The following is a 60,948-nucleotide window of genomic DNA, read 5'->3' on the forward strand; positions in this document are numbered from 1 at the left end:
GACTGGTTATTTTATTTTTATTGTTCCCCCTCATGGTCTGGGTTTTCTGAGGACAAAACTCCGTAAAACAAGAACAAGAAATAAAATTGGCCAAAAACCATTCTCAACAATGAATATCTGCAGTGATTTGATCCAAACCAATCTACATAATACCATGCTAGTCAAACTGCCTGCTTTCCACACAAACAACAGAAGTAAATCCCTTTTTTCGGTAAAACATGCACAGCAAGCTGTCGTGATAATATGTTTATGTAAAGACAAGTGTGTAGTCTGTTTCTACGACTTGGGAAAAAACGTGGAGATTTTACAACACTTCACTTATTTGGCCTCCATAGTAAGATGGTTAATCACCTCATTTGTAATCCGACTTCGATCTTTGCCTTTTATTATATATATAAGAACTTCTTCACGTTCAAAATATGAACATACATGAAGTATGTTTGACTGAGTGAGTGTGTGTATTTTTTTCCCTTTCCGGGGCTTTGGGACTCCACATGTACGGAATCAAACACTTGACTTTCTAAATGACAAACTTTTAACAATGTCAAGTCAACTACCTTAATTTTTTTATCAATTGTATTCAGAGATATGTTTCTCTTCCGGATATACACATTTGGTCCTAGTCATGTATCAGTAAAAATGAAAGCAGAACACAAAAACACTGAAAACAAATAAACGCATTCTTCCACAAATACAAAACAAAAAGCAAAAAAATAAAAATAAAACGTTTTTGTATTTCTTGACCTTTTTCACAAGTACCTCAAGAGTCCTAAAATCATTTATGAGTGTTTTTGTGTAGATGGTCAACTTCAGAGGTCCTTTTTCTTAAACACGTTCTTGACTCTTCTGAAAAAGATGGCCATCCTTGACAGCAAGGTTTTCATGAAGGCGTGGGGTGGTTGGGCAGCTTCCTCACCACCAAGATCTACTTCAACAAAGTCAGAGTCGTCCACGACGAACTGACCAGCATTGGTAAGGGACACTGAATGGATAGAGCTGGGACGAAGGGGCTGGGGCACGGGCAGGTCAGACAAAGGGGCAGGGATGGGCAGGGACACTGACGTTGGGTGCTGTAAATAGGGCGAGGGTTGAAAAAGTTACCGAAAGATGGCAGCATTGTAGGAGAAATCAAGTTAATTTCTTCTTAAGTATTTTATATCAGGTCAGTTTACCTGATGAAGGGATCTGAATGACCCGAAACGTTGTGTGTCAAAGATTAAAAGACGATTTAAACGATCTAGGTCGAGTTTATTATAGTCCAGAAAAGTCTTCCAAAAGAGTCTAGTTTCTGGGACATAACTGACTGTCATCCAATCTGGTTTATGGGTTTAAACAGTTAATCAAACAAATAACTACACAAGTATGTACATGCACAATGTATATTCATTATACAGATTATAATGAAGACAGAAGACAGATCATTGCAGATGTAAATAACGAACAGACAATAAAAGAAAAGAAACCGGTAATGAACTAACTATGGCACAGGCGACAGCATCTAGGGCATTTGGTAGGCGAGAAAGTGGGCAGAATTATTCCTTGGATATTAGAATTATGCATTTGGATGAAAATTAATTTTATCATCAACTGTTTCAGGATGTTCTTCTTTTGTGCGTCATGTCACTGAAAACACACTGTAGGATAGGAGGTTCCTAGCCTTTCACACCTACTGGACTAGGGTCAGGATAAGGCAGGGGGACTAAGGCAGGGGGAACCACATCATCCGATCAACAGTGGGAAATGGAGTGACATCAGTCCACCCAGGAATGCCAGTACCTACCTGACCTAATGGTTACCACTTACTACTTCAGCTAGCTAAACGTCCTGCTCCTGCAGGAACACGACGTTTAGCTAGCTGAACTAACCACTTACTTGTTGCCAAGCGTTTGTTTTCTTAGATCACACTAGCAAGTCTCGGTAACACACATTCCTCACACCTTTAATAATTTTTTCGTTGGACTACATGTTTTCGAACATCACACGTTTTGAGGAGGCACTGTTTACTCGTCTGCGTTGTGACATACAGAACAGATACTGTAAATCCTCGGATGATGACACTGATGTCTCGTATTTTAGTGTCATTCATTTGATTTCATTACGAAATATCGATAAAAGAAACGAGCCAGATAAAAAGTAGAATCAAATTACGTTACAGCTAGCACCCTTCCAGAGATAAATCACTTGCCAACTTAACTGATGGCAGCCATTTTTAGTTTACTCTCCAAGGGACACCAGTCTGTTTACCCATTGACCTATTAACCCCTCTGTCTTTCAGTGCAAGTGATGTGGTATTTTTAGTTGACCTATTAACCCCTCTATCTTTCACTGCAAGTGATGTGGTATTTTTAGTTCACAATGCAACTTTGCCAATTTTCGTGGAACGTAGTACATACATTCTCTATCCTACTGTGATTGGGTGGGTGAGTAAGCTTTTAATAGTATGCCAGGAATACCACAGTTGGAAACACCAAAAATGGGCTTCACAGTTGGTACCAATGTGGGAAATTGAACCCGGATTTTCAACGTGACAAGCGAAGGCTTTAACCCCGCCGCCCCTCCCCTCTCTTCTTAACCGAAACGACAAAATATGCCATGTTACAATATTGGACTGCAGATTCTATATGATAACAGTGGAAGTGGTGTGTTCTCCCTATATTCCTAAATGAATCCGTAATTACACATATATTATTTAAACTTACTATTTCACCTTATCGGTTAGAATACGTCAAATAAGTGATTACCCTGCTGTTATTCTGGGTAGACAAAGAAATGAACTTTGAGTCATATTTTTTAATTTTTCAAATCAAGCTATTTTTATACATATTTAACATTTTATTGACCATTGTTCTGGTGAGATGTGCACATGTCTATACTTAATTCATATAAATGAGTGAGTGAGTGAGTTCAGTTTTACGTTTTTTTATGGCAAGCATGGGTTGCTGAAGGCCGGCTTGTTCTACCCCGAATCTTCAAGGGTTAATATATTACTAACTGATTAATATGAATCAGTGGATAACGGAGGTACTGAATCAAAACGACAAAGCTACTTGTCATTGCGGAGTAACATCCTCTTATATTTCGACCTTGAAACACACTGGTTGTGTCTGCTAGCAAATTTAACCGAATGGCCAATAATATTGTTTCATGTTGCAATGGTGTATTATCTGTTCACAATAAGTGCTCTTTGACGTCGTCCTAGGGTCTTTGTTGTTTGTATGTGGTAATCAGTACATGATATATTGATTTAACCGGGGAGACAACAAACAACGTCCATTGCTGCTTTCTTTCTCAGTCAGTATCCGAGAGTCCTGCTTTTATCACCCAATCTGTCCAAACAACAGACCAGTGTCCGACGTGTGTCCGTGTGTCCGATTTACCAAAATTGGTCCACAGACGCCAGACTGTCTGGAGAGGTGGCGGACAGTCTGAAGACAGTAACGCCGAACGCGGGAAGTTTGAACACTTAACAAGCACTGATTGCAACTGTGGATGTTTAAGGTTTGAACTGGACCTAAATGCAAATTCATCCTTAATACGGATTAATAAAAAAAATGTCCGGTGTTGCTTGAGGATTGGTGAGGGGTAAGGTATGGGAATGGACAGGGTTCGCAAGAGATTAACGCCTAGGTAGGATTAACCATCACTGCTTTCTTACCCAATCACTATACTAAAGTGATGCTAAAAAATTATTTTTCTAAATAAAGGAACGCGTTTGCTTTCATCAAATATACATATGCATTCCATTTAGGAGTGGAAAGTATGTCTATATATTATATTCCCTTGACATAATTCTTCTGATTCTTCGAAAATGAATGATGTCGCAGGCCGATTGAAATGCAATGACTGCATACGTTTCATATTTATTTTTAGACAAATCAGAAAGGAAATCATCCGGCAAAGGAAAACGTGTCCGCACGATCTTCACCCCTGAACAGCTGGAAAGGCTCGAGGAAGAGTTTGAGAGACAACAGTACATGGTCGGAACTGAGAGGTAAGCATCAAGAATTATGTCATTAAGTTGGATAACTTTGTGCCCAATTCCTTTCTTCAATGAATCAAATACGTTTAAATAAAAACAAAATATGTCACAATTGTATTTTACTTTGCAAAAATGGTATTTTCTTCTATATATTTTATATAAACATGCCTCGTATTATATTTCTAATAAAAATATATTTAAAATTGTGTAACTGAAAATGCATTAAGTTTTGAGAAATTTAAAAATACAAATATTGTAGATATATTAGATGTAATATTTTTTTTTACTTTTTGAATTTAAGTAACTGGCATTTATTTTTATTTTTAGACGTATATGATATGTCAGATTCATATATAAGCTTAAGGTATACGCTATAATGATGTGATTTCTGTATTTCAGATATTACTTGGCTGCATCGCTCAACTTGACGGAAGCACAAGTCAAAGTGTGGTTCCAAAACCGAAGGATCAAATGGCGCAAGCAGAATTTTGAGCAACAGCAAGCAAAACTCGCCACACTGGACCTCTACCAAGGCGAAGAATCCGATTCTGAATCCGAGAGCGAAGAAGAAGACCACAAAAGAACACCAACACAACGCACATCTTGAATACTCATGGGCACCTACCTAGTATGTCCTGTCAACAGTCACGCCCCCTTGTGGGCAGTGGAAGATAACTCTCACTAACTCAAGGTGCATAACTCTCAATCACTGATGACAAACCTGCACTACGGCTTTCGCTGGCCAAATGCGAGCAGTTGTCGCGGTTAGATACACGGAACGTTTCAAGGGAGCCAGTTGTTATGTTACACACGGAACGAGATAAAAATGGTAAACCTAAATTTCCCATTATTCTGGCATTTGTGGTATAAAAGTGGAGAAAGAGAAAGCTTTGTTTCAACAGTGGTAAAATGTTTGTTGTGAATACCTGCTTTCTATGTATATTTGATTATTTATTGTTGACTATTGTTTTGGAATAAATCAAGCCCGTTTTATCATAAATTATATCTGGTGTTTTTATTACATACTCTTAATTGGCGCTTAAGACCTGTCATGTGGGGAAACGTTTAATATAGCGTTCGTATTGCATTTAAGAGGTATAATTTGTTTTCCTTGTTGAGACTGAACTTAGACAGATGGTATTTTACAAACAAGTTTTATCTCCCAAGCGCAAGCGCAAAGCGATGAATGTTATAACTGAAACTCTACATCATTATGTTAATAATAGATGAAACATTTGGAGGTTTTATTCAGGGTCCCGGTGAAAAACATTCATGCAAAATTGCTTTTTGAGCTTGAAGTTGAATTTATCATTTATTCCGAATATAAAATGTACGAAAGGTTCGACTCCCTGCCATCAGATATTCAGAAACAATACTTTGAATCATTTAAGGATATGTGAAAACAAGCGTTTGTTCTCAAATTTAACGGGCATATATGTTGAAATGTGCAGTGGCGTTGATGCTTTCATGACGCTATTTGCTTTAAAAGCACAACTGATGAAAACTGCAGAAACGAAAAGTGATATTGTTGCACAACATGCTTACCAACCTCGACACATCATCGCCAAAAGTGATATCAGTGACAAAAGTGATATCCGATGCTATTCCATATTGACACTTCTACTTTATTTTTTCAAGTGAAAAGTGAAATTCCCACACATAGGTTTTTACAATATTTACAGTTGAACTGAAATTACGTACTTAGATTTTGACCACATTTTACAAGCGAGCAACTAGCTTGTCTTTGCATGTGGCTGTGACAGGCGCCACCTATGGGACAGGATATACTTTGTATCATCACTAGTTGATACTGGTGCTTATAAGTACATTCTCGTGATTCAGTCGGGATAATACTACATGCATGGTCTGTTCTTATCATCAGCAGCACTATCATCACCATCATCATCATCATCATGTCATCATCATTATGATTATTTTGTCGTCTACAATATAAAGAACACAATGTTTTACACTGGCTATGAAACATCATCCATCAACCAAAGTGATGTATGCGAATCATTTCCATGTTAATATGTAAGAAAGTCACAAGTATTCCGAATGTTCTCATGTAAATAAGAATCAAAAAGGTTTTTTTTGCCATAGCAATTCGGCCTGTTTGTAAATGCCACAAAATACCACTGTATACTAGTAGGTAAAATACGAGATACGTTTTCTGTACTCTAATGCAAAACATAATTACACCAAGTGTTATAGCAAGTCTGTTTGAGATGTTTTCGAAAGAAAGTGGCAATATTTCCCGTGATTTCTTCTTCAATTTCAATACCTTTGGAGGCTAGGTCGCCTGTGCACTTGTCGTGATATTGGTTTTCATTGCATTATTGCTGCAGCTTAACATTGTCATGTTATTTAAACGACTATAAGGATAAAATTATTGAGGTTTGTATTTTTATCAGCTGGTTAACAAAACGTTTTGCCTAAAATTTAATGTTTGTGATCAATTTTTAAGAAATGAATTGAACTTACTAATGATTAAAGAAAATATAATAGAATGGACTATTATGCATACAATATAATTTTTTGTGTAGCTATTTTATATATAACTGGACTGGAAAACATAATATTTCAAATAGGAAATCGTCTAGAGAAATTTCGGTTTATTTTTATAATTTCTATATTGTAATCATTTCTATGATCATATTTTTTCAGTTTAAATTTGGTTTTAAGTTCATAAAAGTTGCAATAGTAGTGTGGTCTTCATGATATTACGTCTTTATCTCTCTCTCAATCTGTCCCACAAAGCGCCCAATGTCCGAGGTGTGTCCGTGTGTCCGATCTGCTAATATTGGTCCTCAGACGCCAGACTGTCTGGAGAGGTGGCGGACAGTCTACAGACTCACTCAAGCCGAAAACGGGGAGTTTCAAGTCTTATAACGCCTGATTACACTTTGAAAAAAACTAATAATAATTTTAAATAAGGATTAACGGGAAAGTTGGCTACACGCATGTGCACAGGCCTTAGGAGGATTATCCAGAGTTTAATGATGTATACAATGGTTGTACCAACGCACATTGTCGTGTAATATCATATAAAATGGTACTTAGGCTGTGAAAACACAAGCCTGATTTCCAAGGAAAAACTAAAATTTTCTTATTTTTATTTTTTAATATCATGTATGTAATAACACATTAACAATGTAAGAATACTTCTGATGGTTTAAAACTATATCACTTACTAATTCTCAAAAACTCTTTTCAAACATTTACGCGGCATCGCTGTTCTGTTAAAGTCAGTTAGTTAACATAATACCTATTATTTCAGAAACTACACAACGTAATAAACATCATAACGATAAACGTGCCGAAGCATTAAACTGTTCCAAATATTGTTCAAATAGAAATAGTTAAAGTGCCCGGCAAATTAAAAATGCCTATGTGTACGAGTGGCTGAAACAAACAAACATGGAGTGGTTGCGTTTACAGCCTAGTGACTGTTTGAAAAAAAGTATGTGGGGTTTTTTTTAAATATTTTTGGTCAAATTAAATCTTCACGTGTGTACGTACATTTTTTATTTATTCATGAGATTTCTAATAAGGAACCGGGTGTTTTGGGCTTTTTGTTTGTTTTTTACTTTATCTTTGCTTCTATCGGATATTTAAACGTGAACACGACACACTCGTATTCTTTGAAATCGGGCGTCTTTCAGAGATTTGAATGACGTAAATAATTGCATATCACTAGTTTTTTTTGTCTTAGGCTTAATGTTAACGAGCTTAACCTTACCCCGCTATAGTCTTTGTGTCCATCAATCTGTCCTACAAACAGCCTAGTGTCCGAGGTGTGCCCGTGTGTCCGATCTGCTAATCTTGGTCCTCAGACGCCAGACTGTCTGGAGAGGTGGCGGACAGTCTATAGACAGTCACGCCGAACGCGGGAAGTTTGAAGTCTAACAGTTACTGATTGCACTTAAGAAAACGAGAGGACTTAAGATCAAGCTTCTAAGATAATCGGATGTGCATGAAAAAAGACGAACGACTTAACATGTTGTGGGGATTCTCATTTAACACGAACGACGCTATTTTCTTTCTGTCTAGTTATATACATGTCTACATAGGATATATACTTACAAATCAGATGGACGAAGCATTTGACGAGACATGTCTGCAAGAATTATCTCCCTTATACATGCATCTTTTACTCCAAAGCATATATGTAACATGTTATGTACATTGTGGGCTCACCCAAAAAACTTAGCTATATAAACTAATGTATTCCATATACTAACAAACCCCTAAGCTTTTTTTCTAGGGGGCAACTTTACAAATTTTAAAGTGAGAATACCTTAAATTACTTGCCATCGCTTGTAATCTGCAGTTATGAATCTAACGTTAAATTTGACCACTTTCTCATAGGTATTGTCTCTAGTTCAGGAGCTAGATTTTCGAGCTGTCTTAGCGCTAAGATAGTCGTAATTGCCATACATTAACATTAAGTTACGGCTACCTTAGCGCTAAGATAGTCGTAATTGCCATACATTAACATTAAGTTACGACTACCTTAGCGCTAAGATAGTCGTAATTGCCATACATTAACATTAAGTTACGACTACCTTAGCGCTATGAAACCTTCCAAAATCTAGGCCCTGGTATGGAGCCATGGCGACGTTCACTTATCACAGAGGTTTACAAAGTACGTTATGTTGACTGTTTATTGTCTGGTTACAATTTCTTTGGGTTGGTTCCATTTGTTTGGGTCTGACTGTATGCTGACCATTAGGTGCCCCACTCAGTGGATGTTTGTTCAAATTCTGGATGTAATACTTACCAAAAATAATGCTAGAACGTGTACTTAACTGAGAAAGTGCTACGAATTTAACTTACGCAAGTAGTGATGTTGAAGTTATCTCCTGCTTAAGGCGTGCATTCAAAACGTTTAGTGTGAGTTTGGATTAACTCCGCTTTAGTAATATGCAAGTTCTGTGGCGGCGGGGGACACCAGAATTGTGTTTGATTGAAAATGAGTTAGCATACACGCAGAGACATTAAGTTACAATGAAGAAGTTGACAACCCTTTCTTTTCTCATGCATTCCAGTTTTAAATATGCGTCCAAGATTTGATTGTGGTAGTGTTATAGATTTTAATATAATAAATGACTAAAATAACAACTTGGGCAAAATAATTGCAAAATAAACTGTATATCGCACCAAATGATTTCGAAAATTTTATTATCTCTAACGAAAAAGACCTATAATTGGGGGCCGTTTTGGGCTTTGTTTAAGTTGTATTGGTGTAACAAGAAGTGGAGATTTACTTTCTCCTTCATCTGGTAATCTGTCCTACAAACAGGCCACTGTCCGAGGTGTGTGCATGTGTCCGATCTGCTAACACTGGTCTTCAGACGCCAGAGTGTCTGGAGAGGTGGCGGACAGTCTGTGGACAGTCACGCCGAACGCGGGAAGTTTGAAGTCTAACAGGCACTGATTGCAATTGTGGATATTTAAATGTTGAAATGAACCGGTTTACGAAGAAAATATTGGTTTTAATACGGATTAAAACGAAAGGCAGATGCTGGCGAATTTTCGATATGTGTCGGAAGGGCACGCTACAAATATGCATTGAAACGACGTCAAAACACAGAAGCATTTAAATCTGTTTTAACGTTTGAATTTCATATTTTCTCTAAGTTGATATGCCGAAAGGTTTAGAACTTTCATTGTCCTTTTTATGGGCCAGGTTGGATTTAAATGTTGTACTGTAGTTGAACATAAATAAATATATGAATAATTTGACTGAAGGTAACACTTATGATACATCTCTGAAGGCATACGGCTTTAAACAAGATCTTCGAGCTGATTTGGAAATCTAAAAAGCTAAAACTAATACCCTCGAAAACAGAAGTAACACTGAGAGCACTAATGGAATTAAATGAAGGACACTACTTCTTTGTTATGTTGTCATTATTTAGCAATAAATAATACGATTTCCTTTAAAAGTAACGCAGTTCTACTTCTTGACTGTCGGAATATATTGTTTGCATGCGATATGTCGCCAAAAAAACTAATTGTGTTTCGAGTAAAACTTTGTGACATACACTTGTGGTTCATGATGCGAAGACGCCCTAAACCAAGCGTTAGTCTTAACTTCGTTTTGCTTTGGCCACCAGCATATCACAAAATGTTTCATAATGAGTGCCCCAAAATAAGCTTTTATTTGTTTGTTCGTTTGGTGTGGGGGTTTTTTGTGTGTTTTTTGGGGTTGTTTTTGTTTGTTTGTTTGTTTGTTTGCTTGTTTGTTTGGGGTTTTGTTTGTTTGTTTTTTGTTTGTTTTGTTTTTGTTTTGTTTTGTTTGTTTTTTTCTTTCTTTTTTTTTTTTTTTTGTTTTTTTTTTGGGGGGGGGTGTTGTTGTTTGTTGTTTTGTTGTTGTTGGTTTTAAATAGTCTGTGTAATGACGTTTCAAAAGAAAAGCTTGATATGAAGAAATTTCAAGTTATTCGTCACATATTCTTTTAAAAATTATGTTTCCTTTGAAACTTAAACTACTCATTTTCATAAATATGTAACATGGCTTGTTGCAAAACATCAATTACAAACATTCTCTGACAACTAAGAATGAAACGTCATGCAGGACAAATCTGCAATCCCTCCACGCTCGTCCGAATGTTTGAGGTGTGACCATGTGTCCGATCTGCTAATAATGGTTAGATAATTCAGCTGTTGCGTTTTGGACTTTACCTTTGCTTTCATACAATCGTACCCTTTGAAAGCAGCCATCTTTCAGAGAATTGAATAACTTTAATAATTATACATCACCGTATATCTCAGATCAACGTAATCAATGTTAACGAGCTTAACCCTGCTCCCCTCTATAGTTTTTGTGTCTGTCAATCTGTCCTACAAACAGACCTGTGTCCGAGGTGTGTCCGTGTGTCCGATCTGCTAATATTGGTCCTCAGACGCCACGGTGTCTGGAGAGGTGGCGGACAGTCTACAGACAGTCACACCGAACGCGGGAAGTTCGAAGTCTAACAAGTACTGATTGCACTTAAACCATAACGGTGGATGGATAAAGTCAACATCAAACACAGGTGGCTCCACTTACTGGGACAGGCCTCGGAGAATGTACAGAATTAAGGCTGTATGGAAGGGGTTGTTTAATCCGGATTAGGATACTTTTCGGTAGGTATTCTAAGAACCTTTTCCTTTAAGTTTAATTAAATCAAAATCGTGCGACTATACCTTATTTTTTGTGTAAAAATACTTTTTTATATCAAATGCTTTACACAGAAAAAAATGAATGTAAGAAACAGCTATTTTGTTTTAATGATAATCCTAAAAAAATAAAACAGAAAAGGTATTTTACAAAAATCAAGTATAATGACTGTTAGTTAATTGGTTACATTGTTTGGTTGTTATATGTCGGTGTTCACACAGCAGTCAGGAATAACCTCTTTACAGTATATAACAACATGTTATAACAGTATATAACGGTTGTGCTCTGGCATCCTGAGAATGTTTCGAAAGATGAGTCCACTAGACGAATCTACACCTTCTACCAATTTCATCCGTGTTATCAAGTCCCGTTTGAAGAGAACAGTAATGCTTATTTGTACATTTTCTGTGCATTTTATTCAGTTACATGTTTGTTGACTTGAGACCTGTTTCAGACTTCTAGTCATCAAACTCGTAAAGATCCGGGCTTGTCGTAAGTGTCGGCTAATGGGATCGGCTGGTAAGACTCGCTCACTTGGTTGACTCATGCCATGGTAATTGCGTATATCGGTGTTCATGCTGTTGACCACTGAACTATCTGTTCCAGGCTCGATTACGTACAGACCGCCGAGTGTGGCGTAAAACCGTACTCACTCATTCTCGCCATCAAATACTACATGTCTTTGAGTACTGGCAATGATTTTCTCGGACATTTCTCTTTGCATGGAAAAGAAGAAAATTAGCAAATGTTGATGTTTCCAGTTTTCAGTTTATTATTTGTATGCAGACGCTATACGTAAAGTTTGTTTAGCAGTCATACACTCTTCATAAAGACAACTGCATAGGCCATTTTAGAAGAATTTCTTGCGCAGTTTAAGAGCAATTGTTTCATGTAATGTCAATGGTAAAAAGGTGAAAACTATCACGTCTATAAAGTGCATTTTGCTAAGCATGTTTTCTTGGTCAAACACTTCAAAACCAAGGACAAATGTTAATATTGCCGCGCTTTTGCTGTTTAGCTGTTTACGTTCACAGAAATGACGTTTTGGAATAATGTAGTATACATTATTGAATAGTATACAATATGGGCTTGCATTGTTTCTGTCGCTGCTACATGAGTCCAACATTCTCAAAATCCCCTATGCGTAAGAGTGTATGTGTGGAATACCACTAGTGTTCAATGGTTTCTAATCCTTCCAAGCGACATAAAGTATGAACTTGTTACATTATATCTGCCAGTCGGTGACTCTATTTACCTAGGTGTGGGTTTGAGTGAGTAAATGAGTGAGAGTGACTTAGTGAGGGAGCGTGTCTGTGTGTGATGTGTCAACGCTAGTATAGTTCTGAGTCTCCTCACAAAGAGTGTCATGTTTACTTTATAGCGACAAGGCGTATGCGACCCATATATAACCACGCAGTCTGTCAGTCGTATATTTGCAAATCAGTGACCCCTTAAGAATTTGTGGGCCAAATCATGTATTTGAAAAATCGAAATGTATGCTTCCTTATGGAGTAGAGTCCCGCGTGTATCATCGTTCAGCATCCACCTTGTTTTGTGGCCGCGGGATACAAAGGCAGATTGTGCCTCATCCCTGTCCAACAAAACGTGGTATCATCAACCATGTCTGGGATGAGAGAATCTCAAAGGTCAACAAGCCATCCTGTGGGAAAGTATCAGTCTGATTCTACGACAATATTATTCTTCTGTCGCCAGAACGATTTGATCTGATAATATCCCAAGGACAAAGCCTTATGGAGTAGAAGACACGTTTACGTGTTCATGTAACCTACATGATTGTGTGATCGGGCCTCAGTCGGAACATAACTGTCATACGTTCCCGACTGTACCAGTAAATACGTTTGCCCCAATTACGTCGAAAAGCATCACAAATAATTCTCCCTCAGCGAATATATCTTGTATGATGAGAATTGGACATATTTTTGAAAAAATGGCATTCGGGAAATTATACTGTCCTCCCTAGATTTATGACCCGGAGTCACACAGTTAAAACATGCAAGTCAAATAGACTACTTGACGGTCTCAGTATAGAATGTAGAGTGTTCACTTCACCAGCACAGGACATGGTGTTTGTGTGGGTGCCTGGCCTTCCTGCTCCCCAAATTACGGGAATGAACTAACAGACCTTTGTTTTGAGAAGGACTGCCTTTGTAATCCTGTTCGAGAATAACACTGCATGGTGTGAACGTTGGAGATCAGAGGTACGTACTTTGGCCGTTTATTCCAACAATGTGAGGTGACAGGATTCTGAATACCAGGTGAACACCATGGTTCAGTGTCTGAGCAAGAGTTTTCTTTGTGTTAATAAGAAACTAAATGAAATCATGTTGTCACGCTCCGTAACTTGTCAAGTAGGCTGTATTCACGGCTGTGGGGTAGCACAAAACTCAGAGATGCGAAACACCAGGCAAAACTGCATCACAAGAGAAAAGCAGCATCTCCTTGAAAAGCTGTACATGTGAAAATGAACAAATGTTCTATAAGGCCAAATCAATTCTAATTCTTGTTTTACGGATACGCCTGTTGTTTTTTCAAGGATAAGAAAAAAAATAAAAGTGAATTTTCCCCGCCCAAAAAACAAAATCCTGTTGTTTATTTGCCAAAAATGTAAACTAAAAAGAAAACCTTTTAGATTGTTTTTTGCTCCATATACACTTCATAAACTGCCAAAAGTAACATAATTTGAGTACTTAAATGGAATATTACTTTGACTGGTTATTTTATTTTTATTGTTCCCCCTCATGGTCTGGGTTTTCTGAGGACAAAACTCCGTAAAACAAGAACAAGAAATAAAATTGGCCAAAAACCATTCTCAACAATGAATATCTGCAGTGATTTGATCCAAACCAATCTACATAATACCATGCTAGTCAAACTGCCTGCTTTCCACACAAACAACAGAAGTAAATCCCTTTTTTCGGTAAAACATGCACAGCAAGCTGTCGTGATAATATGTTTATGTAAAGACAAGTGTGTAGTCTGTTTCTACGACTTGGGAAAAAACGTGGAGATTTTACAACACTTCACTTATTTGGCCTCCATAGTAAGATGGTTAATCACCTCATTTGTAATCCGACTTCGATCTTTGCCTTTTATTATATATATAAGAACTTCTTCACGTTCAAAATATGAACATACATGAAGTATGTTTGACTGAGTGAGTGTGTGTATTTTTTTCCCTTTCCGGGGCTTTGGGACTCCACATGTACGGAATCAAACACTTGACTTTCTAAATGACAAACTTTTAACAATGTCAAGTCAACTACCTTAATTTTTTTATCAATTGTATTCAGAGATATGTTTCTCTTCCGGATATACACATTTGGTCCTAGTCATGTATCAGTAAAAATGAAAGCAGAACACAAAAACACTGAAAACAAATAAACGCATTCTTCCACAAATACAAAACAAAAAGCAAAAAAATAAAAATAAAACGTTTTTGTATTTCTTGACCTTTTTCACAAGTACCTCAAGAGTCCTAAAATCATTTATGAGTGTTTTTGTGTAGATGGTCAACTTCAGAGGTCCTTTTTCTTAAACACGTTCTTGACTCTTCTGAAAAAGATGGCCATCCTTGACAGCAAGGTTTTCATGAAGGCGTGGGGTGGTTGGGCAGCTTCCTCACCACCAAGATCTACTTCAACAAAGTCAGAGTCGTCCACGACGAACTGACCAGCATTGGTAAGGGACACTGAATGGATAGAGCTGGGACGAAGGGGCTGGGGCACGGGCAGGTCAGACAAAGGGGCAGGGATGGGCAGGGACACTGACGTTGGGTGCTGTAAATAGGGCGAGGGTTGAAAAAGTTACCGAAAGATGGCAGCATTGTAGGAGAAATCAAGTTAATTTCTTCTTAAGTATTTTATATCAGGTCAGTTTACCTGATGAAGGGATCTGAATGACCCGAAACGTTGTGTGTCAAAGATTAAAAGACGATTTAAACGATCTAGGTCGAGTTTATTATAGTCCAGAAAAGTCTTCCAAAAGAGTCTAGTTTCTGGGACATAACTGACTGTCATCCAATCTGGTTTATGGGTTTAAACAGTTAATCAAACAAATAACTACACAAGTATGTACATGCACAATGTATATTCATTATACAGATTATAATGAAGACAGAAGACAGATCATTGCAGATGTAAATAACGAACAGACAATAAAAGAAAAGAAACCGGTAATGAACTAACTATGGCACAGGCGACAGCATCTAGGGCATTTGGTAGGCGAGAAAGTGGGCAGAATTATTCCTTGGATATTAGAATTATGCATTTGGATGAAAATTAATTTTATCATCAACTGTTTCAGGATGTTCTTCTTTTGTGCGTCATGTCACTGAAAACACACTGTAGGATAGGAGGTTCCTAGCCTTTCACACCTACTGGACTAGGGTCAGGATAAGGCAGGGGGACTAAGGCAGGGGGAACCACATCATCCGATCAACAGTGGGAAATGGAGTGACATCAGTCCACCCAGGAATGCCAGTACCTACCTGACCTAATGGTTACCACTTACTACTTCAGCTAGCTAAACGTCCTGCTCCTGCAGGAACACGACGTTTAGCTAGCTGAACTAACCACTTACTTGTTGCCAAGCGTTTGTTTTCTTAGATCACACTAGCAAGTCTCGGTAACACACATTCCTCACACCTTTAATAATTTTTTCGTTGGACTACATGTTTTCGAACATCACACGTTTTGAGGAGGCACTGTTTACTCGTCTGCGTTGTGACATACAGAACAGATACTGTAAATCCTCGGATGATGACACTGATGTCTCGTATTTTAGTGTCATTCATTTGATTTCATTACGAAATATCGATAAAAGAAACGAGCCAGATAAAAAGTAGAATCAAATTACGTTACAGCTAGCACCCTTCCAGAGATAAATCACTTGCCAACTTAACTGATGGCAGCCATTTTTAGTTTACTCTCCAAGGGACACCAGTCTGTTTACCCATTGACCTATTAACCCCTCTGTCTTTCAGTGCAAGTGATGTGGTATTTTTAGTTGACCTATTAACCCCTCTATCTTTCACTGCAAGTGATGTGGTATTTTTAGTTCACAATGCAACTTTGCCAATTTTCGTGGAACGTAGTACATACATTCTCTATCCTACTGTGATTGGGTGGGTGAGTAAGCTTTTAATAGTATGCCAGGAATACCACAGTTGGAAACACCAAAAATGGGCTTCACAGTTGGTACCAATGTGGGAAATTGAACCCGGATTTTCAACGTGACAAGCGAAGGCTTTAACCCCGCCGCCCCTCCCCTCTCTTCTTAACCGAAACGACAAAATATGCCATGTTACAATATTGGACTGCAGATTCTATATGATAACAGTGGAAGTGGTGTGTTCTCCCTATATTCCTAAATGAATCCGTAATTACACATATATTATTTAAACTTACTATTTCACCTTATCGGTTAGAATACGTCAAATAAGTGATTACCCTGCTGTTATTCTGGGTAGACAAAGAAATGAACTTTGAGTCATATTTTTTAATTTTTCAAATCAAGCTATTTTTATACATATTTAACATTTTATTGACCATTGTTCTGGTGAGATGTGCACATGTCTATACTTAATTCATATAAATGAGTGAGTGAGTGAGTGAGTTCAGTTTTACGTTTTTTTATGGCAAGTATGGGTTGCTGAAGGCCGGCTTGTTCTACCCCGAATCTTCAAGGGTTAATATATTACTAACTGATTAATATGAATCAGTGGATAACGGAGGTACTGAATCAAAACGACAAAGCTACTTGTCATTGCGGAGTAACATCCTCTTATATTTCGACCTTGAAACACACTGGTTGTGTCTGCTAGCAAATTTAACCGAATGGCCAATAATATTGTTTCATGTTGCAATGGTGTATTATCTGTTCACAATAAGTGCTCTTTGACGTCGTCCTAGGGTCTTTGTTGTTTGTATGTGGTAATCAGTACATGATATATTGATTTAACCGGGGAGACAACAAACAACGTCCATTGCTGCTTTCTTTCTCAGTCAGTATCCGAGAGTCCTGCTTTTATCACCCAATCTGTCCAAACAACAGACCAGTGTCCGACGTGTGTCCGTGTGTCCGATTTACCAAAATTGGTCCACAGACGCCAGACTGTCTGGAGAGGTGGCGGACAGTCTGAAGACAGTAACGCCGAACGCGGGAAGTTTGAACACTTAACAAGCACTGATTGCAACTGTGGATGTTTAAGGTTTGAACTGGACCTAAATGCAAATTCATCCTTAATACGGATTAATAAAAAAAATGTCCGGTGTTGCTTGAGGATTGGTGAGGGGTAAGGTATGGGAATGGACAGGGTTCGCAAGAGATTAACGCCTAGGTAGGATTAACCATCACTGCTTTCTTACCCAATCACTATCACCCAATCTTTCCAACAAACAGCCCAGTGTCCAAGGTGTGTCCGTGTGTCCGGTCTGCTAATCTGGTCCTCAGACGCCAGACTGTCTGGAGAGGTGGAGGACAGTCTACAGTCACCCCGAGCGCGGGAAATCTGATTGCAATTGAGGACTTTGGTAGATTTTAAGGGGAACTGAAAAGAAATGCAAATTCTGTCAATACGGACTAACAAATATGTTGGTGAGGGATTAGTGAGCGGCAAGGTATGGAGTGAACAGGGTTCGCAAGAGATAAGCGCATATGTAGGATCAACTGGTCTCCGTCTAGTAAGAAATAACAAACGAATGTTAGCGTGACGCCTGGGTGTCTGTAAACAGCTGATAGCAGTTGTCGAGTAAACTGCGTTGCTGATAAAAGATGATGAAAATTAGGAACATGCACGTGTCGCTAATGTTGGTAGATACAGTGGGTGCTAGCTTTATCCCTAGAATGTCGACCATGTACATGTGCATTTGAATTTAGAGAACAAAGAGTTGTAAAGTTGGTTTGCGCATCCACTAAACACAGTGTTACACTGATTGTATTATGGGCGAGAACCTCTTTACTGAAGAATCGTGAAGGTCCCAGGGTAGAACAGGCCTTCATCAACCCACGCTTGCCATAAAAGGTGACTATGCTTGTCGTAACAGGCGACTAACGGGATCGGGTGGTCAGGCTCGCTGACTTGTTTGACACATGTCATCGGTTCCCCATTGCGCAGATCGATGGTCGTGTTGTTGATCACCTCTATTGTCTGGTCCAGACTCGATTATTTACAGACCGCCGCCATCTGGCTGGAATATTGCTGAGTGCGGTGTAAAACTAAACTCACTCACTCACTCTTTACTGAATAAGTACTGCCTGTCTGTATTTGAATTTAAGAAGCTCGTAATGAAGCTTCATTTTCAAGTTTCAAGTAGATGTCAATTCAAATTACATATAAACCATAAACATCATTTGTACGCTAAATACATTTAGATACGGAATTTACATGTACAATCTTCTTCAGTATTTTCCATTGAGATCTGTGACAACTGATATTTCACCTCATTAAATCACAAAAGGGCTGATGGGATTCGAGTGAGTGAGTGAGTTCTGATTTATGTCGCTTTTAGCAACATTCCACCAGAAATACAATCCGGGTCTTTGCGTCACGAGCGAACGCTTTAACCACTGCACTACCCCACTGCCCCTGATGAGCTTCAGAAAAAAACAGCTCATCTCTTGTTGCATGCTGTAAACATGGTTTTGTTTTCGAAGTCTCGTACACACCATTTTCAATTTTAACACCAAACCACAGCTTATCAGTTGACAAAGGACACTAGTCTGATATCTCGTGGGTGGAACGTTTATGCAATTTGTGTAGTTCCCCAGCGGTTGGTGACGAGTTGCACTACCAGGTTTAGGCGCGAAGCCCTCCTCCATTGGCGGTCTATATACATACACAAAGGTCTCTATGAATGGAATCATATGTAAAAGCCGAAAAAGTCTATCCAGTAAAGATAGTAATAAACGTGAAAAAAATGTCGATATTCAGAACCATCTTAAAATTAGCAGCTGTATGAGACTCGTGTAAATCTCACTCACAGTATGTATTTACGTTATATCCTTGCCACTTTGATTATATTATCATAATATATGTTAATTTATACAAAACGTACCCCCGTTGGTGGGTTCCTCTGAGAATGAACTAAACTGAAACTGTGAGAATGGTGTATTGTCTGCAGACAGTCACGCCGAACGCCGTAAGCTATAGGTCTAACAACAACTGATTGCACTTCAGCTCCTCACATGCCGTTACCGGTTGCGTCATATGCGAACTGCACCCAGTCTGAAAACGTGGACAGGTGAAGGGGTAGTATTAACAGTAGAATGCCATATATGACATATTAATAATAATAGTAATAGGGATATCTTGAGGGCAGACGTTTCTCTATAAGGTTGATGACAAATCAGCCGCCACGATAGATCAAAGGGGTAAATCCGGGTGGCTAAAATATCAATGAACGTCGCACTGGGATTTAAGTGTTTATAGTAGAAACTGGGGATTTGAATTTAAAGATTTAGACGATGTACTAGAAAATACGTTTTGTAGACAACATTTTATCATCGGTATTTGTGATGTAGGAACTCGATTTGACAGCATCTATTTGAGGAACTTGTAACTGGGTAAAGGTTCACGAAAATAGGCAGATAACCAGAGTTAGATCATTTTCAAACTGTGTTTTTTTATTTTTTGTTTCAGCACCACCTGTCTACAAAAATACTGTTCAAAACAAAGTACAAACATTACTCGGCTGAAAGCGTCCTCGTAAACAGAACATACTTAAGGTTCAAAATACTTTACTTGAATTTTAACTACCATCATATATGGTTGTAAACTCGATCTACCTGCCTCTATGAAATTTACATGTTCGAAAGGAATCTGTCCAAATGAACCCAATATTTTCTTAAAATGTATCGTAATGGTACATAACCGTAATTCTTCAATCTTCCCTTCTTACCCTATGTGACGTAGGGTGAATGCATCTAAATTCTATACACATTCAAATGAAGATATGATAATAATATTATGTTACCACGATACTATTTGGGTACTGTTTTATTAAGGTCATGCTCAAGAGGAAATATTTGAAACTGAAGAAAACTTTCTTCTGAGATGCGGGTATAACACGTCTGCGCTGACGTTATATTTTACTAATGCTTCAGTCATTATTTTTACTACACAACGACAAGTGAATTACGATTTACACAATTACTTTTGCAAAAGGAGTTAACATCCATAGTCACTCACGATTATGGTTAAGGTGTCTTTCGGTTTGCTCACCTTAAATCTTTCTAGATTATCAAATGATTATCGTATCAGTAAATCGGACAGTTTATCCACATTATTAGCGGTCTTCATAATATTTCAAGGGAGGTAATCAACGAATCTTTCCGGTTTGTTACTAGTAGCAACGGTGACTCCATTATTGTAAATAGGCTAACGCGAGAAACGGAGTACTCGCAGTCGCTTAGAGTTCTAAATGTTTGTTGTGTGATTTTCCACATTTTGCAAGAACAATGTCGGAGGTAAATCAACACAGAAAAGATTCATCATTTTTGTTATTGTTTTGGAAAGTCAAACGCTTTACATGTTAACATAAAACAGTGTAGAATTAGAAATGCAAACGTCTGACATTTTTCTCCTGTTAGTCTTACAACTATGTATTCAAGGAAACGTGTGTCGTGTATGTCAGTATGTGTCTGTTTCACTTGTTTGTATTACTGTAATTCAGGAAACTGTTGTTTATTGTTACAGGAGAAGAAGGAAACAACTGCGAAAGAGGGTGGGAAATCATCCATCGATGACAGTGCTTTTGAAGCACTGGAAAAAGACTTCCAGGATGTGAGTGTGATATGAAATTGAATGAGATGATCCTGTTATGTCCTGGAAATGGATAATATCTAAACTCGTATGTTTACAATTTATTTGAAATATTGTCTCTCTAAAAGACTATTTCTCCATCTCTAAGCTAGAGTAGGTATGATTTGCTAAATGTATTGCTTGACATTTACATAGTGAATAGTGAATATAGGCCAAATTTACAATATGTTTTAATAATATATATAGTTGTAATATTTGCTTATTTCGCCAATTTTTAGGTGTTCAAGTTCACAAGAATGTATTACTGGCAGTATTCTAATTGTGGCACTACCAGAATCCCCAGTCTTAAAGCTATAAATCATAAAATGTTGGGTTACATAACATTAAGGAGATGAATGTGAGGTTTTGCAAAAAAAATCCCCTTACCCAACGACCGGGACAAGTCATTTTTCATTTCGGGCAATCAGAAAATGGTATCTTACTTGTCCGTGGACTACTAGATAATTTCCACTTATGGTTTCACACTGCAAATAATCTTGGATTTAATTTCATGTCTGCTCCAAATGAAGCTATTAAAGTTCACATTAATAATAAAGTAGAGCTAGTAGAGAGTGAAAATATCACTCTTCAATATATAGTCCAGTAAACATTAACATCATGCTCTGTGTCATAAATTCAGGGCAAGTGGAATATTAGTCAGGACAAGTTACTTTCTTGAAGAAAATGAAAAAGAAAAGAAAAATAAGCCTCTACAACAGTTGTATAGGTTATGCTATAAAAATTAATTCACTGTGGCCTACCTTGTTCATTCAACAAATTGTATATGTTTTTCATGTTTCATGTTTTATAAGTGTATGCACTTAGATAAATAATTGGCATATATCATGGGTAGCATTTACTATATCGTTTGTTTACTATGGTTGCATGGTAATATATGAACAAAGCAGGGCATAGATTCATCCCATAGATGACATCCTTACCTTATCTTGTCAACATTTTGCATCAAATGGACAAGCCATCCAGCTTTCAGTCAGAAAGTCGCTATGGGACTGGGGACTTTTATGGCTACATGGACAGCTTGTTACGTGTTATCTTGCTCATCACTGCAATAATCATTGTGGTATATTTTTACAATTGAGCTACACAATCTGTAAATCAGCCAGGAAACGTTAAAGATATAACATATTGGGAGCCCCAACTGTTACCCAATGTCAACAGTTGGGTAGAAAATGTTGTCTAAAAATATCATTTGTGTTTGATAATGGTGACAAAAATAGGAGACCTAAAAGAAACGCCTGGATGTCTTCTTATATCAAATATCAACACAAATCAAAAAGGCAGACATTCTTTTAAAAGGCTGATGAAAAAATTATGTTTGCTCAGACTTTAATACAAGTATTGCTATAACAACATAAAAGACATAAGAGTAGGATTCTCTGTATTTTCCAAAATTATTCTTCCAACATCTTTAGATTCTACTCAGTAATAATACTTAGTGTCTTTAATGTGAAAGCAACAATATGTCCTGCAGAAGCCAGTTTCAGATGATAAATATGCTTATAATGTTCTTTTACTTAGGTCCTCTCAGAGCTCATGGGAGATAGAAGTTTGGAGAAATTCCGAACTGAATATGAAAAGCTACACAAAGCTCTGAAGAAGTCTCATGAAAGTGAGAAACGTCTCATGCAGAAATGTCGAGAACTCAATGCAGAAATTGTGGCCAACTCAGCAAAAGTGTCCACGGCTCTCAAGCTCTCACAAGAAGATCAAGCTACCATTGCCTCTCTCAAAAAAGTAAGTTGAATTTTTAACTTCTTTATTTTTTAATTTTACGTAATGTTACATTTTAAACATTTTTGCATAATGTTAACAATATGAATCATATTAACTGAGTTATTGAGCATGAACGCCCCTGTGCCTTATTAAGATCATAATGTTAAAAGATTTAAGGGGCTAATATTTTTAGCTATCTGAAGGACCCCAAGACCCTCGTATATTTAAATAGTGTCATAATCTAACCATTGATGGCATGTGTAATGCAAAAATCTGCTTCTGTTGTTGTTACTAGTATTATTTTTTCTGAACTTTAGGAAATCGAAAAGGCATGGAAAATGGTTGATGCAGCTCATGAGAAAGAGACTCGGGCAAGGGAGACAATCCAGTCTCTGAAGATGGAGATCTCAAATTTGAGCAAACTGGTGGAGCAGGGAGCTGGTCTCACTATGGGGCAGGAACACAGGTGAGTATAATATACAATATGCACTAGGAGATAACTGACTTGAATTGCTATCAGTGCTCACTTCATCAGCTTCCAGGTTTCCCTACTGCAACTTTATACAATGAAGTTTCCCATGTAACGGATCAGTTATTAAAAGGCGTTTGTGTCAAAATCCAGCAGACTCATTCTCTCATGTCAAAAGTTTAATTGTTGATGTATCTTTCCAGCGTGAATGAACTGCTGAAAATTAAGGAGGAGCTGACAAAGGAACGTGATGAGCAGCTCCAGGAGATCACCAGGCTCCGAGAGCAGCTCGCGGAATCCACCAACCAGCAGGGCAGTTTGGAGCAGGAGCGAGCTAATGCAGAGGAGAAGATACAAGAGGTATTATTGTTGCTGATAATATTATCACAATAAATGATATAGATCATACTTTGATGATATCAGTATGTCATATGAATGATAGTTATCTGCCCCTTTAGTTCTTAACTCTTGGGTTTTAAAATGTGATTTTTAAATGCTGATTTTTAGCCCATGGGATTAAATTTGGAACCAGTTTTTTGTGTGATCCCTCCCTAGTGGATGATTTGGAATACATGGGATGTGACAAAATGTACTAATAATCTAGACCTTTAAACTGTGAGAGCTTTCCTTATGTAAAGACATACAGAAAATATAAGTACTGAATTATTAAAATTGAATGAAGGAGATTCATCAGATTTTCATATCTGTTTTCTATGCAAGTTTCATTAAGAATATATTCAGTGCTAAAAGGAGATTAAACTTGTTATGAAGCCATCAGATGAAGCCATCAGATAATACGATACATGCATTCCTGGTATCAAGTTCTTAAAGAAGTATTTCTGGTCAGAGACTGTTCACAATGTATGGCTGAACGGTGAGGAGGTGATGATGATTTTTGGTGGGTGGGTGTTGTTGATTTTGTAAATTATATGCAAGAGGATAGGGGGGTCACTTACTTTGTACGTAAATTGTAGAGGGTCATTGAGATTGTACATGCTTGTGCATAAAAATTACAGATTATCTGTATGCATTTATGAGACAAAAAGTTTCATTTTGATTTACACCAAATATGTTATTGATCAAGATGACGTATCATCTGAATGATAATTATCATCATTTCTGTTCTTATCATTAAATAATAATAAATATCATCATACTTATCTGACTTCCATACACAAAATAATTTCAGTCATTAGACTCCAAAAAGGTTTGTCAGCAATTCCGGGAATATCCTTCACTCATTGTTGATGTCTGCTTCCAGCTGTCTCAAGACATACAGGTTCGCAACAATGAGGCACAACGTGAAGCTCGCAAGAAGGACAAACTAGAGCGAGAGCTGAAGCAGACAAAGGCCGACCTTGATGGCAAGGCCTCCGAGATCAAGGCCATGACTGGACAGATTGAGAGATTCAAACAAGATATCAGCAAACTGGAAATGCAGCTGAAAGAACAGAGGGTAAGTGTGGGAGATTGTGGCTAGTAACAGATTGTAAATCAGTTGTGAATTGTGATGTGTAACGTATTGTAAAGCAGATATTGTGGGTAGTCAACAGATTGAAAATACAAGGGAGACTGTTGCTAGTAGCAAGTTGTAAATCAGAAAGAGGTTGTGGTTAGTAGTGGATTGTAAATCAGAAGGAGACTGTGGTTAGTTTTGGATTGTAAATTAGAGGGAGATTGTGTTTGTATTGAATTGTAAATCATAGGGAGATTGTGGTATTAGTAACAGATTGTAAATCAGAGGTGAATTGTGGCTTGTAACATATTGCAAGAGGTGAATTGTGCTTAGCAACATATTGTAAATCATAGGAGATTATGCCTAGTAACAGATTATATATCACTGAAGAATTGTGATGTGTAACATATTGTAAAGCAGAGGGAGATCAAGGCTACCAGATTGTAAATCAGAGGGAAATTGTGGCTAGTAGTAGATTGTAGATCAGACAGAGATTGTTGTCAGCAATGGATTGTAAATCACAAGGTGATTGTGCATAATAACTGAATGTAAATCAGAGGGAGATTGAAGTGATTAACAGATTGTAAATCAGCAGAAGATTGTGGCTAGTAATGGATTTAAAATCAGGGAGATTGTTGTTGGTAACAGATTGTAAAATGGAGGGAAAACTTTGTAGGAAACAGATTGTAAATCAGAAGTTGATTGCTTCTTGATTTTCTATGCAGCAAAACAAAACACACTAAAACATTATACAGTGTATACAGATTTACTGAGACTATATGAACATCAAATAAGAATATTTATGAAAATGAAAAGGTGTCTTTTAAATATAGCATCCTATTTGTTCAAGTTTGGCTGCAGCTTTTAGTTCCATTGCAGGTGTTCAATGAGCGATCACTGAAGGACTCAGAGGTGATGCATGCTCGCTTCACCAAGCTGACCACTGACTATGAGAACCAAGTGGTTGCAGCTGACCAGCTCGCAGCAGAGAACCAGTCGAAAGTGGCTGACCTCAAGGTATGACTGTCCACTCCTTGCTGGAATCTTTAAATAATGGGGTAATAATTCTGACAGTGTTTAACAAATTTAACACTAATAAATATGCTTTTATTGTACATGTTGTGGGATATCGTTTGGTTAGAGGTTGTTTATCCTTTGGACATAATGTATATTTAAATGAATTGGTAGTTCAATGTGGGATACGAAAACATACATTGAATCTGTTTCTAAATTGGTTTTGATGAATCATTCCAAAAGAAAGAATTCTTTCAACTTTAAAACCAAAACACAACCATTTTAGGATTCAGGATTAGATTTCATTCTGATTGAACTATGAATGTCGTGCAAGCTTGATGGATCTGTTAGATGATTGTGTCTCATCAATTGGTTTGTTTGTTTCACACTGCACTGCATTCAAACTATATGCTTGTGTTCTATAATTAGTTCTGGACCTACAATCCAATGATTGACATCATGAGCATCAATGCATGCAAACTGAGATGCAGCATATAATGAGGCAAGCCCGACCATCCAAATCATTTCGTCTCCTTCAACCAGCAGAGGTTTATGTCATTGTACCCAGTGTCATAGAGCCTTGCTCATAATATTAGTCACTTGTTTGTCTGCTTTGGATCAAATTGTTTAGAGGTTGCCATCAAATAGCAGAAGTATGTCTGAGTTGGTAAAGAAAACATAACACTTGAGCATTTTGTTTATAACGCCATTGCCACTCGCAGCAAAAAGAAGATGAGGTCACAAGCTTGAAGGGTGAGACACAACGGCTTAGTAAGGCAAGGGAGGTAATCCAAAGGAAGCTACGCCAAGCAGAGGACCAAAAGGGAGAAGTAGAACAGCAGAGGGAAACACTTAAGGGACAGGTCATAGGCCTAGAGAGAGGTATGGGCACACCTAACACACATATCTTCATTTTATACTGGACACATTTCTTCTGAGTTATTGTCGGTTGAAATTTTTTAAAACAAAAATGTGTAGTTCCTAATTTGTATGTTCAGTTTGTTGTTTGCATTAATTAGTTTAGAGGAAGATATAACTGACATATTATGAGTGTATATGAAAGGCTAAGAGATTTGTGCAATCCTGCTCCTTCACAGTAATTTCCCAGTTAGCCTGCCAAATGTACTTGTTTAAAATTGTAGCAAAATCTTGCTTAAAGGAACCATTCAAAATTTGGGTTGGGGTGGGTGTGGGTATATAATGAAGTGGGGTCACCCATTTAGTTGGAGTCATCAGGGTTCTTTTAATTATTTTTATAATTATTCCGCTTTCAGTGTGTTTTTTTGTTTTCTTTGGTTTTTGGGTTTTTTGTGTGTTTTGTTTTTGATTTGTTTTTTTTGGGAGGGGGAGGGCTGGATGGATGGGGGGAAGGGCACTTACTCGGTACGTGGGGTGGGGCCTGGGGGTATCATTTACAATGTACCATAACATCATCATCACCCCCGTAGCCATACATTAAGTCCCAAAGTGCTAAATAACTCTATGTTAAACAGTATATTGTATTTTAATATATCGATGAAAACCTCATTACTTTCTATCAAGCATTGCAATTACCTGTTAATACTTCACTGTCCTATTTTCAGTTGGTTTTGACATTTGGAAAATAAAATGGTACATATTGGAAACAAATCATAGATTTAACATTTGAATAATTAATATAACATTACATATTTTAAGTATCTTGTCATGTACAACAGTGTCACATGTCACTGTAATGCAGGTTTTGCATTTTTAATGATGTTATTGGTTGCCACCAGTGACCCTAGCAACAATATACTGTAAACACACTTTCCAGAAGTGCATTTTAATGGTTATTCATATTGGGCTTTCAAATGGAACACAATTTAGACATGCTATGTGATAATGATGACAACAAAGGTATTTATTTCTGACTTTTGGTAATGTTGAATATTCTCAGGATATTGGCTAATTACACTGTGGAAGACAACTAACCAGATGATCATATCTGCAGAATTTCTGTTTTGTAATATCAAATTCATAATTTGTGGTAACTGATAGCTGTAAATTATTACATTCTGATTGCCATAATTTTCATCTTCAAACGGAAAATGTTCGCTAACAATTATGTTTAGTTTTTCACATACTGTTATTGGAGATACAATTATCAGATGAGTGTATGAAACTGGGCTAAAGCACACCTTCCCATGTACAACAATCATGAGACAAGTAGAAATGTTTCATTATAATTGTATCATTATTATTTAAATAATTTAATTTATAACATAATCATTTAAATTACCTGTAATATTAGTAGCAACAAAATTTCTGTGTGTTTTACTTTCTTGCTTGACAAGTGATTGATTGAAATGTATCAGAACTGGAGGCTGCAAAGAAGCAGGGAGAGGCTGACAAGAAGGGAATAGATGACCTGGTCAGAGAGAGAGACATCCTCAACAAGGTATGACTAATACATGGTATGAAGGATAAACTTAGAAGTGTAGTAATACTAGTCATTAAATGTCCAAAAATAGCTCTTGTCAGAAACAGCCTGGAGACGATGATGGTTAATACATTTAGTAGTACTTGTAGGAGATCCTTATTGGAGAAACGTTTTGTCTGTTTTTCTAGTAAATTTGGGTTTGGGTTTTAGAGCTCGGCCAATAAGAGTCACATGTTAAACACCAAAATCAATCAAGAATAAAGAATACGGGATAGTTTCTACCATACTGGAATGGAATGTCACCATGCTATGAGGACTTTGGTGTAGAGGACATTGGTGTTAATGCATGGATTTTGACACAGTGACTTCTTTGTTTCATGCCTACCTAAGGCACCCAGTACTATGTGGGTGGATGTACATGGATTCTAACTGAGTGTTGTCTGTGTGTAGAACCTGTTGAAGGCAGCCAGTGCCACTCAGAAGCAGCTGCACCTGGTGAAGCTCCATGAGCAGAGCAAGAAGAACCTGGAACAGGAGATCCAGAACTACAAGGAAGAGGCTCAGAAGCAGAGGAAGATCATCTACCAGCTGGAGAAGGAGAGGGACAGATACATCAATGAGGCTTCTGACCTCACACAGAAGGTGAGTTAGTGGAGTGGAGCAGAGATGAGGAGTCCAGGGAGATATTTGTAATTAATGTGTGTAAAGTCACACTTCAGTAGAGGGGTGTCTGACAAGCTGTAGATAGAGCATTTGAGAGGTACACAGAGAGATCAGTTGAGTTAAGAGGTAGTCAGGAGAGTTGGTTGAGTTGAGTAGATAGTCAGAAGGAGTAATGTTGAGGGTTATCAGTGAAGTGATAGATTTGACAAATAGGGTAATTTGGAAACTTGATGGCATTAGAGTTGTCAAAGGAAACAATAGATTGAAGCGGTTAATCCCAGGAAGAAATAGAGTGGAGATGGTGGTAAGAGGAATTAGTAGAGCTGGGAGAGTAGACATGAGAAGCGTTAGAGTGGAAAGAGTAGTCAGGCAAATCAGCAGACTTTAGAGGACTTGGGAAAATTTGTATTCATTGTGACTTCTTTGTGCCTTGTGAGTCATATTTGTTTTGTCTTTTGTAGGTTCTCCAACACATGGAGGATGTCAAAGTTCGGGAGATGCAGATCTTTGACTACAAGAAGAAGATTGCAGAGGCAGAGACGAAGCTGAAGCAGCAACAGAACCTTTATGAGGCTGTCCGCAGTGACAGGAACCTCTACAGCAAGAACCTCATAGAGTCACAGGTGGGTTGCTGGAATAGTCCATGCTGGGGTTATATCATTTTATAGCTAGCGGTACATATGTCGGTATCTGGTCACATGTTATGCAGTGACTCAAAACCAGTTCAGCTGGAAATCTCAATGCTGATTTTGAAGCAAGACATGTACAGCTGTAGCAACATTGTTATACAAAAGTAACACGTGTTATGGGTTTTGGGGGGTCCTTGGTTTGGGTAATTGAATCTGCACAATCCCTTTAAATACTCTTTAAACATAAAAAACACAAACATTTTAAATATGTGACTGATTTGGACATAATTTAATTTCATTCTTTACTCTGAACACACTTTGATGTGGTTTGTTGTATGCTCATGATGGTGAGGCAAAACAAGAGTCTGGTGAATTTGCTGAGTAAACATTTAAGATGGAGCCAATTAAACAGAAATACAGTGTAATACTTGAATAGTTGAGTTGTTAATCTTGACTTGCATTCCTGACTTGATAAACAATTATTAGTGCACATTTCCTTTATCATGTTAGCTGTTACACTATCTCTCTCCCCTCACAGGATGAGATCACAGAGATGAAGCGCAAGCTGAAGATCATGAATCACCAGATTGACCAGCTGAAGGAGGAGATCCAGGCCAAAGAGGCGGCGCTGGTCAAGGAGCATCTGGAGCACCAGCGGGTGGAGAAGGAGAAGGAGACGCTTAAGGCCGAGCTGCAGAAGATGAAGCAGGCTGCTGCTGAGAGCGAGGCTTACATCAAGAACCAGGAGGCAGAGGAAAGGAAGCTGCTCAAGATCATTGCTGAGGCTGATGCAGAGAGAGTCAGACAGAAGAAAGAATTGGATCAGGTGGGTGGTGATGGAGATGGTGGGGGATAGTATCGGAGGTGGACATGATGTTGATGGAGACAAAGAAGATAGTCAGGGAGGATAGTGATGAAAAGCAGTATATATGGGGAGGATAGCAATGGAGATAAAGGAGAATGATAGTGATGGAGAAGTGGAGGATAGTGATGGAGATAATGATAGTAATCAGAATGGGGAAGATAATAATGGGGATGGGAAGGATAGCAATGAAGATGGGGCAGATAGTGGAGATAGTGATGGAGATAGGGAGAAAAGCAATTGAGATGAGATGGGGAGAGTAGTGATGGAGATGAGATTTCGAGGATGGAGATTAGGATGAGATGGTGGGAGGAGATTGGGAGGATGGTGATGGTGATAGAAGTATAGTGATGGAGGTGAGCAGGATAGTGATGGAGGTGAGCAGGATAGTGATGGAGATGGATGTAGACGTAGATATGAGAGGATGTATTAGAAGATGATTAGCAAATTACATAATAGATGTCAGTGAGACTTACATGAATGTGATTGGAATGAATATATATGTTAGGGAGATGGATGGATACGTCTTGTAAAGAAATATTATATGATGTAGAAAATACTTAATGAGACAATATCATTCCCACTACTATTCTTATACACGTAGCATACATTTGACCGTCAGTCTGATTTGTGTACAGGTGATTAGTGAGAGAGACATCCTGGGAACACAGCTGGTGCGACGTAATGATGAGTTGGCCCTTCTGTATGAGAAGATCAAGATCCAGCAGTCCGTACTCAACAAGGGTGAGATCCAGTACAACCAGCGTCTGGAGGACATCCGAGTCCTCAAACTGGAGATCAAGAAACTCCGTAGGGAGAAGACAATCCTTCAGAAGAGTGTTGCAAATGTTGAAGATCTGAGGTGGGTGGACATCAGATAGTTGATTGATGTACAGAAATGTGTTGAAGTTTTTTGTCTTTCCGGAGATCTGTGTTGCCAGTGTTAGCCTAGCTGTGACTTATTAAAGTTATTAAAGAACAGTTCCTTGTTTCTTTGCTGATGTTAGTGCATGTTTTGTAGGCGTGAGGTATACCACATCCAGCGAGAGCTACTGCGAGAGAGGACACGGTGCAAAGCTTTGGAGGAGGAGCTGGAGAACCCCATGAACATCCATCGCTGGAGGAAGTTGGAGGTATGGAACATGAACACGACCTCATCACAGCCTTAAGAACATTTGAATATGTCAGCATCACTTAACATAATATTTTATAAGAATGAACACACAACCTTTTTCTTCAGTCTTTAATGTCCATGTATCAATACAGGCATGGTAAGATGAATGTATCTTTCTCTCCCTCTCAAAGGGTTCTGATCCCAGCACATACGAGATGATCCAGAAGATCCACACACTGCAGAAGCGACTGATCTCCAAGACTGAGGAGGTTGTAGAGAAGGAACTCCTGATCCAGGAGAAGGAGAAACTGTACCTCGAGCTCAAACACATTCTGGCACGCCAGCCCGGACCGGAGGTCGCTGAGCAGCTCCAAATATACCAGGGAACTCTCAAGGACAAGACAAAACAAATGAAGGTAAAGACTTGTCGCAAGGTTCATCTATGGCTGTCACATGGGAATTTTAATAACACAAACAAATGGAACGAATGAATATAAATTAGCAGAGTATTTCATCTGTAGGATTACCTTTTAGTATTGCATTAGTATGACTTTACTATTGGGGAATGTAAATTAATGAACAGGATTTGTCTGTCATTCAGCTTGGCTTATGGTTGAATCAGTAATATAGTATTCCACTGCGGAGGACAACAGAAATGGGCTTCACACACTAGTAAATAGAACCCAGGTCTTTAGTGTGACAAGCAAACACTTTAACTACTAGGCTACCATACTTCTCATTGCTGTGGAATCTAAATTGTACTGTATTGTGTTAGCATGATTACCTTAACCACTGCACCACACATTGCACATGACGTCAAATTTCTTTGTAGGCAAGATTGAACATGCCATATTTTAAAAATATCCACCAAAATATTCATGATCTCACACTTTTTAAGTTCAGTATGTGTTATACCATTCTCTTTCCACAGGGGTTACTTGTCATATCTTCCTACGAACCTCTGTTCTAATACAGCCATATTTCAAGGTTCTCATAAAATCCCCTAGTGGCAAAAAATGGCAACAGATTTATCTCTCTTTCTTTCTGTCCAATCAGAACATGTGTTACATCGACTTAAATTCAACTTGACAAATGCAAGCAATGTGGAGAAACAAAAATGGCATGTCTGAGTTCTGTCTAGATGAAACATTTGAGTATCGTGCTCGGGAAGAGGTTCTAGTTTTCTCAATGCATCCGGAAATTACAGAGATCTTTTGAACGATCACTTTTGAAACAAGGTCGCTGATTGCACTACTAAATCTGACTGCCTCCAATCACAAGTCTTGAACACTCACACCATGAAAGGGTCGTATTAGAACAGAGGTTAGGTAGGAAGATGTGACAAGTAACCACTGTGGGAAGAGAATGATGTTATACATATAATTTAGGATACACATAGTCTATTTGTACTTAATAAACCTTATTTAATACACATCGGCATACTCAGTTCACTTTTTCAGGTCTTATTCTTATTTGCATTTCTCTCCTCTTCAGGCGATGGCATCTGAACTGAATATGTACGAATCTCAAGTGAGTGAGTACAAGTATGAGATAGAGAGGATTGCTCGGGAACTTCAAGAAGTCAAGAAGAAATACTTCATGCAGAAGAAGAAGGAACAGCAAGTCAGGTAAGGGATGATTTGTGTACTACAGCTAGCAGCATCTTGAACATCCACGTTAGAGTCGGTCTTCTGCAAACATTGCTTTGTGTACGAAACAACATGTAGGGTCAGGTATCTGAATGCTTAGATCGATGCTCATGATGCTAATTATTGGACTGTTTAGTCCCGATTCATTTATTCATAAAACACAGCATTGTTGTGTCATTAAACAATAAATGAACTATAGCCAAGTTGACTTCATTAATGATTGTGGGCATTGGTGGCTAAGTCTTCTGAAGTGCTACAATATAGTCTTCCGAGTTGCCTCCCTTGGCCATGCCAGGAACCTATTATGAGTGGTTTGAATCATTGTTTTTTCCTGATATTTCTAGGTGTTTCATCACCATACCCATCCCATTTCTGGAGCTATCTTCCTGCATTAAGCTCACAGTATACCACACCGTTCAAAGTGGCATAAAATGCAATTCACTCACTCCTTTGTGGGGATTGTGGGTTAGTTTCATTCAATGATTTGCTGATGACAAATACTAACACAGGTCATCACAGGGTTGCTATATAATCATGAGGTTGGAATATGCTGTGTCAGGATAAGCATAAGAATATACTCTTTGTATGTTGTTAATTGCTTAGACAGCAGTCTGGACCAGACAACCCGGTGATCAACAGCATAAGCATCTAGTCAATTGGTATACCATGTGTTTACCAAGTCAGCAAGTCTGACCACTTGATCCACTTAACTGAAGACCAATCTGTGGGTTATTATTATCAATAAAATCCATATTCATGTAATAATTCTTCAGCAACCAGACTCCCCATTCCTGGCTTTATTTGCAGGGAGAGGGACCGAGCATTAGCCCAGGCAGGAGCACCCATCATCCAAGCACAGAGAACAGATGCACCTCGATTCACTGGGGGTGGCTTCAATCTCAAGGCTCCCAAGACAGCAGCATAATGCAATGTGGCACCAGCTGTAATGGACCTTTCTCGCCATCTTCTCTTCCCTTTTTCGTAACACCATATCAACTCAATATTATTCCTTCTTCAATTATGTTATATACAGAATTTTGGCTCTGCTATTTTCAAAACATTTTGAAGGATATTTTCCTGTTTTATCCTTCTCAAATTATTTGGTTCCAAAGATAAAGTTTAGTTGCTTTATTATTACCAGCATTATTAAAAAGCTTGTTTAACTGCCAAATTGTCATTAGTTTGGCTTTTATGTTAGGAAGAGAAGGTGTGATATTTCAATATGAAATAATTAACATGTGAAGTGAACATTTTGTACATTTGAACATATGTAAATTGCTGAGTATTTCAAAATTCAGTACTGTGATCTGTGCTGACGTTTAGGTTTTATTTATTCTCAAATTCCGTCCAAACTGTACAGTACATATACTATGTACAGAGATGTTTTGGCGAGCTATGTAAACACAAGCTGTTTTAGTTTTACCTGTGTATTGTTCTGTTGACCCTGTGTCTTGATTACTGAGAATGTTTTGATATATACACTATAAAAACAACAAATAAAACAATGGCTTCTCGTCTTTTTTTATTGGATATTATTTTGATCGATAGATTCGGCATTGTTAATACATCATGTGTTATCATACATGCAGCCATCACCTGTGAATACATAAACATTGCTGTCATGGGACCATGCTGTCCCTTTGTTGCAAATCAGTTGACTGCTAAAAAAAAAAAGCCTCTGACAATTTCCGACAAAGTCGCAAAGAGAAAAGATAAAAGTGTTGTTCAAAAATATGATTGTACAGATCTGGTTCTGATTTGGAAAGATGTTTCAGTTCCTCCTGGCTGGCAAGAAAATGGCAACATGTTCATGCCAAGGTCATAGCTACCAAAACTTGGTCCAGATACCAGAATCCTTGACCGCTAGGCAATGGTCAAGTTGCAAAAACATACTGGGTTGGGGTTAGAACACTGGCCTTCACTAACCCATGCTTGTCACAAGCCTAGGTTGACATAAGTCATTGGTCCCCAATTGCGCAGATCTATGCTCCTGCTGTTGATCACTGGATTGTCTGGTCGATTATTTACAGACTGCCTCCATATATTTGGAATATTACAGAGTGCTGAGTAAGTGTAAACTCACTCAGCACAACTTCAGATGAGATCATACCAATGGCAGTATTTCTCACTCAACAGGTGCAGTGTTTTAAATACCTGGTATCTGTCCTACAAACTGCTCTAATGGCAGGTATCCTCTGGACAAAGTGTGTGTAAGGTGTACCATACTTTGACCTTCTGTAAGTTGCAAACAGCCTCAATTTATTAACTTGCAACACACACTTACACAACGTAACATCAAAGTGGCAATATGTATTCACAGAGAAAGCTTCATAAATTGACTAGATTTTGTTCCTCTTCTACTCTTCCCAACATGTTTCATATGATCCAATACATAATTGAGCTTTCATTAATAACAATAGGAAAATTTCACATGTCATGAAAAGTGTACATGATATTAAGGACCATATCCGTTTAATGGCATTATATAAAGACATAGTAGAGCAACTGATGATCAATATTATGACCATCAATTGATATCACTGGGATATTATGGCATTCAAAACTGCATGGCAGGAGTTTGTGAAACAGTTTTGTTCAAAACCCTAAGACTTCACAGCCACACATACACTTCTGACTTCACAAACAAACACCTTCCTCCGACTTTTCGCATCCACCCATCCATCCATCCATCCATCACAGACAGAACGCCAACAAAGAACACATGGAATGGCAGATGGTCCCTGTTCAGACTGTTTACATTTCTATGCTAACATGGATTTACTGTTCCAAATTAAACCGTGAGACAAATTTGGTCATAACTTTGTTTTTAGCAATACAAAACTAAGAACACATTTACAGTAGTTATTTTTGTGTAACACTTTCTACAATACTCTAACTGCATGTTGCATCTATAATACACAATTTCCATGGAAAGTTTTAAAGAAAATCATCCACAAATTTATAACTTGCTGTATGCATATTTTTTAATGTGAGGCAATCTATTCCTCACATAATTAAATGTCGAACATGTGATGGTTACAGTGTGGTGACATTACACTTTCTAGAACATTCCAGAGTTTAACGCTTTCTTTTTTTTGCACAGCTTGAAGCAATACCCAACCTTTCCAGATTTGGACTCTCTGAAGTGTCACATCATTTAGCAATGGATTACATCAAACATGTTCTCAATGAGTTCAGAGTACATTTGTGTTTTACTGTGCAGACTTTCAGAGGTACAAATTCTGGCGTGTGGATTGAAAATACCAATGTATCTTTCTCAGGTTGACAAATTCAAACTTCTTCTTCATTTGAGTACATACAGAAGAAAACTTGTAGTACATTGGTTAGAAAAGCCATGGGTTCTGTCGAGACAGTAGTATACGAAATATCATGCATTAATCTTGAAAGGATTCATAATGAAAGCATATGAATATGTTTAAAGACAAGTTTGAATTGATTCCATTCATAATTTGAATAAATATTTTGTTTATATGGAAAAGTTAAAAAAACAGAACATTCTTTACTTAAAATTTTGAAGATTGTGGACCAGATATACCTCTAATAAATGCATTAAATCGTTTCTAAGAAAGTAACTTATGTACAGTATGGTTCAAAATTATTGAGAATAGCTAAAGCATTTCATATTATTAAACGAGAACAAATCAGATAAAATTGAATGTATTGTGAAAGTGAACTGACCTTTTCATGTTGTGTATGTAACAATTTAATATTTTATCAAGTCTCCTTGAGCTTCACGGCACAGTCTAAGACGGGTAGGCATACTTCCTATCAGAGAGGTTAGTGTCTCGTGAGTTATGCTGTCCCAGTATCGGACCACTTCTCTCTTCATGTCTTCAATTTTTGTCAACCCCTTTTGATTCACACATTCCTTCATCATCCCCCAAATGTTCTCAATGGGATTTAAGTCAGGACTATATGCAGGAAATGGTAATGCAGTCACATTTTTCTCCTGAAACCACTGCTTGGCATGTTTTGCGGTGTGTTTAGGATCATTATCTTGCTGCAAAATCCAGTCATTTCCATAAAACACATGTGCACTTGGAAGGAGAAAATTATCTAATATGTTAGTGTAGCGTTGACTTGTCAGATTTCCCTCAAACACACACAGCGGGGTCGTTCCTAATAAGGATATCCCTCCCCATACATGAAACTTTGGGCTGTATTTAGGTCGTCGATACAACGGTGCTGACGCAGACTTTGTCCATATTTTCACATTATTGGGATATACCCATATTGAGCTTTCATCAGTAAAAATCACATTTTCCCAGTCAAAGTTTTCATGTGCCAAACACCACTAAACACGCCTGTCTTTATGTTCTTGTTTCATGAGAGGAGAAGGAATTCCAGTCTTTTTCTATTATCCAAGATCAATCAAATTTCTTCTAACTGTACATTTTGATACAACTGTTGATCTCCTTTCTATCATTTCATACCTGATGTTGGAGATGCTTGCCCTTTGCTTTTTAGACGCTAAAATTCCCAGCCGGACGCGATCTGAGAAGTCCAATTTTCTGGGTCTCCCTGCTCCTTTCTGGTGCCCCAAATCCTTTCCCTCTTTAAAATTCTTCCTAATCCTATACACAGTAGAAAGAGGAGTTCCTGTTCTCTCTGCCAATGTATTTACATCATCAATTCCTTGATTACACAACTCAAAAATCAACCTTCTTTTATCTTCAGCAGGCATTGTTAACAGTGCTGAGGAAAATGACGTCTGCTACAAATTCAGGGGAGGTAACTCTAATTGTACTATACTCAGTAGGCCAAGATGAGTTACCTCCCTTATACCGTTACTTAGTTTTAAGTATCAGTGAATCACTTGAGGTGTTAGGATAGCTCAAAGTAAGAAGAAAAATTCTCAATAATTATGAACCAGACTATATATGCAATAATATCTGTTCAGTAATCTTAATGCCCAGTATATTCTGTCAGTTCTTTCTAGATTCATTTTCTTCATAAAGGGACAATGTCACACACTTTCCACAATATTTTGGTCTATGTTTTATATATTGGAAGCATATGCATTCACTTAAAGGTCACATGCAACCAAAAAATCAAACATAATTAAAACACATTTATCACTTATTCATGACATATAATATACATTGCTGCTTTTAAAAAAAAAAATAAACAAAATTATAAGCGTACAATCGCAATTCAAAAGTGCAATATTATGTACTTGGGCTTACTTCCCCCGAAACGAAGCACTCGGGAGACCGAACCCAGTCATAGCGGGTGGATATGCACTCAAGTGTAACGACGGATTCTGATTGGCTGTTCCATTTGCTGATATGCTGAGGGTTCATTGTGTCAGGGATACTCTCTATATAGACTCCCTGATTGTGTGTACAGAAAGATGATCTGTTTGATGGGCATTTTAGAAGTATAGCCAGTCACAAGAAAGTAAGATTCTTTATGGATAACAACTTCTTTTTGTGTACTTGATGCGTATGGATTCATATTCTGTTGTCAAGCAAAATCATATACACCAAAAGAAGTCGATATCCATGAAGAATGTATATAGAGATGTTAGGTTTTGAAAATACATGTTCTCTGAATTTGCGCTCGATCCAATAAAAAATCATGTCAGTAGAGATGGTAAACTACTGCGTGGCTCCAGCCATCTGTCATTCGTCCAAGTACAAAACAGGACTGGAATCTGGAGTTTGCACAAGTTTCCGTCACATCCAGTCATCCGAATAAAATGAATGTAGTTTGTTTGCAACCCACAGACATAAAAACATGTCATGTGTATCACACGTGCCTAATTACATAATGTGGCAGACACGGGACTCGGGTGCACGAGTCATAAATCAACTTATTTTCTTTATGTCGTATAGTCTGATAGGTGTTAAGTTCAAATTGCACGTTGTCAATGATTGAAGCTGTGTATTGCATGTTGTCTTTAGCAGACAGGCAGACAGACATATAGGTGTGAATAAACGAGACACTGAGTTTTCTCTGTGACAGAGACTGCTTGCCACAGTGAACAAGTTGTTTTACGTAACGAGTAGATTATGTACTTGTTTGTGTACACAACCGAGATTAGACTATTGCTCACGACCTCAGACGCTGGGCATGCATACTGTTTCAAGCTCCGCGAACCTATTCACTGCGCATGCGTTATGGACGCAGCGCAGCACAGCTGTTGAAACCAGTTTTCCCCCCAGCGCTGGGGGGAATTTAGTGAAACGTTTGAACTCCGATTTCGCGGGCTTTTTTTCATCGCGTTTTTTTTCAACTTTACAGGTTGAATTGGCATTTTTTATGATTTGTTTCGGTAAGTGCACACCGAAAGGTACCAGAATCTGCAAAGTTGTATTTTACGTTGCATGTGACCTTTAAGCTTCCTACTGACACAGTAAAAGACTTACTATCCCTCACAACTTTCTTGAAATCAATAATTGAAACTTTGAAACAGACAGCTTCCAAACATATAACACTTGCCATATATGGAATGTAAACAATAATTGCTCCATACACTGAAAACTGGCGCACTCAGTGTTGGCAACGTCTGCAGAACTTGTTTCAATCACAAGTTGTGCTTAGAATATTGGTAAAGAGCACTCCAAGGTACATAACTCTATGCGGATCACTTGAAATACTGTCCAGCCGGTAGAGGGCATGAGAGTTTAAAGCAATGTTGCTTTCATTCATTCATTCAAACTTATTACTTTGATACTATAATCTAAATATGTAACAAAAAGAGCCTATTAATATTAATTATATGGTATCTTCCCTGTGGGCTGATAGTTAGCATTATTAAGAGGAATGCATTAGGGTTTTTTGAGAGAAATGTGGTGTGACATTGTGCCTTTAAATTACAGTACTGACAAATAAGGTACATTTGCTAAACAATGATAGTATTTTGTAAATGAACATAATGACATTTCACAGCAAAATGAATGGACCAGTATTTTCAAAGATAGAGTTTTAGATGTGTTTTCCATAGTAACAACAGAAAATTGTACAAAAAAACATAGTTAGATCTTACAGACATATTAATATGTGTAAAATTCAAGGTGAAATTTACATTCCACAATACCACAATGGCCAGGTATAATCACCTCTAGACCAGACCGACCAGTACTGACACAATCACACAAATCATTTAAAAACATGCCATGATTCAAATAAATATTCCAAAATGTACATAACAGTATATGTTCTAAACCATAACATATTTCAACTATCTGATCCACCATGACCATTTTCTTTAGGATTATCTGTACTAGTTTTACACTTAGAGAGAACTTTATCAAGTCTTGTTATGAATGTGTCCACATCTTGTTTCGTCATCCCAATGGCAGCAGCTGCAGTGAGGTAGGTGCAGGGGTAGCTGTCATGGTGGGCGCCGTAGTTGTTGAAGGTGAACCCACCAATTGTGTTGTTCTTCCCTGGGGCAACAACCCTTATAAGAGAAACAAACAAGCCAATATCAACGGAAATCCTCAAAAGAATCCCAGCAAATTGAAATTGTAGCAAATGATCTAAGGAATCTGTTAAAATGTGGGTTAGAATTTATTTTCAGCAACCCATGCTTTGCACAAGACGTGACTAACAGCATCAATTGATCAAGGTCACTATTGATCACTGGATTGTCTCGTCCAGACTATTTACAAAGCACCACCTTAATAATTTTCATGTTCCATCTTGTTCATGTACAGCTGCATCAGCCAAACTTTTCAGAAAATATACTGAGTGAAACAAATAAAGGAACATAGGAAAATTCAAGCATTCCTTCAATATTTTTGTTTTCATCACCAGTTTTGAACCGCACTGCTGGAGGAATAATTTGATAATTGATCCAACATTAAGTAAAGAAATACTACCGTGAGGTGCAGTTCCCTTATTTGTTTCCCATAGTATATATAAACTGCCACTCATATGTCTCAAACACGGTTTTAGCCCATTGCTTAAAGTCTATTATTAAGACAGGGAATAGGGGAACAGCCTCTGTAAAAACATCAAACAATGACTTTAATTACAGTCTCCTTCAGTGAATGAAACACCAGTCTCTGAACCTATTGTGGCCATTAAATCTCTGTTTTGACATTGCTCTGTCAAATGTACAAGGATTCCTTAGTCTGTCTCACACATAATCTTCCCTTCTGTGCAGCCCTGAACCTTGATAATCTCCAGTGTATATGTTCATAACAACAAATCTCCATTGGTACCCTTGATGATTCTACTGGCTGTGCCTAATGATTGTATTACTTTTACTGCATCTGCCTACTCACAGCAGCCAATCAGATAAGCCGTTACAACCAAGCTTGACGGTGTCAACAAATATGGCAGCCACAACCATGAAGGTTTGTTCAATGTGCAACTCAGATGTAGGGAAAAAGTCATACAGACAGTTGACAAGTCTGAAACCTTTGAAAATATATACAAGAACTTCTTCAACTTTCTTCATCTCTGTGGTTTAATCAGTTACAAAGTGAGTTATGATAGAAGCATTGTGATTGGTATGTTCAACATCCAGTTTAGCCATCTCACTGAACAAAAATCCAACAAATACAATTATCCTGAACTGACCTGGTTCCGGACACAAATCTGGTAAACAGCATGGAACCGATTTCTGTGGCTGTCTTGCTGTCTGTGGCACCGCTTATAGACAGGCTGATTCCTGGAATATCAAGTCACACTATGTCTGAATTACAAGAGTTACATCACATGATGCACTGTCTGATTTTTGAGAGAGCCTATTTATATCCTATCAACGAAGCCCATCCCTCCCTTTTGAGACCGAAGTCCGAATTGTTTCCATGGAAACTGGGAAAAGTAAAAATGCCAAAACTTTGTAAATAGCAGAAGACACCACTTTGTGGTCTGCTTCATACATCTGCCAAGTTTTGCTGAAACATACTAAACAGTTTTCGAGTTGTGCCCCGGAAACGAATCCCATACCTCCATTTTGAGACTAAGTCCAAAACATCAGAATCGTTGCCATGGAAAATGGGAAAAGGATAAATCACCAAAATATGTAAATAGCAAAAGGCACCACTTTAGGGTCTGCCTGACATAAGTGTAAAGTTTTGCAGAAAGATATTAAGAAGTTTTTGAAACAAAGTCCATCCCTCCATTTTGAGACTAAGTCCAAAACATTTCCATGGGAAAACAAAAAAAATTTGTTAAAATCTAAATGTTTTAGATATTTAAATACTTACCGTACCATAGGTCTATAGCATATTACCTCAAGCTTCACTTAGCCAGAGATCTGACAGAGTTGAATTGCTATTCAATCTTGAATGGCTACCCTGAATTCGACGACTGTAATGATACGGAAGCATCTGGACTCCACGAGAAACTTCACTTTTACTTCCCGGTCCTAAGAGTCCCACATATGCCTCGGGGCAGCCGGACCACTACTGATTCATAACCATGGTTCATCAGTCTGCTGCCACAATCTCTTGAGAAGGTCAACTGGAACCAGAATCAGAGTAGTAAGTCATGTACTAACCACCAGAGGGGCATGGTACATTAACTCGTGTAAGTACGAGACCCCCATAGACTAAGGTAAGTAAGATCATACCTATAGGGCGGAAGGACGCATGAGTTGCTGTGCAACCACCAATGGTCCGAAAGACTGCAGTCCCTTCACATCTTCCACCGCCAAGTCCCGCAAGTAATGGCTAGCAAACACTGTAGAGAGCATCCAGGCATGATGTCAGGAACTGTGCGTCATAAGCCGCCAGGATGGTCTGCCTCAACCATAAGGCTACTGTGTTCCAGGTGACTTCCCCTCTAGCAGTCATGGAAAAGGCAGGAAAAAACCTTTTCCCAGTTCCCGACAAGGAGAGGACTTCCTGATATATAATCTGGTCTGATGATGGCAGTCAGATGGGGGATGGTGAATAACCTGTCTGGTTGACCTGGCAGCCGGTTCTTTGCCATGAAATCCCAGAGAAGACCCAAGTGTACAGCACCATGTCTCATCTGTTCAAAATGGACCCTAGTCACATCCAGTGCCACTCTCGCCACTGTAGCTAGCGCCAACAGAAACATCGTCTTCCTCGTTAAGTTGTCAAATGATGCCATGTCCAGCAGCTTGTAGGGGCAACCTCTCAAGTGCTGTAGCACAACATCCAGGTCCCACGCAGATGGACAGAACTTGACCTTTTGGTCCTCCAGCTTGAATGCCTTCAACATAGCAGCCAGTTCCGAGATCTTCAAGACCTTCCTATCTCCTCTGACAGCTAACACTGAGGTTAATGCTGACAGATAAGTCCCAATGGTACTGCCCTTGAGTTTCCTCGAGCACCGTAAATAACATAAAAAATCCACCAGGAACTGGGGTGATGCTAACAACGGTTCCTGAGACTTCTGGGCACAGAACTTCTCAAATGTAGCCCACTTGTCATCATAGAGTGACTGAGTGGAAGCTCTGTGCACCAGGACACTGATCCTCGCCACTTGAGATGAGTAGCCCTTGGCTCTCAAAGTCCTTTGCAGATGGTCCAGGCGCATAGATGAAACCACGCCGGAATCCGGGTGCAGTGTCCGACTGTGAGGATGGCGTAACAACTGGTCCCACTCTTGAAGCCGGAACGGATCTTTTCCTGCGAGGCAGCACAGCTCCGGGAACCACGTCCTCGCTGGCCACCAAAGCGTGACCAAAAGAAGACGGATCCTCACCGTGAGCTTGAGTTTCGCCACTACCGCTGGTACTAGTACTGGTGAAGGGAAGGCATACGCGTCTAGTCCTTCCCCTGACATCGTCAGAGCATCGACTGCCCAAGCTGCCGGGTCGGGTATCAGAGACACGTACACTGGAAATTGAGTGTTGAACCTTGTGGTAAATATGTCTATCACTGGGCGCCTGGGCATCCACTGGGCTTCACTGGTCAGGAGAGCGCATCTCCTAGGACGTTCTTGCAACCTGGGATATGACGAGCTCTGGCCTCGATGCTGTTTGCGTCTAGAATGCTGGCTGAGTGGAACATTTGATCCAGCAGGGGCTTGGACCTGGTTGTCCCCTGTCTCAAAATCAGCCATATGACAGACGCATTGTCTGAAACAATCAACAGGTTGGAGTGGCATAATAGCGGTGCCCAGTGGTCTACAGCTAGAACCACTGCCTCCAGCTCGAGATTGTTGATGTGCCACCCTGCTTCTACGACAGACCAGAGCCCTGAGGTTGTCTGATCGTTGAGATGCGCAGACAAACAGTTTGTGGTCCTGCACAAACTCGGTCAAGCAAACTCCGCTGCAGATGTTTGACTCGATCGTCCACCACCACAGGTATTGATGCAGATGTACCGGAAGCAATAGCCTCTGTAACAGACGTAGCATCAGACACCACCTGCGTGTTAAGTCCTGCACCAACGCCAGTAGACCCAACAGAAACTGTCACTCCCTGAGCAGCAACGGCTGTGAAAATCCCTTCGCTACGACTCTGGAAATCTTCTCCCACCAGTCAAGAGGGATCCGAATTCCTGCATGGGACGCAATTTTGCCCGGTTGATTATCCACCCTAACTGCTCCAGGAGACAGATGGCAAAGTCTAGCTGTCTGCGTAGCAACTCAGGTTTGAACTGGTTGAGAAGGCATTCGTCTATGTTTGGGTCGAACTCTATCTCCCTGAGATGAAGAAACCGACTGATGGGCGTCTTGATTCTGGTAAATAGCCATGGGGCCGTGAAAATGCCAAACAGCAGGATCCGCCACTGGTAATGTCAGCCGTCAAACACGAACCTCAGAAACTTCCTGTGAGCCAGGTAGATGGGGACATGCAGATACGCATCCTGTGAGTCAAGACTGGACAGCCACATTCCTGGGACCAACTTGAGGCACAGCTGTTCCAGAGACACCATCTTGAAGTGAGGAGGCTCCATTAAGTAACGACTGTTGAACGCTGCCATGTTGTGGATCATGCGTAACTTGTCAGAGTCCTTCTTGGGAATGAGGAAGATCGGAGAGTAGAACCCTGGCGAGTGGTGTGGGTCCAACACTTCCTCGATGACACACTTCCCTAGTAACACCTCGATGTTGTCTGCCAGCAACTGGCACTGCGACTCTGGATATACCCGCGCCGATGGCTGAGACGTCACTGTTGGAGGGTGTATGATTGGTAGTTTGTAGTTTGATTAGAAGTCTCAACTTCTTGAATAGGGGCATTTCCCCTTCCCTCTGCCGGGGGGGTGGGTGGGGGTGGCAAGGACATCCCTGGTTGAGTCTGTAGGCTTGTGACGATCAGCTGCCATGTTATCTGACAGATTCCTTCTTCAGGACGTAGTGTTTCTTCCCCCTGCCACATGTTCAAGCTCTGTCACGAAAGGCAGAAGATAGGGCCTCAAGTGCTGACGACACCTCGGTGTTAGTTAGCTCCACATGTTCCTTATAAACCTCCGGGAAAAAAGGAGTTCTTATGAGCCGCTGTTTGAACTCCTCCTGCCACGAACATGTGTCTAAAAAACCCATCCTACGCATCACTGTCGTCATAGGTAATGCTGTATGAACATGCCCCAACAGGCACCTTGCCCTGCCCCTGGAATAACGACGTCAAATGCTCGAACCAGGACTCGTTAACTTCAGTCAAATCAACAGCCGTCGCTGATGTTGCTCACAGTAGCACCGAGACCGGCTTCAGGATACGCCACAGCTCCATATCAATTGCTTGCATTCTGGAATCATGTACGTTATATGTGGAGTTGGATGATAGTATCTTAATGGCCTCATCTAACTTTGCTCCAGAGTTCGCAAACTCAAGACTGTGAACTTTATAGTCCTGTTTCTTCGACCTGGGTGCCCTAATCAGGGAATTTACTGACAACTTGACAAAGTTCTCATTCAAGCTGGATATTGCGTCGGACACAATAGGATGTGGCGGAATCATCGACTCCGGATCAACTCTGATAGCCCTGGCGCTGTCCACACCTGACAATGGGGAAGGGCAATCCGGAAGACTGTCTGCAATCCAATCGTAAATTGCAGAAAGCGGCAGGTACGAGCCTTCTTCATCCTCCACGTGAGCAGGGTCTTCCTCATAAATGGGAGAAAAATACTGCTTGTCATCCACGTACCAAGGTACGCCCGACTTCGCCTGCTCTGGCGCCTGCTTCCTATGCGCCGACTGCCTGGCTCTAGGAAGTGATGCCAACCGGGATCGTGACTGCCTGCTCCTTCTCCTACAACAAAGCGATCTGGCAGCATACTCTGGAGATCTGGAGGAAGATCGACGACATTAACATACGCTTGACGAGCTGCTCCAGGGGCTTCTTGATCTGGATCTTCTCACACTCGTGTGCTCTACTCTCACTCTTCTAGAACGCTCCTTGACCAGCTGCCTCTGTGCATCTTGATCTCCAGCACTGGTGACAGTACTGGTGCCTCTAGGCGCTCCATACGCCGATGCACCCAACCCTGGCACTGATCTCATCAAGCCCGGCGCTCCTGCTGATTGAGATGCACCCACAGGCACCAGTGCTGGCAACCAGATGCGCTCCTCTCTCGGCATTGCTGCAAAGTCTGGGACCAACAGTGGAACTCTAGTAGTAGGCACCATCAGCTCCTGAGAGGCACCCGACGTCACTGAAGGGGTTGGTACTAGCAATGATCGTAGAATCCATTGTACTTCCAGGTGCGCTAGGGTATCTGGCCTTGACAACTCCACCCAAACCCCAGTCTGGGTAGTTGGCGTCGATGTCAGCATCGGCATCTGCGTCAGTATCCGCATCTGCATCAGCATCGGTGTTGGCATCGACATCAGCAACGGCGTCAGTGCCTGCCTCAGCATCGGCTCCACTCTCAACGAGGCATCAGACGCACTTCCAGCGCTGGCTGTAACTCCAGTGTACAGGGCACGACAATCTGGGTCCTGAGTTTTCCTCTTCCTAACCACAGCCAGGAAAACTTGCACTGTCACTGCACTTGTCAAACTCACAATGTTGTGTCATACATAAGTGAGTGAGTGAGTGAGTTTAGTTTTACGCCGCACTCACGGCTATCATACATAAGTACTGTAATAAAATGAAAATATAAACGTGACAATAAGGATAAATGAAAAACACCCCTTACCACGTAATGGACTGCACCACTCGCACATGCAACAGCTGCTGAAATGGCTGCCCCTCCAACAGGGACAGCAAAATTACACTAGAAACAGCAAAAAGTGAAAAAAATGAAACACAAAAACTCAGATATGGCGGAAGAAACATCAACAGAAACCAGTCCGTCGACAAACAAAACCGATCCATGAAAAATTACGGAGGCAACATAAAAAATACGGGACACACGATCGTGTCTCATACGGGGTAGCCAACAAGTGTACGATAGCGAATTTATACACCATAATCGACACCAAGATTGAAAAATATTACCTACCACAACACAAAAAACTTATAAAAGCAATCAGTGAAAGGCATAGTAAATCAAACTTTATTAGCTGAAAAACAAAGGTAGCAACTCAAACAATAGCAATTCAACTCTGTCAGATCTCCTATTGACTGAAGCTTGAGGTAATATGCTATAGGCCTATGGTAAAGTAAGTACTTAAATATCTAAAACATTTAGATTTTAACAATTTTTTTTTGTTTTTCCATGGAAACGTTTTGGACTTAGTCTCAAAATGGAGGGATGGACTTCGTTTCTGGAGCAGAACTCAGAAACTTCGGCTTGAGGTAATATGCCATAGACCTATGGTAAGGTGAGTAAAAAAATAAAAATGCCCAAAATCTGTAAATAGTAAAATGCACAACATAGGTTCAGTTTATTAATTCTATCAATTTTGGTCTAAAAACATTGAATGTATTTTTGAGTTATGCTCCGGAAACAAAATTATTATGGACAGATGGACAGATATATCCCTCCACATTACATGCCGGGAAGATAAAAATTATGACCGTGAGACAAAAGAGTTTTAGTGGCATGTACTCTGCAAGAAAATCTGTGCTGTAGGATGCCGCCCCCTTGTTGCTATACACAGAACATTGAAGGTTATTCTAGGAACACAAGGTCTCACCTAAAGATATCGGGTTGTGTCTTGTGTCGAGGAGTCTCTCACCATGTTTCTCAGCACACAGTTTGAGACAGTCGGCCAGGTACATGTACATTTGCTTCCTGTCCCCGAGAAGCTGTTTGTACCCTGCCACACCCAGCGACAGCAGCGTTATCAGCAGGTCCAGGGATGGGGAAGCTGATGCTCGACCTTGAACAACAATCAGGTGACTCTGAGCTGCAGTGTGGCTGGATTTACCCAATCACAGTATGGGGGTTTAGCCTATTGGTTAAAGTGTTCGCTCATCGCATAGAAAATCCAGGTTCTATTCCCCACATAAGTGCACTGGGTGAAGCTCATTTTTTGTGTCCCCATCATGATATTGTGGGAAATTTGCTAAAGGCGACGTAAAACCTCACTCACTCACTCACTCACTCACTCACTCACTCACTCACCCCATTACAATGCTGAAGAAATAGAACTGAAAGTCAAGTTCTTTGAAGAGACTGTTCAGATATTTTTGACATTACAGTCAGTAACATGTTTCACAATTACAAGTTTTCACTATCTCTTCTCTCACCTGGATATGTTTTGCTTATCTCCTCAACAAATTTCTTGTCGAAACCAGCAATGACGGCACCACCAACTGGCACCATGAAGTTTTTGTCCGTGCTCTGCACAAAGGCGTCGACCCGTCCCACTCTGGCTGCCTGCATACAAACTTGATTTTTTAGAGAGGATTACAGCACAGTGAACAATGCTAAGGATTGAATTTACTGACTTTATAATGAATTAAAATGCAGTTTTCATTTATACTTCTGCTCCCTTATTGAGACATATAGCAAAGTAAGCATGTTGTTTTGTTTGCTATTATTACATCACCATCACAGTATCAGTTCCAACATTGACCAGATAATCCACTGACTATTGACATCCAATCAACCCATCATACCAACCAATCCACTTTCTAGCCCTTTAATCAGTGCTGCTACAGGCCAACACAAACATGGCAGCTCAGTGGATGTGATAGTGGGACAGTTAAACATGGTGAACCAGAGGTTCCAAAATCTCATTCCCTCTGGGATGTCTGGGAGAAGAGAGTTTTCATTTTGGGCAATCAAATAATGCTATTTTACTTATCCGTGGCCTACTAGGTAATTTTCACTTATGGTTTCAAATTGCAAATAAACAGGGATTTTATTTCATGTCTGTTCAAAATGTAGACATTAAATTTTGCAAATATGATAAAGTAGAGTTATCTTTCTTTGCTATTTATCACTCCTCAATAAATAGTCCAGTAAACATGAAAAACCATGGAGCTAGCTGTATCTTTTTAACATGACATACTGTAAAATAAAATTTGGCAATGGTGGTTCATGTATTAGTACTGTATCTTTGCGTCAGTGCTTGACAATCAGATGTGGTGTTTTACTTTTAATGCAGGCATTAGAAACATTTTTGTCAGCGAGGCGGCATTGGAAGTAAATCATAAGTAATGCTTTGTAACATCATAAAAGAGATAACATGATAATTACCACTATCCACGACATTAGGTTACGGTTCTGTTTACTGGTTCTTCCAGGAGTGAGTGAGTGAGTTTAGCTATGCTGCACTCAGCAATATTCCAGCTATATGGCAGCGGTCTATAAACAATTGAGTCTGGACCAGACAATCCATTGATCAACAGCATGATCATCGATCTGCGCTAATGGGAGTCAATGACATGTGTCAACCACGTCAGCTGGCCTGACCACCCGATCCAGTTAGTCACCTCTAATGACAGTCATGGTTCTTCCAGGACCAGCTCATGAATGGATGATCTGTTTTATAATCTGTGGGGTGGACTTTTGTACTGGCAACATAAAAGTGTTTTAAATGTCAAGAGAGATTGTTTAACTCAGTATACCATGGTTCCATCACTAAAGATCACTGTTGTTACAAGTGATTCTGGGACACTTGTACCCTGCAATGAGGATGAACTACCTGCTGGATGAGGTGGCAGCACTTGGAGCTCTGTACTCCGTAGGCATTGTTCACAACATGGGGCACATCCTGCTCCTTGCACAGCTTCCCAATTTCTTCCAAACTGAAACATTTTAAGAAGCACTGAAAACATCTGACACCCTGCAAGTCCCTGTCTACTACACCCACCTGTCTAGCACCCTGTCGCCATCCACCTCTCTGGCACCCTTGGACATCCTGTTTACTGTACCCTACTGTTTGAAACCCCGGGGACTCACTGTCTTCACCCACGTATGTGCCGCTCTTGGACTCCCTCTCTCCACCCACCTGTCTGGCACCCTTGGACATCCTCTCTATCACATCCACCTGTTTGACACCCTGGGACACCCTGTCTCCACCCACCTGTCTGGCACACTGGGACACCCTGTTCCACCCCCTGTCTTGCACTGTGGACTCCCTGTCTCCAACCACCGGTCTGGTACCAGTGTCTATTCTAGTACATGCGATTACGCGATTCGTGCTAATAATGATCAAATCGTGCCTCATAAAAGCAACAGAGCGTGAACTGTCACGCACAGTAATTTTCTCATTAACTACCTTTCAAAAAACATACGAAAAAAGCTTTATGTTGACAAGGAATAACTTTTTAAATCGGAGTCGGCCACAGAGGCAAGTTCGAGTGACAACATGTAAACATAACACAGTAACATCCCTTGGTTAAAACCACTATCAGCACTGGGGAAACTAAATTCCATTCAAATCAGTATGAAAATAGATAACATTTTTCGATGAAGTTATGATTTGATTAATTAGTTAATTGACAACGTTAGACTATGAACACTAAACATAGTGCCTGTGTACAGCACTTGCAAAACACAGTTTCGTCAATCTTTTTCAGAACATCAGTTCGTTTTAGCTTCGTTTTCAAAATCAGACTTCTGCACTTGAAGTTGCAGACGACAAATGAATACAAAATTCTTATTTACAACAGTTTGTGGTAATTTGGCGTGAATAATGCCATGCAAAAGAATGAAAATAAATAACTTTTTTGCAGAAAATACCACGAGAAAGAAACAGTGTCAACCATGTCTGATGACTGACCCTAATCCCTCCGACTCTAAAAAAATTCCAAACCAAGTGTTTTTCAGAAAAAAATGGTTGCAAGAATTGCCATGGCTCGCTCAAAATGAGCTTGGTGCTATGATATGTGACTATTGTACCCAAAATAAAATGAGCAATAGTTTCACTGGTGGTGGTTGCAATAACTTTCGTACATCCACACTATCTTGAAAGAATACAGGCATTCCCCCCTACATTTTCCAAATCCCCCCACCCTGTCTCCACCCATCTGTCTGGCACCTGGGGACTCCCCATCTCCACCCACCTATCTGGCACCCTGGGGCACCCTGGGGCACCCTGGGACACCCTGTTTCCACCCACCTGTCTGGCACCTGGAGACTCCTTGTCTCAACACTCCTGTCTAGCACCCTGGGCCACCCTGTCTATTACATCCACCTGTCTGACACCCTTGGACACCCTGTCTCCACCCACCTGTCTAGCACCCTGGGACATCCTGTTTCCACCCACTGTCTGGCACCTGGGGACTCCCTGTCTCCACCCACCTGTCTGGCACCCTGGGACACCCTGTCTCTACCCACCTGTCTGGCACCCTGAAACACCCTGTCTCTACCCACCTGTCTGGCACCCTGGGACACCTTGTCTCCACCCACCTGTCTGGCACCCTGGGAGTGAAGCAGCTTGTGGTGGACATGACACACAAAACATTCTCTGACCCCACCTCCGCCATCTTTTCTCGGATTGCTGCCACATCGGTCTGTAGCTCGTCACCAACAAGTCGGTTCTCTATCACGAGGGGCTGAAAACCTGGACAGAGAGGAGGAAACTGTCAAATTTCAAACAACTCCAACTGTTTACAGTTACAACAAACTCAAAGCAACCACTAATTCTAGTCAGTTCTTACTGTATTTCGTATTACACATAAAATCTAAAATACATAGCAAGGTGTGAGTGAGTTTACTCTTACGCCTCACTTAGCAATAGTCCAGCTATATGGCAGAGGACATGTTGACCAAGGGTTGCAAGAAAAGAGACACTTTATTATATCTATAAATTTAATATGCACATGTTCTTTGTAAACGTCTTGTCGGATACACATGTTACTGAATGCAAGATGTACAGGTCACTGTAGGCGAGGTATGCATATGTCACTGTAGGTGAGATATACATATATCACTGTATGCGAGATATACATATCTCACTGTATTCGAGATATACATGTCACTGTAGGCAAGATATGCATTTGTTACTGTAGGCGAGATATACATATGTCACTGTAGGTGATATATATGTCACTGTAGGCGAGATATACATATGTCACTGAATGCAAGATATACATATATCACTGTAGGTGAGATATACATATCTCACTGTATTCGAGATATACATGTCACTGTAGGCAAGATATGCATTTGTTACTGTAGGCGAGATATACATATGTCACTGTAGGTGATATATATGTCACTGTAGGCGAGATATACATATGTCACTGAATGCAAGATATACATATATCACTGTAGGTGAGATATACATACGTCACTGTAGGTGATACATACATGTCACTGTAGGCGAGATATACATATGTCACTGTAGGTGATATATATGTCACTGTAGGCGAGATATACATATTTCACTGTAGGTTAAAAGATACATGTCACTGTAGGCGAGATATACATTTGTTACTGTAGGCGAGATATACATATGTCACTGTAGGTGATATACATGTCACTCTAGGAGAGATATACATATGTCACTGTAGACGAGATATACATTATAAGTTGTTCACTGGTCGCGATGGGGCCATGGGCTCAAACCCTCCCACAGCGAGGGGAACATAAACAAACCTTGAGGGTACATGAGCCCAGCTAGCCGCCTCTTGCAACTGAAGATCAATTCTATCCCGGATATTCATGGTTCAATTTATCTTAATGGGGTTAGCCAGGTTTGGTTCTCAACATGGGTACATTGTATGAAGCCGATTTCTGTTGCCCACCACCACCCGCAACAACTGGGACCTTCTCGGGACCCATCCATCTTTTGATTAGTTTCAGGAATACCATCTACATCTCTTCAAAACAAAGAATCTACTGGCAAGTGAGTGAGCTGGGTTTTACCTTTCTTTAAGCAAATATTGCAGTAGTATCACAGTGGGAGACACCAGATATGGGTCTCATACACTGTACTTGTGGAGAATCGAACCTGGACCTTTAGCATGATGAGCAAACACTTAACCTCTAGGCCACCCTACTGCACTGAATCAGTTGGAGAAGGTTCACTACTTTACAGAGCAAACTTCATGGATAACAACTTCTTTTTATCACAAGTGTTATCCATAAAGATTGTTCTGTATTGTACTTCACAACTTCTAAAATGCCACTCAAAGACGGTTCACTACTTGACAACTTCTACTAATATCCAGTGGGTGATACAGTGAGCAACAATCAAGTCAACAAGCCTGACCATTCAATCCAAAAAGCTACATCATACAACCAGAGTGGGTTTCTGGAGGTTTATTATATCCGTTATCCCATCTGATCAACACAACTGACCGTGATAATATCCAGATTTTTAAAGAAGTTCAAAAATATATATTAAAATCTAAAAGGTTCAGTGATTGGATATAATGTTACTCATGTAAGGAAATCATGTATTCCCTATAATTATTTGTTTTATATGGCTTATTCTCCTTTTGTATATATCTTTCTATTCCTGTACATAGTTTGTTTTACTTCATGCATGTAAGCATTGTATATAGGAGAGGGTTTCACTAAGTTGGGATAACTTGTACCCAATCCATTCTCTGGAATAAATATGTTTAAAAGAAAAAACTGACTAAGGTTCGTTGTACCTTTTCATTGTGTTGTTGTTTCACGTCACACTCAGCAATATTCCAGCTATATGGCACAGGTCTGTGAGTGATCGAGTCTGGACAATCCAGTGGTCAACATCGTGAGCATTCAGTTACGCAGTTGAGACACAATGACATGCGGCACCCAAGTCAGCAAGTCTGACCATGTGATCCAGTTTGTCGCCTTTACGACAAGTAAGGGCTACTGAAGACCAATTCTAACCCAGATCTTCACAGGTGCTAATGGTCCAACATCTATCTGTTACTTCAACACAGTTTCTTTATAGTTTCTCAGACACACCTGCTGTGATGATGGACTTGAAGCATGACTTCTGGTCTATCCGAGGCCAGATGACATACTTAGCGTTTGGACGGCGTAATCGGAGAGTTGACATGCACAACACCAAACTCATCCCTGTTGCCATGGGAACAACAAAACAGCCAGCTGCTGACTGAATACCTGGGGAAACATTACATCATCAATATTGATGGATCAACCGACATCATCCTGCGTCTGTTTCCCCTCCTTGACGTGAAACATTTTGAGCTTAGACATGCCCATTCTGACTATGATTTACTTTAACCATACTAAAACCTTTACCCATCAATTAAGGGCAAAAACAGTAGAAAGTATTTAAAAGGTATGCTACAAGAAGCTGTTATGCTCTCTAGCTAGTGATATGAATTAGCTGAAGAAGTATTGAATCTGTTCAATGTGTGATGAAATCAGGTCATAAACATAGATAACTTAAAAATCAAAAATGAACCGATCACAGAAAAATGCCTCTTGTCTTTCATTACATACTTTAAATTCTTAAAAGGCTAACAATTTACGAATTTCTATTTTCACTAGGATAAAAATGATCTTGAGACCAAATGTCATGTAATTCCTCTCACTGTACCTGATAGTCTGATCACATCCAGGGCTAGGCTATTGGTCAGCTTCATCAGCACACTGGAACCGGCGGCTTTCGGCTGTATGGCAGATATGTCACCTGAACGTCCGATGCCATGACCGAGTCTGTCACAAGGCAAAGTATTACAACCATATCTTCACAAATAATAAGGAAAGCCTCCCCAACCACTTGAACTGCCGCCAAGAAAACAACCCCACACTCTCATCTCCCAACTCACACTCAACAAGCACTGCAGCAAAATGTGCTGATTTATAATATTTAAAAAATTAACAGTGGTATACTAGAACTATTTAGAAGTGGATTTCCACTTTCCATGTCGTCCACAGAAATGGCTGTTTATGAAAACAATAAGCAACAGTTTAGATACAAGATGCAAATAATACTATCAGGAAACAATGTCCATTTGAAAGCAACATGTAGCCAAATAATTGCTATATTTTGCTAAAGGAATATCCCCAAAGGATTTATATAATATGCTCAAGTATGAGTGAGTTCAGTTATACACTGCTTTAACAATACTCCAGCAATATCACAATGGAGGGAGGAGGGACACCAGAAATGGGCTTCACACATTGTCCGTGTGAGGGGAATCAAACCCTGGTCTTCGGTCTGACGAGCAAACACTCCATCTGGCTACCCAATAACACGCTCAAAAGGTTGCTCTAGATGTCCTTATTCATCCATAAAGTAACTTCAACATTCAAACTGATCACTGTCTTCAAATGTCAACCTGAAAGCAGACTTTTTATTTGACAGAACTGTCTGTAGGCTGGTTCCTGGCATGGTTTAGCTGTCAAGTGGCTTTCCTTGAGTTGCAGCATTTTATGCCTTTTATAACACCCAGTATCTCCATAGCATTGCAATAACTGTCCTATTTAAACTTACAACAGCACAACATTTATACACCTATCCAACACACCTATAATGTCGCCTGGCAACCAAACCAGACGCAATCCTGGCTTCACGTTCACCAACGCCACAGTTGCCCATGAAGTTGTTGCTGTCCATGACGGCGAGTTCCTGTAGCAGTAGTTCAATTGTCTGGTCGCTCCATCCCTCCTCAGGCAACTTCCTCTGCAACATGTAACACGCAGCACGTGTTCACATGTTGTCATACAGGCTACATATATCAGAATCCGTAGTTTAACATGTATGTTTGTATTTAAGAAACACAGTTTGCTCTACCCTCATGTATAGTGTAACAACGTCCACTTCCACCCTTATAGTTAAGGCATAAAAAGCTTATATATTACACCATGCATGGGGGGTGGAGTGAACTGTATTTCTTCTCTATGATGCCAAATTTAATACTTACCAACAATAAATAAAATAATGCAGAAATAAAACATAAAAAACAATGTGTCGTGACTTCAATTAACAATCCTCGTTCAAGGCTAACTTACATGTTGTTCTATTGATGTGTCTGCCCCGTACATTAAGACATACATTACCAGAAAAACAAATGATAAACAGTGTGATGATGGTTGATATTGGGGTATTTTAATTCCATCTGTGATTATTGTCCCACCTCTAATACCAACGAAAGTCTAAATCAATACATCCAGATGAAGCAGTCAATGGATGCATTGTAGGAATGTAAAACTTGCATTGCCGGGCTGCTGTTTGAGACAGTGATGTAAACTAAAAGCAACTGCAAAGCAAGAAATGGAGTGTCACGGAGCAGTTTACTGTAGGAGACTGTACGAGTCAATGACAACTAACATGCATCATGAGGTCTATTACCATGGGTACGAGGGGGCACACTACAATGGTGCAGTGATGCCAATACATTGTGATGCAAAAAAAAGTACCTGTACATTATCATCTGATAAAACATTGTGGGCACCTTTCACGGAAGCATCTTAGAATGGTTCTTTTAAGGCCAGATTATGCCCATGTGTACATGTATTAGCTGTTGATGTCCTTGTTGTATGTTTTAGAAAACTATAACATTATGATAGAAGTCAATGTGAAAATATTTGGTTCTGTGTCACCTTTAGTAAAGGAATATGGTTTCAGTATGACCTTAAGTGCCATCTGCACTGACTTAAGCAATATAAAACCTATATTAGTTCTAAAGGGCTTTCGGGTTGCCAGTTTTCACTTGTCAAGTTTGTACTCAAATATGTGATCCAGGCAAGCTGTTCTCGAAATATTTGTATTCCTACAAACTTCTTAAGCCCATTCTTCACATATGGGCTACAATCAAAGTTAAGAATTCTTAGGGCTATGACCATTTCAAAAATAAGGTGAGTGAGTGAGTGAGTGAGTGAGTTTAGTTTTACGCCGCATACAGCATTAGTCCAGGTATATGACGGCGGTCTGTAAATAATCCAGGCTGGACTGGGCAATCCAGTGATCAACATCAAGTCAGCGAGCCTGACTACCCGATCCTGTTAGTCGCCTCTTATGACAAGCAAAGTCGCCTTTTATGGCAAGCATGGGTTGTTGATCAAGAATAAGGGCTCAGACCACCAGTTGTCAGACTTCCATTTATGTGGGAGCTGAATCAGTGGGTAGTATCAGTGACACAGTTGACAAGAAAAGTTAAAGTGTATTCAAGTAGAGCAAAGCATTGCTAAGTAAAGCTATGTGAAGTTTAATAATACAGAGTAAAGCTAAGAGTAGCTAATAGCATGAAAGTGTAGCTCTTTAAGAACCTACATGTTGCAACAGGTAGCGAATCTTGCTCTCGTGGATCTGCCTTGCTTGCACTCCTTGGCCGACATATGAGCCTGGTACCAACTTCTCACACAGCTGCTGAATCTCTCCATTCATCCTGGCAGCCTGGACATGATGATCATTAAATCAACTACACATTGCATATTATATGTGGTGACGTCAAGGATTACGTGAATGGCTATTATACGCCTGAACTGAAGCAATGAACAGCTATATAAGGGAGGTAACCACGCAAACACACTGACATTTAGCCAGTGTTGGTTACATTTTAGTTTGTCATTGTTGGCAATAATTTGCCAACATTGTATATTAATGAATTTCCATACAATAAAAAGGTTTAAAAATGATAAATACTTTCAAAAATTAGATACAATAAAACTTCTATTTGATTTATGACATTAACACACTTTACAAGTCTTTTGTATAAATAGAATTTTGTATTTCTATTATGTTTCCATTATTTCTTAAGGTTGCATATTTATCACGCCATTAGTAGTTGTATCACTCCCTTTGTAGTTTTTCGCGTGTTTGGGAAACACTTGATTAGTGAATTGATTAGTTTTTCCTTGAAAAGATTAGAGGGTAACATGCTAATCTCTTGGTTTAGTGATATTGCTCAACAAATTATTAACGGCAAATTAACTGAATAAATTTCATCTATGTATGCATCAACACTAAATAGATAGCTTTATTCACGGCTGTTTATCCAACACCTTTCGAAATGCAAGACAATAACCTAGATATTTGGCCTGCATGCAAATCTGCACGAAGTGAAATATTAGTCTCGGACTGACAATCATCTCTGTGTTAAAGGGGCACTGATGCGGAGCATTTTCCGTGGACTGGTGTAAACTTTTGTTATTGTTTTTCTCTCGTGAGTACCCGGATGATATCCCAGAATTCGTGACTGGTTCGTGACCTCTGCTGCGCAGTCCGTAAGCGCAATTGATAGTTTAATTATAGACATATAAACTGAGGTGAAGTCAATTGTACTTCATTACAAATGTATTATGAAAACAAATGAAACACTTTGAAGGTTAATCATCTGCCAGTGGTAGAAATGGTAAAAAACTATTAGGACGGAAAAATAACGAAGCCAATTTACGTCTCTATATTTTGTCTCATAACCCTAATTAGTTTATTGTCATATTTGTATGATTCTGAAAATTAATAAAAGAACACACGATTTGCTTATACTCATAGTAAATTTCTACCATAACAGCAACATTTATACATTGTATAGATTGCCAATGTGGATCCTATTTCACACACATACGCGATCTAGTGTGTGTTTTCTGTCATACAGATTCTGCTGAATGCTACAACAAATAAATTAAAAGAAAATGCAAATAATGAACGTAAAACAGACTAATTTTAATAGCAACAGTGTCAGGCTACTACCTTGTTCAGGAATGTATCCATCAATATCCACGTAAAAGAAATCGTATTCCATTCATCTGCAGCTGGTAAATAATCCTGCTCTGTGTCGCGTGTCTTACAACTGTCTCATTTGCGAAAAAGTAACACATCGTTTCAAGTCTTTCGTTGGTGAAAACTAGATAAACCTCTCATTGGTCTCCCAAGATAGCACACCTGGCAACTAATTGTATGATGTCCACTATTCTAAGTAATTTAGTTGACCAATATTGAGCAATCAATCAATCAACGCAAGGGTGGTTAATTCTTTGAAGGGAGGATGTTGTTTTTGCACTCACACTTTACGACAGGGTGTAGTCATCTACACACACTGCCTTTTGACAAATCCGCTAGAAGAACAAACGTAATTAATCAATCAGTGTGTTATCGGTAAATCCTTTGATCGATGTTTGTTTTTGTAACTCAGGTGATAAACCCTCTTGCATCACTTACATGCACATGTTACATAACATACAATACATTTGCCATTACAGACCTTAATTTATAATGTTGAGTATTTACTCCAGACAGGAGAAATGCCAAATGGGAACCTTTGTTGAGTAACCGAAGTGGTGTTGCTACTAATTATACCTGTTATAAATTCATGAATTGACCATCAAGAGAATGATGACAAATAACACGTGTAGGTTTACACCATCAAACGCGAGTTACAGCAAGGAAGATGTAATCTCTGTGTCGCATGCAGCCTGAAAACACTTATGGGCCGACCGGAATTTCGTTACATAAGGAATACACACAGGCATTTGCTGTGTACTTTGGTAAATAAGTGAAATAAGTTTTTTTTACGTAAGACAATTTTCAGATTTCTCTACCAAAGCCAAGGTCATCGTTTTTTTGTTTACGAATTCAAATATATCAACTGTGTGTTTTATTATCATAAATAATAAACCATTGTAGCTACCATAGCTACCAAAATTTACGTATGCTATTTGCTATCACAGCTCAACCAACACTCAAAACTACCTAAATATACAGCTTTGCAATCTTCCGTACTGAAACAAATGGCTTGCTACGTGCCTGTAGACATCATATTTTCATGTAACATGATTAAATATCGAGGTTAAAAACACAGAAATAGGATCAAATTGGATCAGTAAGTATACCATCCAAGCATCTGAAAAGAACTACACTGCTGGGATATATGGTTACGATCAGACAAGGAATACCATGGATATTTTTAAACAAATGGCATGTGATGGGCATCCGGCCTCCTGACTGTTTAAGTGAAGAAATTTTGCTAATATGGACAGGAGCCCAGTTCCTTTGTCCGTCACGGTCGAAGGAGTGGGCGCTGACCAATTTGCGGTCTGCTTTCGTAATTAGACCGTTAGCGAGAAGCATTATTCGCTCCGCATCAGTGCCCCTTTAAGTCAATGACAGCAACCAACGACTTCATGTTCAAAATTTGTTGTTTACATCAATGAAACACAACGTGTTTCCGGAAGTTACATTCGAGGATGAACACTCTGACGGTCCCGTCCAGTATGTATGTGTTAGACTCTGAAGATGACAACACTTATATTTCGTTGCATTAATAGTAAAGTTTCGGCAGTATGACAACTTACAGAGAGAAAACTATTCATACAACCTCGTCCCGATTGCACAGTCCGACAAGATCCACTACCGACTCTCCACATGCCCGTAACCGTGTAAGGAGCCTGAGATAACTCTAGCCGAACGTAAATGCAGACCGCTACAATTAAGTATAGTCTGCTACACGTGGTTTTGTGTTGCACTGCTTTAAGTTGAGAGCGTTGGAATTTTCACCCTTAAGTTCCTTATTGATGTCTAACTGTTCGTTCAATGTCGTCAAAATCAGATCAGTTGATTATACCAAAGATCTCGTAACCTTCCTTCAGCCGTTTGGGGAATAAGGGAGGGGATGTTATTGAACCCCGCTTATCTGTACACATTAATTAATCTTTTCCGGAGCATAACATAATATTTCTTCACCAAACCTGGCACAGATATGGGTCTGGTAGTATACGAATGCCTTTTGTAGCCATACTCATGGCTAGTTGACATATTCATTAAAGGCAACTATGCTTGTCTTAAAAGGCAACTGTTTCACAGGTCGGTGCTCATGCTGTTGATCACTGGATTGTCTGGTT

The 60,948-nt window shown here is 39.4% G+C and overlaps 2 protein-coding genes across 3 annotated transcripts; one reads left to right on the forward strand and one right to left on the reverse strand.

Moving 5' to 3' along the window:
- Nucleotides 1-20,508: 20,508 nt before the first annotated feature.
- LOC137265588 (cilia- and flagella-associated protein 58-like) lies at nucleotides 20,509-34,460 on the forward strand. Its single transcript, XM_067801011.1, has 17 exons — nucleotides 20,509-20,633; nucleotides 20,863-20,949; nucleotides 22,507-22,722; nucleotides 23,019-23,167; nucleotides 23,374-23,530; nucleotides 24,432-24,626; nucleotides 25,506-25,643; nucleotides 26,363-26,522; nucleotides 27,977-28,059; nucleotides 28,492-28,683; nucleotides 29,166-29,327; nucleotides 29,872-30,159; nucleotides 30,834-31,057; nucleotides 31,217-31,328; nucleotides 31,501-31,725; nucleotides 32,804-32,937; nucleotides 33,766-34,460. Exons 1-17 carry the CDS (start codon nucleotides 20,625-20,627, stop codon nucleotides 33,881-33,883), a joined length of 2,649 nt encoding a protein of 882 aa, XP_067657112.1. The 5' UTR covers nucleotides 20,509-20,624; the 3' UTR covers nucleotides 33,884-34,460.
- Nucleotides 34,461-34,463: 3 nt separating this feature from the next.
- Nucleotides 34,464-60,491, reverse strand: LOC137265594 (O-phosphoseryl-tRNA(Sec) selenium transferase-like). 2 transcript variants are annotated; one of them, XM_067801022.1, is made up of 13 exons: nucleotides 60,403-60,491; nucleotides 57,383-57,505; nucleotides 55,638-55,792; nucleotides 54,704-54,822; nucleotides 54,103-54,261; nucleotides 51,607-51,760; nucleotides 49,898-50,000; nucleotides 48,495-48,624; nucleotides 47,939-48,124; nucleotides 41,515-41,605; nucleotides 39,316-40,387; nucleotides 37,850-38,004; nucleotides 34,464-36,551 (listed from the first exon to the last, which is right to left on the reverse strand). In XM_067801022.1, exons 1-11 carry the CDS (start codon nucleotides 60,472-60,474, stop codon nucleotides 40,162-40,164), a joined length of 1,518 nt encoding a protein of 505 aa, XP_067657123.1. In that variant the 5' UTR covers nucleotides 60,475-60,491; the 3' UTR covers nucleotides 34,464-36,551; nucleotides 37,850-38,004; nucleotides 39,316-40,161. The 2 variants fall into 2 exon arrangements, with proteins under 2 accessions (XP_067657123.1, XP_067657124.1); XM_067801023.1 differs by having other exon boundaries at nucleotides 60,426-60,482.
- Nucleotides 60,492-60,948: the final 457 nt, after the last annotated feature.

The sequence above is a fragment of the Haliotis asinina genome, chromosome 15 (genome assembly GCF_037392515.1).
Source record: "Haliotis asinina isolate JCU_RB_2024 chromosome 15, JCU_Hal_asi_v2, whole genome shotgun sequence".
Lineage (NCBI taxonomy): Eukaryota > Metazoa > Mollusca > Gastropoda > Lepetellida > Haliotidae > Haliotis > Haliotis asinina.

Excerpts from the sequence above, each read along its gene's own strand:
- LOC137265588 (XM_067801011.1), top strand. Across the intron at positions 28,060-28,491 it reads AGAGAGACATCCTCAACAAG|AACCTGTTGAAGGCAGCCAG; the intron begins GTATGACTAATA and ends GTCTGTGTGTAG. Across the intron at positions 31,329-31,500 it reads ATCGCTGGAGGAAGTTGGAG|GGTTCTGATCCCAGCACATA; the intron begins GTATGGAACATG and ends TCCCTCTCAAAG.
- LOC137265594 (XM_067801022.1), bottom strand. The coding sequence starts at position 60,474 with ATGTGGAGAGTCGGTAGTGGATCTTGTCGGACTGTGCAATCGGGACGA. Across the intron at positions 54,262-54,703 it reads GGATGTGATCAGACTATCAG|GTATTCAGTCAGCAGCTGGC; the intron begins GTACAGTGAGAG and ends ATGTTTCCCCAG. Across the intron at positions 41,606-47,938 it reads ACACAACCCGATATCTTTAG|GAATCAGCCTGTCTATAAGC; the intron begins GTGAGACCTTGT and ends TTGATATTCCAG.